We start from the raw sequence: 72,089 nt of genomic DNA, 5'->3' as shown, positions 1-72,089 counted from the left end.
GTAGAAAGTTAATTGGTCTACAATTTGATTCAGTGAGACCTAATCTATCATCTTTCACTAACGGTATAATTTTAGACTGCTTCCAGGTTTCCGGAAACACCCCACTTATCACAGATCTATTAAAAATGTGACTGATAGGCTTGCATAAGATATTAGCAACAGTTTTAAAAATTTTGCCATCCAAATTATCTATACCTGCAGTTTTTTCCTCCGGGAGAGAGAGCAACATCCTTTCAACCATTTCCTCTCTAACTGTACCAAATGTCAATGAACAAGATTTATTCCTCATAATGTTCTTCACATTACTACAAGGTGAATCCTTAGGGTATGATAACATACTAGATCTTAAATTTGCAGTTTTCTTTATAAAAAAGTCATTCAAATGATTTGCTATATCCAAAGGTTTAGTGATTATTTCTTCTTCTGTTTCCAAATACATATTAGAACACTTTGGTTTTTTACACATTATTTCATTTATAACTTTCCACAATTGCTTGCTATTATTTGATGAGTTACTAATCTTTTGGCTAAAATATATTTTCTTTTTTAATCTATTTAACTTTGTCACTTTATTTCTCAACTTACAATAATACCTTTCATCCCTATCACTTTTAGATTTTAGAGTTTCGGCTTTGGCATTATCCCTTTCCCTCATTATAGATTTTAGCTCGGCATCTAACCAAGGAACATTATTGCCTTTTATCGACCTTTTTCTAATTGGTGCATGTTTGTCAACTATTTCCACAAACCTATCCATAAAAATACATAAAGAAGCATTAATATCCTCCTCTTCAAACCGCCGACCAAGTGGACCTTTCAACATCTTCCACAAATGCATTAGGATCGAACATTTTATATGATCTTCGATAGTCAATCCTTGCACCAAATTTAGGCAATTTAGTTTTCTTTGTTGTGATGATTAAATTATGATCACTGCATCCTACTCCAACTGAGATGGCATGTGAACACAACTAATCTTTCTACGTAAATAACACTTCTTTGAAAACCAATCAATGTTGAAATCCCCCAAAAGAAAGATATCTTTGGTTTGAGCAGATGCCCTCTCAATGTTATCACACATCTTTTCCAAGTAATCTACATTTGAACTGGGAGGTCGGTAACAGCAGCCCACTAAAATGGGTTTGTTAAACTGAATATTTAACTGTAGCCATATCATTTCAATATCGCCGCCCATCAAATCCTCCCTTGGACTGACTGCAATATTCTCTCTAATATAGAATGCAACACCCCCACCATTTTGATTTCTATCTTTTCTAAAAAGTCTATACCCCTCAACAGCTAGCTGTGAATTATCAAAACTGCGATCTAAGTGTGTTTCTGATAAGGTCAATACATGAATCCCATTAGAACAGATGTTTATAATTTCATGAACCTTATTTCTGAGACTACAAATGTTCAAATGAGCTAAAACTAAACCTTTCTTAGGCAAGTTTGAAATTAAATTTGTCATATTAATAAAATTAAAACATCAAAACAAAAACATCAGGGTAAAAATCCAAATAAAGGTCATGAACAGTTATTCAGATGCTTGCCTTTGTCCATTTGCCGGCCAAATTATAAGCTTATCATACCTTAAGCTGGCTCTTTCACCTTTCTCTCTGGCCTCTTTCAGTTTTGGCAGCAGTTCACGTCTCCTCTGCTGCACCAAATCAGAAAGGTCTTCATTGATATAAATGTTTGTACCCTTTAATTTCTTGGTGGAGGAAAGGATGCGCTGTCGATCTTTAAATCTAAGAAGCTTCACAACAATTTTTCTTGTCTTTCTTCCCTCATTGAATTGGCCAATCCGGTGGACCTTTTCCATCTCAATTGTAGAACTATCCAGACCCAAATTATTCGACAGCATTTGTTGAATCTTCATTTCTAATCCACTGATTGTTTCGCCCTTTTCTTCTGCGATCCCATCAATTAGTAGATTAGATCTCCTTAACTGATTTTCAATATGATCCAGCTTCTCAAACAGATCCTCCAATTCCTGCTTAGATTTTGAAATGCTGCTCTCAAAAGATCAAATTTTTATGTCAATGTCATTCTTCTTAGCTTTCATCTCATTCATGATGCTTTGTGTGAACTGCAGACTAGTTTTTAGTTCTTGTACATCTCTAATCACACCATCCAGCCTTTTCGCATTTACATCCATCATGATTTGAACAAAGCTCTTGAAGTTGTCCTGTTGTTGTTTTAACATTTCCTTGTAAAACTCTCTCTGCTGATCTATCATTTGGGTCAACACACCCATAGTTACAGCTGTATCATCCTCTGATGGTTGTTTACTACCTTTGGGAGGCATAGCTCCACAATCTTACCAAGATGTACTAAGATAGACCAGGCCCAGAAGCCTCTCAAACAGTTGAAACGATGAAAACAGTCCAATTCACTCGCTGCACAAGTCCAATATTCAAAATGTGAAGACTAAGTGCATATATTGACCAAATATTGACCTTAAAGTAATGGTCCAATATGTGATTACAATGATTTGTATTAGATTGTAGAGAGCTGAAAACTCAGAGACAGAGCATGGCAGCCATCTTAGCATTTGTGCATAGGTTCTTTGCATTTGTTCTCTTCAGCATAGTGTTGAATCTGTGTTTTAAGCAGCTAGTTTTGTAGGGGTGACCTGCCCTGTTTATTTGACTGTTCATCCTGTTTTGTTAGTTAAGTCAGGTTAGTTTAATTGTATTTTTATTTCCTTCTAGTTATTTTCTCTTATTCTTTCTAGGTTGTTTTGTTAATTATTTTGGGCCAGGGGTCACCCTGAAGCCAAATACCTGCTGTATATTTTTGCATCTTTAATACTTTATCTACTTCCAATTAAAACAAACATTGGATCTATGATCTTGTTGTCTTGGATTTTCGGTCTGACAGTTGTGCGAGGAGCACACCCCGTCCTACCCCTAGGGGACATAACACCAGGATGGAGTGGGAAGTGGACGGCCAGATGCACAACAAAAATACAAGCAAATCACAGTCTCTAGTTTGAGAAACAGACTCATCACAGGTCCTAAACTAGCAGCTTCTAAATACCAAAGACCTGCATTGCTGCAAGAGGATTCTGGAACAAACAGAACATTTTAAGATTACACCATTTATTGAAATAGAAGTGGAAATAGAAATAGAAATAGCCATTTGTAACATTCTAAAAGTCTCTAAAACATCTCTAAACTACATAATGTGCATTGTGACTTAAACACGTTCCTGTTTCAGGTTTATTCTCATTCACGTATGTCACTTAAGTTTTTTTGGCTATTAAGTTAACAAACTGTACAAAACTAATATAATGCAATATCATAGAGGAAATGTATTTTCAATTCATTTTGTTACATAAAAGTTTGTGATTTATCATACCTTCTTTAAAAAACATCCATCTCTTGCGCACTTTTGGCCTCTAGTGGGTGAGGCTTTCAGACCGATAAACAGCAGCACAGGGCAGGGACATAGATTATTGACACGAGTGGATGCCACCAAGATAACAGGCGCAATGCTTGGCAATACAGGACAAGACATGGAACATGAGTGTCCGGATCCACCAAAACTTAACCAGACAGAAGAGTCAGTATCCAGACGCCATGCTCCAAACATTAAACAAGACCAACCGAAAACACTAGACAGACATGGGATGATAATTCCACAGTCCTGTCAGACAAAAACTCAAGACTGACAGAGTGACAGGACCTTGACATGAAGTACATTATAGCACAGTGAGCGAGAGTGTTACCTGCTAGAACATTTGATTTTGAACATGAGGTGTGAACGTTTACGGAATTTAACGCAGGAGTACAATACCAAACTGATGTGATTGATAGAAGCGGAGAGCCTGTCTGTGTGCGGTAGGATGAACCGGACAGCAGGAAAGCAAATATGTTCAGTGAAAAATCAAAAGAAGATCGCAGTATATGTAATTGTAACTATATCAGATATTATTAATAAAACAAGGGAACTTATTGCGTGGGCATTTTTAACCCCCATATTTGGAATATTCTGTTATTTTTGTCAAAGTCTCAAAAGTTAATAAAGTGTAAAACATTAGCATTTTCGAGTACATGGCTTGGCATTTATTTGTTTTTAAATTGCAGATATAAATGACAAGTGTGAGTAATGTATTGTGAGCTTACAAAATTGTATAATTTATTGGTGCATTCTGTTATGAGCAATTGTGAGATTATTTGATGCCGTTAACTGCATTATTAAAATAAAGCTGAGTGGTTGGATCAGACAGTTGTTGGGTTCACTCCCCCTTCTCCCCTCACTCCGCTGCTGATCACGCCCACTTTGAGTGCATCTTTCAAAAATTTGGGGAGAGTTCAACTGAGATGAAACGGGGAGGTGTTGCGACCCTTTAAAACTATTTTAAACTGTCAGGCCAGGCTTTTTTATGCCAACATCAAAGTTTGTCTGGACAAACTTTACCGATCTAGTTTGTTATATAATACATTTATATATTTTTAAGTGTGACATACACAGCAAGTGTCCAAATACTTTGGGACACTTTATCTATGAAAGCTGGCAATTACTGTATGTACATTATAAAGTGTCATTTTCAGCACTTAATAACTAGCAAAAGTTATTTTATATTTTGTAAACATTGACATTCAACATGGGCATTCACCACACTCACCAAATTTCAAAGAACTCTTTAAATCAAACTCCTAGTAGTGGATATTCAGTGGAGTGACTCAGGCAGACCTGCAGTTGCTAAACACAATATTACAACCTATAAGATACAGTGCAGATATCGAACCATTTGAGTCTAATTTATGAGGCAAAAAAGTTTGCACGAACTTAGGGCATTGAGGATGCAGAAAACAGATTTATAATAAGACTTGTACTGGTTCCAGGATTTACTGCAGTATAGTTACATCACCCTTACATCTACATCACAGTCACAGCTACTGTACTTCCTGAGTGGGCCGAATCTACTGTACTGTATATGGCCGTGATTTGCCTGCAACCCCTTCACAATGTACAGGCTTTTGTACAGGCAGGTATGCTTACACATACAAGGAATTTGTCTTGGTGACAGGAGCTTCCAGTGCACAACAATACAATGCAGCAACAAGACAGAGATAATAATACAAAATAATTCAAATAAATAATTCAAATGAAATAAATACAAATCGAATAAAGTATATATGGAATACACAATAACACAAAGATAAATATATACACTCACCTAAAGGATTATTAGGAACACCTGTTCAATTTCTCATTAATGCAATTATCTAATCAACCAATCACATGGCAGTTGCTTCAATGCATTTAGGGGTGTGGTCCTGGTCAAGACAGTCTCCTGAACTCCAAACTGAATGTCAGAATGGGAAAGAAAGGTGATTTAAGCAATTTTGAGCGTGGCATGGTTGTTGGTGCCAGACGGGCCGGTCTGAGTATTTCACAATCTGCTCAGTTACTGGGAATTTTCATGCACAACCATTTCTAGGGTTTACAAAGAATGGTGTGAAAAAGGAAAATCATCCAGTATGCGGCAGTCCTGTGGGCGAAAATGCCTTGTTGATGCTAGAGGTCAGAGGAGAATGGGCCGACTGATTCAAGCTGATAGAAGAGCAACTTTGCCTGAAATAACCACTCGTTACAACCGAGGTATGCAGCAAAGCATTTGTAAAGCCACAACATGCACAACCTTGAGGCGGATGGGCTACAACAGCAGAAAACCCCACCGGGTACCACTCATCTCCACTACAAATAGGAAAAAGAGGCTACAATTTGCAAGAGCTCACCAAAATTGGACAGTTGAAGACTGGAAAAATGTTGCCTGGTCTGATGAGTCTCGATTTCTGTTGAGACATTCAGATGGTAGAGTCAGAATTTGGCGTAAACAGAATGAGAACATGGATCCATCATACCTTGTTACCAATGTGCAGGCTGGTGGTGGTGGTGTAATGGTGTGGGGGATGTTTTCTTGGCACACTTTAGGCCCCTTAGTGCCAATTGGGCATCGTTTAAATGCCACGGCCTACCTGAGCATTGTTTCTGACCATGTACATCCCTTTATGGCCACCATGTACCCATCCTCTGATGGCTACTTCCAGCAGGATAATGCACCATGTCACAAAGCTCGAATCATTTCAAATTGGTTTCTTGAACATGACAATGAGTTCACTGTACTAAAATGGCCCCCACAGTCACCAGATCTCAACCCAATAGAGCATCTTTGGGATGTGGTGGAACGGGAGCTTCGTGCCCTGGATGTGCATCCCACAAATCTCCATCAACTGCAAGATGCTATCCTATCAATATGGGCCAACATTTCTAAATAATGCTTTCAGCACCTTGTTGAATCAATGCCACGTAGAATTAAGGCAGTTCTGAAGGCGAAAGGGGGTCAAACACAGTATTAGTATGGTGTTCCTAATAATCCTTTAGGTTAGTGTATATTTATACATAGTGTAAATACAAATCTGTTATATACACTGCAAGGGAAAGTAGCGGCAGAAGTGTTAGGATGCGTTGAATAAATATAAAAAGACATAAATGTGAATTGCACATAATTATTGATCAATGGGGCAGTTTTAACTGTTCATGAGATGGATAGCCTGAGGGAAAAAACTGTTCTTGTGCCTGATGGTTCTGGTGCTCAGAGCTCTGTAGCGTTGGCCAGAAGGCAACAGTTCAAAAAGGTAGTGGGCCGGGTGAGTGTGGTCCAGAGTGATTTATCCAGCATTTTTCTCACTCTGGAGGTATACAGTTATTGAAGGGAGGGCAGAGGGCAACCATTAATCCTCTCAGCACTCCAAACTATCCTTTGTAGTTTTCTGATATCTGATTTCATAGCTGCACCAAACCAGACAGTTATTGAAGTGCAGAAGACAGACTCAATGACTGCTGACTAGAACTGTATCAGCAGCACATGTGGCAGGTTGATCTTCCTCAACTGGTGAAGGAAGTACAACCTCAGCTGGGCCTTTTTCACAATGAGTCACTGTGGGTCTCCCACTTCAGGTCCTGTGAGATGGTAGTGCCCAGGAACCTGAATGACTCCACTGCTGCCACAGTGCTGTTTAGAATAGTGAGGGGGGTCAGTGTTGGGGTTTTCCACCATTTTGAGCATGTTCAGCTTTGACTACATCAGTAAGCCAGCCATTCAAGCTCCCTTAAATAAAGACTCATCATCCTCTTGAATGAGGCCGATGACAGTAGTGTCATCTGCAAACTTCAGGAGCTTGACAGAAGGGTCCTTGGCGGTGCAGTCGTTTGTATACAGGGAGAAGAGTAGTGGGGAGAGCACACATGCCTGGGGGCACCTGTGCTGATTGTAGAGGTGCTGGAAGAGAATTTCCCATGTCTAACTAGCTGCTGCCTGTCTGTCAGAAAGCTAATAATCCACTGAACACATAGACGTGGGACCACAGAGTTGGTGTAATTTAGTCTGGAGAATATCTGGGATGATGGTGTTGAAAGCCGAACTGTCCACTAAAAGGATCCTTGCATATGTCCTTGGTCTGTCCAGATGTTGCAGGATATGATGCAATCCCATATTTGACTGCATACTCCACAGACCTTTTTGCTCAATAAGCAAATTGAAGGGGATTTATTTGTCTCTCTATCAGCTATGATCCACTCTCTAAGCTGTGTAGCACTGATATCGCAGTTCTAATAGTGCATGGATATTATCACATTAGAGACAGCTTGGGAGAACGGAGTGCTGGATAGTGAGTCATACATGGATTGAGATTCAAGATTTCTATTATGTTGACACATAGTATTGTTTCTGTTTCAAATTTGATTTGCAAAGGGCAGTTCCAAAAGGGCTGATATTTAGTATAAAGCACAGGGACTTTTCACCCTTTGTATTACTCTGCTTGAGATCCAGACTAGAGTATGTGAGTAATGCGGAGTGGATGCTTTTTTTTATTTTTATGGAGAACCCAGTGTGACTTTGTCTGCATGGAGAAGTCATATTTTTAAAGTCAGAGCTTTGTCGTGTTGCTTGTTGACATGCAAAGCTTGATGCTTTGGTTCCTTTTGGAACTACAGTGCATCCAGAAAGAATTCAGTCAATTTGCTGTGACACTTGAAATTTAGCTCAGGTGCATCCCATTTCTCTGGATCATTTTTGAGATGTTTCTACACTTTGATTAAAGTCCACCGGTGGCAAATTCAATTGATTGTAATACAATGAAGAGATGACCCACACTCCGCTAGTAAACTGTTAATGTTTTTATTCCATGACTTTTAAAGGGGAAACAGACACAGACGTTTCAGTGCACAGGGCTTCTTCAATGAGTAAAACACTTTTTATATTCAAGCCACATCTCTGTAGATTCATCACATGACTTGATACGTATGATAAGTATTCAATAAAGTTGTCACAAGACAGAATCAGTTAAACGATCACCAGGCCTAACAATAAGACACACAATTAACTCACAATACAATTTACTAACTCACAAAATCACCACATCACACACAAGCATTGCAAAATATACCTGATTTTATACAATCACAAAAAAAGAACAGTCAAATGTGAAAGATCCCATCATTGAAACATCAGGTGTGCACGTCATTAATCAATGTTAGTGTTCACATTTTGAATTTATGTTGATGTCCTATGCTTGGTTTCATTATAATATGATCAATGAAAAATGCATAGGTCTAGTTCTTCATTCAGATTATTCAGGGCTAGTGCTTTGATTGTAAAAATCCAAAAAAGCGTCACGTTTTAACAATTCATTGATACAGTTTACAAATTAACAAAATGTATATAGACTATATAAAACGACTGAGCATGGTATAAAAATAACTTTGTTGGAAATTAAATTGATTGGACATGATTTGGAAAACACACACCAGTCTATATAAGGTCTCACAGCTGAAAATGCATATCAGAGCAAAAACCAAGTTGAGGCGATATTTTTTTTTATGATTATTTTCTTTTATTTTGGCCTTTGGCCACCCTGAAGACATTTTTTAGTGTTTAAATAAAATTCAAAATTTCTCTATAACCATGTGTAACCTCTCTTTGGTCTGATGGCTGGGGCGGGAATCCACCAAAAACCTATTATTACGCCCTTACCTACTATATCTTTAAGATTTGCATTAAGTCTCTTTTCCAAATTAATGTTAAGCTTGTAAAAATGTATGTTGTGTTTCTCCTCCTTTTTCATTTGTCTTCAAAGGTAATCGAGTCCACTGTGTGAAATACAGTTACTTATAGCCTTAGTTCTGAGACAAAAATTGTTCCACAATTAAATGTGCAATAAGTGTCATACTGTGCCACTTAATACATAAAAACTTTGTGATACAGAAGCAAACCTGATATTATTGGATCAGAGCTGGCTCACTAATTTACCACTCTAAAATAGATAAAACGCTTGACAGAGAAAGAAAAAGAGAACAAACTGAAGGGTCAAATCTGGACTCATCTGTCCACAGGATTGATTTCCATCTCTTAAACATGCAAATTTAAATGATTTTGCTTTTAGTCTGTTAGCTGTACTAAATTGTTACTGGGAGAACAATGAATTATGTTTCTGTATTATAGTAATGAGTTGATGATAGCACACTTGCCTTGCAATAACAATAAGGGCATTGTATTCAGACCATTACTGCATTCATACAAAATCCTACTGATGACATTGTATTAAATGGTGTACAGTCAGTGAAAGTTCACTGACTATATTACTGTGCAAAGAGTTCCACCTTGTGGCCATTTATATAAAAATACTTTCTAATCCATGTGAAGACATGTTGAATATTTTTTTGGTATAGATTGAATGTGTAATAGGTTGAGGATTTCTATAGATAATTTAGTATTTGTTCCTGGCCGTACAATGTTGCAGGGGCATTGGGACAGAACCTTGAGAAGTATTATGTTTTTGTGTGAGCATGCCTATCGTGCTTTTTTTTTTTTTTTTAACTCAGCAAAAAAGAAACGTCCCTTTTACAGGACACTGTATTTTAAAGATAATTTTGTAAAAATCCAAATAACTTCACAGATCTTTATTGTAAAGGGTTTAAACAATGTTTTCCATGCATGTTCAATGAACCATAAACAATGAATGAACAGGCACCTGTGGAAGGGTCATTGAGACACTAACAGCTTACAGACAGTAGGCAATTAAGGTCACAGTTATAAAAACTTAGGACACTCATGCTGCGTTCCATTTGTCTCGGAATTCGGAGCTCGGGACACGGATCAACTTCATATCTGTTAAAATAAACAATAAATCCGAGTTTGATGCATTCCATTTTCACACAACAAGTCAGAAAAAAGAAGGACACCTCAGGGAAAGTAATTGTTGCACTAGCTCTTTCGGAGTACAGAGAGCTACAAAATAAGTATGCAATTCACCAAAGAGACCTCGAGGAAGATGACAGAAAGTGGAGCAGGTACATTCATGTTTCCGTGTATTTGAATGCAACCACATTCGCAGAACAGCTGTTCTAAACTTTTTAAAAACTTTTTAAAGTTTTGAATAGACAAAAGTGCTAAAAAAAAAAAACATTAAACCCACAGCAGTCTCACAGTCGATGCTCTTCGCAGCCATCTTGCTTTCTGGTCCTCTGAGTTCGTCGGATTTTCCGAGTAGGAATTCTGACATCAGGGGGCATTCCATTTGTCAGTTCCAGTCTCTGAACTCAGAAATAATTCGGAGCTCCGACTTCCGAGACAAATGGAACGCATGATAAAGAGACCTTTCTATTGACTCTGAAAAACACCAAAATAAAGATGCCCAGGGTCTCTGCTCATCTGCATGAACGTGCCTTAGGCATGCTGCATGGAGGCATGAGGACTGTAGATGTGGTCAGGGCAAGAAATTGCAATGTCTGTACGGTGAGACGCCCAAAACAGCACTACAGGGAGACAGGAAGGACAGCTGATCGTCCTCGCAGTAGCAGACCATGTGTAACAACACCTGCACAGGATTGGTACATCGAATATCAGAGTTACACCAGGAATGCACAATCCCTCCATCAGTGCTCAGACTGTCCGCAATAGTCTGAGAGAGGCTGGAATGAGGGCTTGTAGGTTTTTGTGCTATTTGATTTCAGTTTGCTGAAGATTTCCTTAAACCATTTCAACAACATCTGCAATGAAACAATATTGTTCTTGCATGACAGGTGTCTGTATAGCCATAAGGTGACAGAGCCTCTTAAATCTTTTTGTACAGAGTAACTTAACTTACAATGCAGAGCAATGGTGTTTAAGAAAATCACATTTATTTCACAGTGATGTCATTGATATTGATTGAGACAAATTATATATTTAATGTGTGCATCTTAAGGCAAGGGCATACGTGATTTTCACTTTTTCCCCTCATTTGACTTGTCTTTGAAAATGACTCGACACCAAAATTCTCTTAACTCACATACCCTGTTAAATCAGAAGAAACATTGATGCAAAGAGAGGAGATGCACAAAACAAAATCAAAGCTGCAAAGAAAGAGGTGATACTAAGTTTGTTTTTATTCATGTTTATATGTGTATTTGCAGTATATTGTAGATATACAGGGAACAAAAAGCCTGATATTACTCACCATGATAAAGCCAAAGTAGCTGATGGAGATATTCCCATGGATATGAAGTGTAGTTACTTTTTCCAAAGGAATGCGCTGCTTGAACATGCAGTGTTGTTGGCCTGTTACAACCTGGCAAATTAAAACCAGGGTTTGAGATATATTAAAGTAGCATTTTAATATATTAGTAGAACTGACATTACAAATGTTTCCTTTATACTGGCATACAGCCATTTATCAATAGACCATTTTAACAGACTATGATTGTCACAAGTGCTTGCTGAGATGAGACGGGAGACATAGGATCTATTTGCAGCATGAAGTATTTGTCAAACTTTATTAAGAGATATTGAAGAGATATAGGTGTGGTATGTCTTTTTACTTCCTACATTAGCACCTGTTTGCACCCCCCTTTGTATGGCATACCTATGCATTGTGTGGTGCCCCTATGCATTGCATACATTGCATATATAGTTTTTGCACCTCTGATTAGGGAAATAAAGAACAATTTATCTGGCGATATGGGGAAAGCAATATGTGAGCAATTGTGTATTTATTTGGAGTTGCATTTTCCCTTACCTGTGTCACTTCATAATGCATGATCCATTGCCTTACTATCAAAATTGTCCAGCTACACCCTCTGTGAGTGTTTGCAGGGAGTGCTCCACCGCTAGAGATTAAATGTTGAACTATATATCTGCTTTACTTATTACTGATATCACTGATAGTTGACATTCTGTAGTTTCTGATTTCTTTGTAGTTTTTATTGGTTTTATTCCACCATGGCCTGACCTTGAATGTTCTACAGTTGGGACTCTAATGTACAGTTCTACTTGGTGACGGCTCTAAAAGACTGCTCTTAGGTGAACTTTGGGAGTTGGCTCGCATATCAGAAGAGCCGAATCTATTTATAAAAATATTTAAAAAAATTACGTTATGAATGATCAAAAGATTTAAATGAATAGAATTAAATAATTCAAAGAACGAAAAAAGAAATACTATAATATAGGCCTAAATGCTCAAGTGCACACATTCATTCTGACTGTGTGCACTTCTCATATAAACAAAATCTCATATAAAGCCTGTTCTACGCACAACCTATCACCGGCAGGTGCGAACTGTGCACCCTAATAATTTAATTTGAATTGTTTTAACACCAATCATAGTAAAACTATTACAAACTGTTTAAATTGAAAAAATACAAAACATATATTTTTTTTTAAAGAGCCGTTTGGGAGCCAAAAGAGCTGGCTCTTTTTGATGAGATGAGCCGAATGATCCGGCTCACTGAAAAGAGCCGGAATGCCCACTATTAATTCGACTGATTCTACAGTATAATAGCACCCTCAGGAGGTTAAATAAAAAACAATCAATCAGTCCTAGTGGAGTTTGTTGTGCCACATGACAAGGCTATGCAGAGAGAAGGACACTTCAGAAGCAGATTTAAAACATTGACAGAGAAAAGCCAAGGTATGTATATAGTACACGTTAGTATTACAGATTGTTATGGTATAATAAATAATTTAAGACAACCTAAATTTAATAGAATGTGATTTGATAATTACTTTGTTTATAACTAAAGCACTGAAGAATTGCATTGCCAACAAGATGGAGAAGATGCTAACATTAGGTGTTCGAATGGTTAGAACAATGTTACAAAGTGAAAGATGGGAACTGCTTACCATCCTTTACATTAACATTTTAATAAAAAGAATATGAAAACATTTGTGTAGATCCAAGGAGTTTTTATTTTCGTGGCGTTAAGGGGCGTCCAGTTTGTTACAGTTAGGTTATAAACATGAGTGTTCCAAAGAGGTTTTGTTGCTAAGTAGCTAAATAAGTTAATCATCATCGGTTGTAAATCATCATTTCATGTTAATGCCAGCCTTATGTGAAAATGGTGCATGAGTTTTAGGTTTTGTTCGGCCAATCCCTTGCTTCAGAAGACAAAGCGCAATCACAGTACATTACTTGAATGCACACGCACAGGAACAGCACGTTTTCCATTTTATTTTATTTTTTTCCTATAAAGCTTTCCAAACTTTTCACTGTTCTGACAAAATAAACTTCTGTCCAAGTTCCTACACTATGATGTAGTTATTGTGGGGCGACTGTGGCTCAGGTGGTAGAATGGGTTGGCCTCTAATCGCAGGGTTGGCGGATCGATTCCTGGCCCACATGACTCCACATGCCGAAGTGTCCTTGGGCAAGACACTGAACCCCAAGTTTCTTCCAATGGCAGATTAGCGCCTTGCATGGCAGTGCTGCCACCCTTGGTATATGAGTGTGAGTGTGAATGTGTGTGTGAATGGGACACAGTGCAAATTGCTTTTGTAACCTCCAAGGTTAAAAAAGGTGCTATATAAGTGCAGACCATTTACCATTTAAAAAGAAACATAAAAGCACAGTAGTAGTTAATTGTGCTACTCCAATCCCTAATTGTTACCAATTATTGTCTAATAATTACCAGATTAGAAAAGTGGTACACAATGTGGGACTTTTAATTATAAAGAAGCCTGGAAAAAAGACTCTTATTTTGAATGTCTGTGCTAAAAGTTGTGAACTCACTGACACTAGGGCTGATTCGCTGAGAAAGTGACTGATTCTAACCTACGCCACAGGCTACGCTAAAAGTTTTGTAATCAAAGACTGTCCCTCTGCATGATAAAACTTTCCAATTGATACAATGTTTTCACTGTATGTTTGACAGTATGGTTTACTGTAAATAATCATATTTCAAATGTTTTTTGGGTGCGTAATAGCAGAACGAACACACAAAATTTGGCATATTTACTTTACTAATTTAGTATTGGCATATTGTGGTAATCCATATATCTCTCTCTATTTTTTCACGTTTAGGAAAGCCATGGAAAATAAATAATATTTAGTTTTTCTTTTGCTATTAGAGCAAATGGAAACACAAACATAATATTTGCCATGGTCTCACGTGTACCTCTATAGAAGTGTACTACCCGCTTCAGTTTACTACCACCCTCCAAAACTGGAAAAGTGAAAAGGGTCCATTTGCAGAAAGGCCATCAGATTTGTGTAAAGTGCTTGTCATTGTATCGATGTACATTACATTCCTTGTATCCATCGGATGAGTATCTAAAATGCTTCTCCCTTTATGAAGGGGATGTTGGGGCATATTCCTCAGTTTGCCATTGTCCATTCCGGAAGCTGTTCATGAACACCTTGCTGCCCATTCAGTGGCTGAAGTGGAAAGCAATGTCATACTTGTCAGACTGTCCAGTCTTGAAATTTATTGCAAACCTGCGTGAAAGTTAAAGACATGTGAAAGCAACTAAATCCAAATGAAAGTAAACATTTTTTTTAATCTTTCCAGCCCCATGATAAATTCTTCTACCTTAAAAGAACTACATTTTATATCCTAACTTGTTTAATATTCAGTGCATATTAGAAGATACAATCTTTTTCTGACTAAACTGAGAAGTCCTGATAGTTCTGTCTAGTATGGTTGCCTACATATGACCAACAAAATAATTGCTTTCTGGACAGCATTACTAGCAACAACTCCATGCAATCACAAGCCCATACCTGCTCTTAGTTCCCCGGAAATTGGGCCCACATACAGTGCATCCGGAAAGTATTCACAGCGCTTCAAATTGTAAAAATTTTTTTTTGTTACAGCCTTATTCCAAAATGGATTAAATTAATTATTTTCCTCAGAATTCTACAAACAATACCCCATAATGACAACATGAAAGAAGTTTGTTTGAAATCTTTGTAAATTTATTAAAAATAAAAAAATAAAATAATCTCATGTACATAGGTATTCACAGCCTTTGCCATGACACACAAAATTGAGCTCAGGTGCATCCTGTTTCCACTGATCATCCTTGAGATGTTTCTACAAATTGATTGGAGTCCACTTGTGGTAAATTCAGTTGATTGGACATGATTTGGAAAGGCACACACCTGTTTATATAAGGTCCCACAGTTAGCAGTGTGTGTCAGAGCACAAACCAAACCAAGCCATGAAGTCCAAGGGATTGTCTGTAGACCTCCGAGACAGGATTGTATGAAGTTTGGAACCACCAGGACTCTTCATAGAGCTGGCTGCCCGGCCAAACTGAGCGATCGGGGGTGAAGGGCCTTAGTCAGGGAGGTGACCAAGAACCTGATGGTCACTCTGACAGACCTCAAGCATTTCTCTGTGGAGAGAGGAGAACCTTCCAGAAGAACAACCATCTCTGCAGCACTCCACCAATTAGGCCTGTATAGTAGAGTGGCCAGACGGAAGCCACTCCTCAGTAAAAGGCACATGACAGCCTGCTTGGAGTTTGCCAAAAGGCACCTGAAGGACTCTGACCATGAGAAACAAAATTCTCTGGTCTGATGAAACAAAGATTGAACACTTTGGCCTGAATGGCAAGCGTCATGTCTGTAGGAAAGTATCACCTGGAAAGTACCATCCCTTCAGTGAAGCATGGTGGTGGCAGCATTATGCTGTGGGGATGTTTTTCAGCGGCAGGAACTGGGAGACTAGTCAGGATAGAGGGAATGATGAATGCAGCAATGTACAGAAACATCCTTGATGAAAACCTCCTCCAGAGCGCTCTGGACCTCAGACTGGGGCGAAGGTTCATCTTCCAACAGGACAACGACCTTAAGCACACAGCAAAGATAACAAAGGATTGGCTATGGGACAACTCTGTGAATGTCCTTGAGTGGCCCAGCCAGAGCCCAGACCTGAACCCGATTGAACATTTCTGGAGAGATCTGAAACTGGCTGTCCACCAACGCTCCCCATCCATCCTGATAGAGCTTGAGAGGTCCTGCGAAGAAGAATGGGAGAAACTGCCCAAAAATTGATGTGCCAAGCTTGCTGCATCATACTCAAAAAGATTTGAGGCTGTAATTGGTGCCAAAGGTGCTTCAACAAAGTATTGAGCAAAGGCTGTGAATACTTATGTACATGTGATTTTTATTTTTTTATTTTTAATACATTTGCAAAGATTTCAAACAAACTTCTTTCACGTTGTCATTATGGGGTATTGTTTGTAGAATTTTGAGGAAAATAATTAATTTAATCCATTTTCCGGATGCACTGTATATTGGGGCTATTACTATTTTATATACTATTTTACAATTTTCAGGCAGCACTGCTTCTTAAAGTTCTTGCACTTTATTGCACACTGAAAAGTCACCGAAAGTACTTGTCTCTCACAGGATTTTGGACTGGATGTAATACCACTGTATGGTGGAAATCTCAAGACTGAGCTGCCCAGACTGGTGATTGTTCTCTTGCCTTCCTTAGAAAATGAAGGAGTGCTCCAGTTCTAAAAAGAGGAAGAGAGAGAGGGAGAGTGTGTGTGTACTTAAGACCGCTCTTTACTCTCCTCATCGTTGTCACTGGATTCTGAAATATTATCATTTATGATTCAATATTGTATTTAATCAATTGCATCAAAATGTTACTTCTTTGAAGACAAAAAGGTTTACAGCAGTGGTTCTCAACCTTTTTTTTTTTTTTTTTTGATGAGTGTAATCATTCCCTGGAGTAGAGATATGATAATATTTATTATCAATCTATTTCTGCATAAAGAACAGTTAGTGTTACTATAGTAAATTCAAGGATGGTGATGTAGAATTCTGTGCCAAATTCAAATGGTTTCCACATCTCGAAATTTGCTTCTCACCGATTCTCACTGAAGCTGCAAGCCGTATCCATCTACAGAGACATACAGGTGCATTAGCTGAGCTTGTGCCTCCAGCTATGTATTTGACGCAGCTATACCAGATACTTCAGATGCATTGCTAGACTTCAAAATCAGATGAACCATGGTACAAATGCGTACCAACCCATATAATTGAGATCCAACTGATATACTCCAAGTCTATATAAACGTTTTAATGCAAAGAGGAACTAGATGAGGAACTTGATAGATTTGATTATTATGACTGTTAAATGCCCCCATTTGTAAACTAATGCCCACTCGCTACTAATTTGCTCTCAGCGCCCCCTGGCATCCTTTGAATGGGGCGTTGAGAACCCCTGGTTTACAGCAGCATTTCCATTGATTTTTAAGCTGGCACTTTTTCCAGAGGTATACGGTGCTTATATATGTAGTACTCCTTGCCATTTACGCATACCTAATAAAGCGAAAAGGTCAGTGTGAAGAACGTAGCTTAAATGTAGTAGTCCTGTGAGCAGGGTAAGAGAGTAAAAGAAGACATGTAACAGGATTACATATTCAAAATACATAATATAAGTAACTGTATTCCACTACAGTTACCAATTAAATCATTGGTAATTAGAATACAGTTACATTCAAAAAGTATTTTTATTACTGAAGAGATTACTTTCATTTAATATTTAGTGCTTTCAGATGGAAAACATTTATACATATAAATCATGCGATCCAAAGTGCATTTGAACAGCGGTGAAACTTTCTTATGATGTGTTACATTCATACGAGCAGACAGAGAAGTCAGTTTGAAGGAAGTTTGAAGCAGAAGAAATAGAAATAAAACTTGTGTAAATTTTCAGCTTTGCGCTAAGCTAAAATACTATTTCTAGTAATTTTACATGCACACATTACCAGACATGATTTTTTTTTTATCAAGAAAATTCACTTTGGATCATAATTTATTATTTTCTATTAAATACCTTTGATATCAGGGCAAAAATCTTATTCTTGATTATAATTTTTGTATTGTTTTCCTATAAACATTTATAAAAATCCTTAAAACAAGATCAATTTGATTAATGTTGTTTTAGAAACAACACTGCAGAAGATATTTAGGTTTTTCAGAGAATGTATTTTGAATATGTATTTTGTCTTACAGTACTGGCAGTTTTTATTGTCAAAACAAGTGAAACTAATGAAATATGTTACAAAATGACATTTTACAGCATGAATCTGTAATCTGTAGTGTAATACATTTCAAAAGTAACCCTCCCTACCCTGCCAGTGAGTTTGGGTCACAAAACACTTACCTAATATATTTTAGGATCTGTGATGATAAACATTTAAAAAGTTTCTCCCTTTTTAAAGTTTTTTTCAGAGGCAAAGTCCTCAGTCTGCCATCCTCCATTCCTGAAGCTGTTCATGGGCACCTTGCTGCCCATTTGGGAGTTGAAGTGGAAAGCAATATTATCCTTGTCGGACTGTCCAGTCTTGAAATCTATTTCAAATCTGGATGGAATTTGAGGCATGTTAAAGCAACTGAATCCAAGTAACGGCAAACATTTTTCTACATTTTAAAACCCCATGATGAAATCTTCCACCATTTTCAATTGATATCAGAGCATACAGTCTTTTCCTGTCTAAATTTAAGTAACACATTCATTGTGTATGTAATTGCATACACGTGACCAACACAAAAAATTGGTCACCATTCAGCATTGCCATCCCTGCTCGTAGTCCCCTGGAAATTGGGCCCACATAGGGCAGGGTCTGTACAGTAGTGAGTGGAACAAATAGGCATCAGTCCTATGTAAATCAGAACTCTGTGGTAGGTTTTCAACTCACTGAATTGGGACATTTGGAGTATCATAGATTTCCAATTACTATTATTATTATGACTGACACACAAATCATATCTAGTATTAAAAGTGATCAATAGTTCTTTGATATCATCTGCTGGTGTAATCCCAAAACTGCAAATGCAGGAACTGAGTTTAGACTTTACGCCAAGAACAGACGTGATTCTCAGACATCTTAGCGCAATGACCTATTTCTCAGGAAAATAACAAATAGCACTTTGCGCCACTTTATTAACATTCTTTACACCCACAGTTTGTGTGCATACGGATAGATAGCACAAGCACTTCTACCTACACCAATTTGCACTTTATGCTGGAGTGAAAATTTACCTTAAAATTAGAGCTCAAACAAAAACGGGATAAGATGCACAAAAATAGAGTACCTGGTTTTACTTGAGTGTCACTCGAGCCACATGGTGATTATAAAACAGGAGAGAGAATGGGGATTTGAGGAGAGAGATGAGATATTCTAAATATATTCCAATGAAATAATTAATGGGATATTGTTTGGGTGGCAAGATTGCAAGACAGCAGTGTCTGTTGTGTTCTTCACATTGCAATGGCAGAATAAACAGAAAAAGTCAAGAACCACAACGCAGCTCTTTATCTATGAATGACTGTAGCACAGCATCATCACATTATTAATTCATTACGTAGTTGTATCTGGATAACGAAAGCTCACTCTTTGTATGTGGTTAGAATACGTTCATAGCCACCTTCGACTGTGGTTTCATTGACCCGATCTCAACGCATCCTGGGTGCATTTACACCTTACATTTAATGTGATCAAGTGTAATCCTATAGTGATCCATGCCTTTCATCCACTCAACAAAAGCACATGCTAATGCAAGGTGTAAATGGGAGACAAGTTATGATTTCTGTGAGGTTTTGTTAAATGGTTTAGAACTGATTATGTATTATCATGAATTTTACACTTACTAAATAGTTAATTAAGCTGGATAAATACATTGACTGTTTAATTTATCCATTGTAGCTGAATTACAAAGCATGTGCTTAAGGTTATTCTGGGCAACTGCTTGATGGAGTGTCTGTAATGCGCCAGTGATATGTCTGGTTAGATGGAACTTTCTCAAAGTACCCACAAGATGGTGCTGTTGATAAATTGTTGAAAACGCAATTGTGGTCTGGATTGTTCTGTGTTGAATACAATTGAAGATCAGGATTGTCCCTTAATTTGAAGGCAGAAATCAGTGTTAGATAAGGGCACTCAGTGCCAGTCCTAGCCTTTTGGGGGCCCTAGGCAAAACTTTGTTTCGTGGCACCCATCAGTGTGTTTTCGTAACCCCCAAAACCAGGGTGTAGATTCCATGGAGGATAGGGGAGTTAACCCTATAAACTATAAGAACTAAATATAAAACAGATCAAACATAACAATGAACTAGAGGAAATAAATACAGGCAGAAAGACAGATAAAAACATTAAAATGGCAATAAGACAAATGAACAATGAAATAAAGGAAATACAAGTTTGATTGACAGATGCTCGCCGAAAATAAGCTTTCTGAAAAATGATAACACACTTTCACAGCAGAATGCTTTTACAACACATTTAAGGGTTAGTTCACCCAAAAATGAATATGATCCCATAATTTACACACCCTCAAGCCGTGCTAGGTGTATATGACTTTCTTATTTCAGCCAAACACAAGTTATATTAAAAAATATCCTGGCTTTTCCAAGCTTTATAATGGGAGTGAATGGTACCTTAGATTTTCAAGCCCAAAAAAGCACATCCATCCATCATAGAGGTAATCCATACAGCTCCATGGGGTTGATAAAGGCCTTCTGAAGCGAAGCGATGCATTTTTGTAAGGAAAAATATCCATATTTCTAACTAATAAACTATAATCACTGGCTTCCGGTAACAGCCGCCCGTACGTTCACGAGAGAGTCGAGTTCTGGTGTATGACGTAGGCGTAGTGTAAGCTCTGGTGAGAAGTGACTTAATGTATAAATGCTACTTGTTGCAAAAAAAAATTCAAAATGTAATTGAAAATCATGCTTTAAAAATTCTAAAAATATCATTACAAATATTCACTTCATGTTCTCACATTCCTGGCACGTTTTTCTCCTTTCCTCTGCTCCTGATGGAGGGGTAGCATCAAAACCATAAGGTGTGTCCCCAAATTTTGAAGTGTAAGTAGTGCGAGTAGTATGTTTACACTGAAAATGAAACAAAAAGTAGTGAACTACGAGTACCCGGATGATGCACTATTTCAACCATCAAAATGGAGTGTGGAATGCTGGACACTTCTTGCACTCAGTGCATACAGCTTGCCATACATAGCGGAGTTACCGGCAGCGATGGTGATCTGACAAAACAATTGTAAATAATGGAGAACATGACAACTACTGAATCTTCTGTGAAGACAGCACCTAATCGCAGGGTTGGTGGTTCGATACCTGGCCCACATGACTGCACATGCTGAAGTGTTCTTGGGCAAGACCCTGAACCCCAAGTTGCTCCCAATGGCAGGCTAGCACCTTGCATGGCAGCTCTGCCATCATTGGTGTGTGAGTGTGAATGTGTGTGTGAATGGGTGAATGAGTCACAGTGTAAAACGCTTTGAAAAAATGCTAAGGTTAAAAAAGACACTATATATGTGTAGACCATTTAAGTGTTAAACTGAGAGTGGATAGCACGCTAAAGCTAGTGGCAACACAACGCTTGGGTTTGAAACATCTCTTCTGTCAGCTGTTAAACAGCGAACACTTCTGTGTAGTCATTTGGGACACAGCTATAGCCATGGGTGCGTTCCATTTAGAAGTGATCATCCCTATGCCCTTTAACCTTTGAAGTCTTTACCATCCACCGTGAGAGCAATGGAGTGCTGAAAAGTGTGGGGCTCAGAAATAACACTAATTTGAAACTCACTTTTAGAGCAATTTTTATTAGAAATTCAGTTTAGAATGACCTTACAGAATGGTGTTAATTTTTGTAATCCCTTAGAAGTGCCCTCCGAAGGCATTATTTAGGACGTTTGGAATGCAGGGCATATCTACTTATTATGTATCATTACCTGGGCTACTTTAAACATCTTTGATAGCATGGGGGCCATACGCAACAAACTTAAGTTTGCGTATGGGGAGGACCAAGACCACCCACTGCGTAAAATGGAAGTAACGTCTGCATGCATAGGAAAGACACACTTTCTGATTAAAGACAATGGACTGGCATACTGTTTGATCAGCTTCAGCACCATATAAACAAGGAAGTTATGTCATCTCCCATCATGATATCCTGCTGTTGACGTTATGCAAACATTGCCGTCATTACAGACTTTACTGACGTTATGTCACCAAGACAGAGATTAAATTGTATATAACTTTATACAGACAAGGTTAGTAAAGTTAAAGTACTGACCAACAATCACCTAAAATTGCTGTCGATTGAGCTTAACTTGTATTGAACCCGGTACATTCCTTTAACTTCTATTGTAAGTGCCATACTGTAGGCCTATACATGATTTATTTAGTTAATTAATACAAATACAACAATATATATACAGTATATATTGTAATAAGCTTAATGCAACAAAAGCCACTGCAGAGCTTTACTTGTACTGAACCCAGAACATTCATTTAAAGGGACTTTCCCCTCCCTGTTAGGGTCCTTTGAAATCTTGAAAATCAATAATATACAGTAGGCCATCGCTTTGGCTGCTCCATTTTATCCCTCAGAGGTCCAAGAGTCTCCAATCCTGTTAACAGATTTATTTTAATTCAGCTCTCAACAAAACATGATATGAATACTTATATCCCATAATGCTGAGTAAGGGTTCTCAAATTCAGATTGAAGTTAATTCAAATTCTGTTAAAATGTCTCAATGTCTGTGAGAGTATCACATGTCCTCGCCCAACAGCAGTGGCTGCAAGAAGAGTCCAGCCGTACCCAGAATGCACACAAGGACAAACACCCACAGGAAGATCCTATCAATCACCATGGCAACATACTTCCAGTCATCCTGGACCTTTGAAGACAAGGGTTAGAAGAACAAAACATTCAGAAAGTGAGAAAGAAAAAACACTGCAATCCACTTAGTTCAGCATTTCAAAGGCAAAAACATGAGAAGCCGTGAATTCTTCCCAAATAAATATACTTTATTTTATTATTTATTTATTTTTGAAAGGGATAATTCACCTACAAATGAAGATTATGTCATGATTTACTCATCTTAATGTTGTTTCAACCCTGTATGACTTAATTTCTTCAGTGGAACAAAGAATATTAGCCCTTTTCTCCATTTACTTTTATTATATATATATATAAAAAAGAGATGCAATGACAGTAATTGGTGACTTAGAATAACATTGTACCCAACATCTTTAATATTCAATGAAAAAAGAGTCATATGGGTTTGTAACAACATACAGTTGAATGAGTAAATGATGACAGAAATTTTTTGGTAAACTGTCCCTTTAAGACTGTAGATTAAGAGAATGAAAGGAAATACTAGATAAACAAAAAAGCAATTAAAAAAATGATTTGCCAAATGTACCCTGATTAATAGTAAGGCTGGCTATTGATACCAATTTTCCAATTTGATTCCAATTCACAAGCTCTTGATTCAAGTTTGATCCAATTAATTTGGGTATATGCAGTTATAATCCCTTTTGCCTACATAGGAAAGAAATTCTCTCACAGCTAATGCTGTTAACAGGGTATGAAATTATCTTTTTTTGTCCACCAGCCACAGAGGGTTATTTTACCAGATACATTTTAGCAACCTGCAGAGTTGCGTTCACAATGTATTTAAAATGCTCACTGCTCTGTTGAAATAATGCAAACTTATTTGTTGTTGTTAAGATGCATAATTTTTACTACTTATAAGAATTTGATATTGATTTGTAGAACAAGTGCTAATGCTTTCTCTTTAAGAATAGCGGCAGTTCAGTCAGCATCTCACAGATGTGTTTTGGTTGAACAAATTGCAATTCATCAGAAAAATTATATTTTACCCAGCCCGAATGTCAATAATAATAGACTAATTCTGAAAGTCATACCTCCTTGGCCTCATTTTGTAATCTCATGTTTTCAGCAATGTACTTTACACTCTCGATGGCCTCTCTCACTTCAGGTGAGAGTGTTGACATACACAAAAACCCTGCTTCCGGGGATTCTGAGCTGGAGCAGGTACTCTCTCCTTCTTCTCCACTTCCCATGATACCACCAGCTCCCCCTTCCTTGGACAGTTTGTTGCCGTGTTCCTTCCAGCAGCATGTACATCGCCCTTCTCTACACAGGAAACTAGACCCTGTCTTGGATGCCTCGCTCAGGTTGTTGAGCTCTGTGCACAGGAGGAGATGAGGGCGTGTTGGAAGGCTTCCTGGGAGACTGTGTTGCTTAGGGAGGTGTTGGGGAATGAACCCTGGAGCCTGAAGAATGCAAGGTCGTGTCTGAAGAGTGCAAGGTTGTGAAGGGGCTCCCACACAGCCCGGTCTCTCTGGGTCTTTCACAGGCCGGGTCATGAACATAACCCGAGGGAGCATACTAAGGAAGACATGCCGCACCCAACATGGCATGGTGTGCGTTTTAGGGGTGCGGTAATGTACATTGAGGACAAAGACTGTAATAACTATGGAGAGAGTTACGAATATCATGGTGAAAAGTAGATATTCTCCAATCAGAGGGATGACGAGAGATGTAGATGGGATTGTCTCTGTGATGACCAGGAGGAAAACTGTAAGGGAGAGGAGAACTGAAATACACAATGTCACCTTCTCACCACAATCAGAAGGGAGATAGAATACTAGAACAGTCAGGAAGGAGATGAGCAGACAGGGAATTATCATATTTATGGTGTAGAAAAGAGGCAAGCGGCGAATGTAGAGAGAATAAGTAATATCAGTGTAGATCTCCTCACAACAGTTGTATTTGATATCATGCTTATACCCAGGAGCATCAATTATTGTCCACTCTCCACTTTCCCAGAAATCCTTAAGGTTTATAGTGGAACCAATCAGCACTAGGTCGATTTTGGCCTTGTCGTAAGTCCACGAGCCAAACTTCATGGTGCAGTTCTGGTAGTCAAAAGGGAAATAAGTAACATCGATCTTGCAAGAGCTCTTGAAGATGGCTGGTGGAATCCAGGTTACATCTCCATTGTAGCGTAGAAGAGCTTTCGTTTTATCATCCACCTGAAAGTCTCCAACTGCACTGTGGTTCAAAAATAGAAACAGATCATGCATGATTTGTTTGAGTTCAGAAAAATAATCTGTCAATGCTTAAATGCCCATGATAGTAAAATAAGTGTCTTTAGTTTAATAGAGCAGACCTGCAGACTTACTTGTTGTACAACACAATGTCTGGCTTCCAGATCTTGTTAGAGGGCACACGGATAAATTCAACCCCTCCAAAATCTTTGGGATCCCACCTGAGTTTATAATCATTCCATATCTATAAAAAATAGACAATGATAAGAGGATATGATTTGCACAAGAAGATTAATTTGGGTTTCACGAGTTTCCCTGCCCATTTAATCTTTTGGTAAAAAGTGTAAATGTATTTAGCTTGCTGTCTGCAAAGAAGGGGCTCAAGGATGAGGCTTAACTCAAGCTCTAATTTACCCACCTAAGAGACTGCTTAATGGAGGAAGATATAGGGCAGGAACTCTTAGAAAATTGTGGGTGGAGATGGAGAGGTTGAGGAATGCCAGAAAGACTTTTGCTAAGTGGCGCTTTCTATTCTGCAGATTGATTGGCAGATTTGATGAGCAAGCTCCTCATAAACCTTCATTTAAGATCTCCATATACTGACTCATGTTTCATTTTCAATTACATTTGCTATTTAAAGATAACAGCAAGCACGAACACAAAGTTATTTAACAAATTACAAGTTAACATGTATCTTTCAAAGTCATGGCTTTAAGCCATGCTCTCATTTGTTATTCTCCAGGCTGTCTCAGGTTGAATCTGCCCACAGACTGACAAAACAACAGCGAAGCTTTGTTGTTGCAGAAAGGACAGGACACAGAGCAGGACAGACAGATCCAGCTCTTCCTCCTTAATATATTTTAGACAGGCAATGTCATTTCTAACTGACTTTGTCAATAGATCCTGATTTTTCTGTTGTCTGGTGTCCAGATCAGTTGATTAAATATTTCTCTTTTACTTCTAGGTCAAATGATTAGCCATTACATTTGATTAGCTTGATTAAACTTGATTAAGCTGTTGCCTTATAATTTTTTGTAATAAAGTGTGTGTAGTGATAATATATTATGGTTCTAAAAAATTGTGGACAGACTCCACAAAGATATCATCATTGTGCCTTTGAGCAAGCACATAATCCTCATAGGTTTACCTAGAACTTTTCTTTCAACTGGTGCACTGTTACAGAGCCATAACGGAAGCATTTAATATCAGTGGCATGCTGTCCAGTACCTCTTCTATATTACAGCCACTGCATTTGATCTTTGTTTATTTAACCCCTTCTTTGTGGGGCTGTGAAGGTGCGGACCATTGAAGTTTAAAATAAAAGCATTTTTAGATATTTAATCAGGGTAAATTGATTGTATTTTGTTGATCTCAATGTTGCTGCTTACACTGATGTCCTTCTATGGCCAAACCAGTTAACAAGCAAATGATTACAGCTGCTCTTAGTGTCATGTTAAAGTTTGTTGTTAAGCAACATTAAAGGGACAGTTCACCCAAAAATAATTATTCTGACGTTTGCGCGATACAACTGGAAGTTATTGTGAGAAGAAGAATGTGCATTGGAGAGCTGGGCAGAAGGGAGGCGTTTTGCTTAGTAAGGACTTTTTCTTGGTTTCTCATCCAGAGCTATTATATTGCTTCAGAAGACATGGATTAAACAATTCGAGAGTATTCATTTTATGTTGTCTTTATGTCCTTTTTGGAGCTTGAAAGTTTTGGACCCCACTGACTTACATTGTATGGATGTAACATTGAACATCCTTCTAAATATATTTGTTCCGTAGAAGAAAAAGTCATATGAGGTTGAGAAAGCATGAGTAAATGTTGAATTATTATTTTTGGGTGAACTCCCTCAAAAAAGCCTTTAAAAAAGTATTCCTTTAAACTAACTTTAAAGCTTCTCATATTGTTTTAATACACCCATAGCCCCTTACCTATCTATATCTTTATATATTATAAAGCTGCATAACAGGAAAAACAGGTTTAAATCACTGTTGTGATTTCCACAGATATATTTCCACCAATAGATTTAAACTGTTAAACCAAAGTAAAAAAAGTTAAGCATTAAGGTCTTTTAACCTTGTTTCTGATAAAATGTATCCAAGGTTCACAAACATTCGTTGTGAACAATTATCTAAATGAATAAATAACTTTTGGATGTGCATGAATAATGTATGAGCTTACATGTCGCAGCCAAAGATTAGTCTCCATAATCTGGTTCACCTCATCCTGGAGAAAAAGGGACAGAGAGAGTCTGTAAGAGGGGTAGCTAGGTCAACTGTGGAGGTATACCGCACTGCTCTAAATTAATATTTCAGAGCTTTAAGAAGAAACATGCTGTCATAAGCGATCACTCTCCAAGCATCAGTCTGAGGCGGCGACCCACCTAGCCAGCGTCGACCTCCATGTCTCACAGATGGGCTGAGCTCGGACAAAGACTGAGAACCACCTGAGTCCTATTGCCTAAAGGCACTCCATGAAGCACACAGGGACCTAACCACTTTAAATTATCATTTGAAGTGCTATATTTGTAGTTGAGGATTTTTTAAGGTGAAATGAGTTGGACACTCACATCAAATAACTATTTTGATTTGTTTAAACTTGATTTATTGATTCATTGATAAATTAAGTGCAAGTGAACACTTGTAAATGTAATTTATCTCCAATGCAATACACTTTCATTACAGCCCCTATACTGCTTTTATACTGCTTGCAGGGGCGAAAATTTCATAAAAATGTTGGGGGGGGACAATAAACATAACAATTCTCAAGAGCAATTTTTGAAGGGGACACCAAGGTTTTTTTTGTTGTTGCCCCATTTGCATTTGTATTATTTTATTTCTTAAACAATTATTTTAAGAATATATCATTATATTATTTAAAATACACATATTTTAATGATATTTTATGGGGGGACAACCCTCAGTTAGGGGGGGTAATGACCCCCCCCCGAGATTTCCGCCTATGACTGCTTGTAGAAAACTTGTTTGTTATAAAAAGGCTCTGATCACAATCTATACAGGACATTTGGCTCCATGTTTTAGCAGTACAGATGTTACAATTGATAGTCAAAGATCGAATGCTTTCGTTAGTATCAAGTGAAACGTTTATTTGGCCTTTGAGATTCTGAGGATCTTGTTTAGCATTTCAAGATATCTTAATAATTATACACATAAATTAAGATAAAGGTTTGCTGTTGAAAGCAAACTCCTAGTTTGGCTATTTTACTAGTAAATAGATGCATGAGAGGGAAATAGAGGGGGATTCAAACACATTGCAAAGGATAAGGGTCATTGTAACAATAAATCCAGAGTATCAACATTGAAATAAGCCCATTAAAGATGTTTGCAGAGAAAGTGAAGGATTATATACACAAACATGGTTTAATTCATATTTAGAATTCCTCTGCAATATCTCTCTCAACTTGTTCCTTGTAATTGTCGCTTTTATGTTTGTTTGGTGATTTGTTTATTTTAGACCAAGTCTGCGCTTCCTCACAAAAAAGCATCAAATTACCTCCCTAAACTATAAAGTGTCACAAACATTCATGGTCAGATGACTCATTCTAAAGTATAATCTTTTCTTTTTCTTGCTCACTCCATTCTACCTTCCATCAAAAGAATGAAAGTACCCATATTAAATGTCATTGAGAAATACAGGGGAGAAGGGTGGAGGGAGATCAGAAGAAACGTGAAAATGAGCATTTTGGCAAATCATACGCATGCACAGTCATTCATACTGACAGATCCATTTATGTCTCAGGTCAGAGCTCAGAGAAAGACAGGAGCAGCCTGACTGTGCCGAGCCTTTAAAGCTACAGCCAATGAAGCTTAAGCATGCTGGAGTGAAATACACATCCTCTTTGAAGATGACCCAGACATATCATGCGGCTAATAAATGACTGATGGACAAATGGAAAATAGTCAACTGTGTGATGTGCATGCACAAAAGAGTGTTTAGAGAGTACTTGAGCAAGGATAAAGATAAACACAAATTTTCACACACTTGCTTAGTTATCTAAATAAGTACATAATGTACCCTAGACTTATATTGTTTTTATATAAAGCAAATTATAATTACTACAGATTAACCCAAACATTTTGCATTTTTAGAATAAATGCAAACATTATTTAACTTATTTATTCATAATATTTGTCCCCAAATGGAGGTTTTGTCAAATTGATCTTAATTCTGGGGACAATTTTGTCCTCAAAATATAGCTAATGAGACACAGACAGTTCCCTCTCTTTTACATACATAAAAGCATAAAGAATAAAAGGATCTGTCACAACAAGTACACAGTAACACTGAAATACCTCAATGATAATCTGAAACTGACATCATACGCTATCTAATGTAATCAAACCATGTATTAAAAAAACTCTGCGTTCCATTCTCGACAAGCACTCACCACTTTGACGAGTTGTGACATGGACACTTCAAACTGAACTATGATTGGGTCAGACACATTCTCCACTGGTCTGATGTACTGGTTATAACTGGAGAAAATCACAGAGAACAACCTGTGCTCTGCCTCAGAACAAGTAACCCCTAAATCAGAAGGAATAACAAATGTACAGACAATTCATGACTGTGGTAACTTTTTACACACTAATTAGAAGCATAAATGCAAACATTTGCCACCAGAGGTTATTAAACTGGATAATTAATGCATATTACTGATCCACTATCTTCAGTTACTACATGCTGAGAGAGGAAGAGAATTAAACAGGGTTGAATATAAGCACCAGAGCAGTAGACTAATGTTTAATTCATTCATATACAATACAGTTTAAACTCCTTTTCTTTGAATAATATTGCATTTGATAACCCGAAAGTCAAATTTCACATTTGCCTACAATGTTGTTAAACAGTTACTTTTGTATTTAATTACATTTTTAAATGACAAACCCTTTGAGAAACTGCATAGACATAAATAATCAAAAATGTACCACTAACCTACACTAAGAAAATGAATTATAAAAACGAATGTTTCTTTTTTTATCTCTTTTATGCAGTTAAAGATACTCTTTATTGCATTGAAAAGATTATGTTGTACATTAAATGAAAAAAAAAAAATATTGCAGGTTTATAGGTTTTTCTTCTTTTTTTCTGAAAAGACCATCACTACAGAGTATCAACTCAATATCCTTCAATTCAATTCCCCTTCATTCAAGAGCAATACATGCCTCAAAACTACAGAACACATCTAATAGGCTAACACTGAATATGTGGTAAATTATTAGATACATTTATAAATTATCTGTCTTGCTCGTTAGAAAAGCTTAATATGAAGTAGTTTATAAACGACATACGTAAAGCATTTAAATAAATAGCAACAAGTAGCCGAAGCTTCAGTTCAGTGTAAAACTAGTAGGCTCACCCGACAAGAGAAAAAACAGAAAGTGGCAGGTGTAGAAAACGAGAAGAGGTCTGCCTTTCATCGTAAAATCCAGAGAATTTATCTTGAATTAATCCAAAAGCGTCCAAACGGGGACGGAGGACAAGTGCGCACCGTTGAGCGACAAAGCACAGACGGGAATCATGCCGTGCTCGGGGGGAGAGAGAGAGAGAGAGAGAGAGAGAGAGAGAGAGAGAGAGAGAGAGAGAGAGAGAGAGAGAGAGAGAGAGAGAGAGAGGGGGAGGGGGAGGGCAGTAGCGCGCGAACGTCAATCAATGTGAAGGATGGAAATTAGCTTGATTATATGCACCGGTAACAATGACATTCGTTCACAGGTAATCAATAGCCTAAGCATTTCCTTGAAAAGAAGACAAAAGGCGGGAAAAGTGCAAACCCTACTTCGGTGAGGTAAAAGAAAAAACTAATAGTAGGCTAGCTGTGAAGCAGTTGGTTTAATTCGTAATGACAAAATAGCCACACACAAAAAATAAAAAATTCCCTATACAGTGTGCCCCACGCACAATAATGAGTCAAATCTTAAAATTCAGAACCACGAACAGCGAACGATTAAGGGACAAACACGACATTTTGCGTTAAAAAACTGAAAGAATGGGTCTCGAGACGCTGTTTTCACATTTGAACTACTTTGAACACTGGTCATATCAACGTATTCAGCCTTTTTTCCAGTCTTAAAAACACAACACATGAAAAATACGCTGGAAAAAAAGGCTGAATACGTTGATCAGTGTTGGGTAATTTATTTAGAAAATAGGAATCCACTACAAATTACTAATTATTTCTCTAAAATTGTAATCAGATTACTTTACTAATTACTTTCATTACAAATTACTTTACATTTAAGTTACCATCTAAACACTTTCAAAATAATGTCTATATTTCTTCCTTTTTCTTTGTCACAAACAATACACTCGTCACCTCACATTTCACCTTCACAATAACTCGTTATGGGGCCATAATTAATGTATTCTACAAACATTAGGCTATATATAACAAATTATCATAACACTATAATGTACTAAAAAGTAATTATCTGAAAGTCAGTGGCTGTAATCTGTAATAGTAAAGATTTTAAAATGTAGTGCATTACACTATTTTTTGACTAAAAAGTAATACCAGCAAGTAATTACTTTGTAATTGGATTAAACCCAACACTGAGACAATGAGAAACTGTTCATGAAAGCACATGATGGTTCTTTTTTTTTACCATGAAGACCACATTTAATAGTGGTTGAGATTGGAGAGTTTATACCTCAGACCAAATAACTGTCAAAATAAGGTCCAAATGAATGGAAGTACCTTTTGTTTACTTCAAGGAATTGAACATACAGTGCTGCATTGATATATTCACATAATCTAAAAGCATCCTGTAATGCACACAATTTAATCAGTTATGCAAAGTTTACCAAACGTATAATTTTATAACATGTGCTTTAAAAAAAAAAAAAGAAAAAATGCTGGAATGTAACAACTTTGACTATCAGTACTGTGGAAATGGGTAAACTTAAACACAGGACATTTTGCACTGTGAATCAGAGTTATCATTGTAATCTGGATTAGACATAACTAAATACATTTCAGGTTTCAGCAATTGCAGGATTCTCAGCTAAGTGTGTGTGTGAACGATAAAGAGAGAGAGAGAGAGAGAGAGAGAGAGAGAGAGAGAGAGAGAGAGAGAGAGAGAGAGAGAGAGAGAGAGAGAGAGAGAGAGAGAGTCTAAATAATAGCATGCTATAACCAGCAGGTGGCACAGTACATAAAGTATCTTTGAAGTATTGCCACAAATTAGTCAATTTCAGGTCAGCTGTAAATGTACTTCAAGTTGGCACGTGGAGATGCAGAGGGTGAAAAATGATTATTAGGATCATAAATAAACTCAGCTGACAAATGCTTGTGTTCAAACATATAACACAAGGCATTTAACAGAAGACTGATGAAAAGGAGCTTAAAGAAATTAAGATGAATCTTTACTGCTTCAAATCAAAATAACACATCCAGGAAAGTATAAGAAACTATCAGTCAAGAAAGTTATCTGTTTTCAAGACATTCTCAAAACTGACATAAATAACTGCATCAAGATTAAAGTTTGCAGTCATATTCTGGGTTAAATTAATTCTGATCTGTGGAAACAGCTCTACATTAGGCCTGCACTGCTTTGATATACAACAATAATGTGTCTGCCTACATCAGCTTGGATCACAGTTTACAACTGCTATTACAGTATCACATTAAAGTGGTGTGGCATGCTCAGATAATCAGTCAGAGCATGATGTCTTTGGGTTAGATTATATAAAGTAGCAGTTCAGTCATTGGAAGCTGGTGTTGGTGGCTCTGGCTCGAGGGTAGACCTTCCACATAGCCTCACATTCCATCCCGCCTCGATGACTCTGTGCTGGGCTGTTGGACAGGAACAGTCTGACTCTGGAATAGGGGCTGGAGAAAAAGTCCCAGGGTGCCCACAACACATACAATCACAAAGATCCACAGAAACAACCGGTCCACCACCATGGCAACATACTTCCAGTCTTCGATGACCTAAGTAGGGAGATGAATTGCAGAGAACAGTAAAATATCATTTCCTATTACTTTTAGGGGTGTTTGGGGCAAAATACTGTAATACCCAGGCAAGTTCTTGACAGGTTTCATGAGATTTACCCCTTTACAAAATCTATTGACCTGTTAGCAGGCCACTAATGGACAGTGTATTTAGTGAGAAACAAAATGAAAAGTGCAGTGGGACAGTGGGTTTGAACACAGTGTAAACAATTATCAGATTAACAAGTGCTGAGCAACAGCTATTGACCATGCACCCACACCATCTTTCAAACTGCTGTCCTCTGCACTTTTTGATTGCCACCATTATTCAGAACCGCTCCCTCTCCTCCAACACTGATTTAAGGAATCAACCGATAGTGTTACAGTGTAATTTGGCTAAGTGTAAATTTAACCTCCTCTTTATATCACCTGTTTCCTAATTGTGTGTGTACTTGAAAAACGATAATGTTTTTTGTTAAATTTAGATTTATATTTACCTTACATTTTTAGATTTTTTTTACTGTTTAATTAGTGGTCCTTGCGTAGCAAGCATCACTATTATTATCTCACATACTTATTATTATTCTTCCGGACAAAACTTCCGGACAAACTGGCACCTAACTTGTCCCGGACCATTTGTTGTACACCCTTCAATGAGGTGTCAATTCAATTGGCTTATTGAGGAGAGGTGTGCTATAACTTTTCTAAGCATTTGGGGGTATGATGTACCCCTGGGGGGCAAAAAACTGCCCTCAAAAAATCCCATTGACTACACTGATCAAAGAGATATTGGGTTTGGCTTGTTTTACTCAGGTTAGCAAGCAGTCTTTGTATATCCCTTGTAAACTACTTAGCCACGCCCTAGTAACAATTTAGAGAACCCTAGCAACAAATCCAATTGACTTCCATACAAAATGGCTTAAAGGGATATCTTCGGATTAGAATGTCATCGAGACATGAGAGTTGGCTTGTTTTAATTGGGTAAGCAAGCAGTCTTCGAGTATCCCTTTGGAAACTACTTAGCCATGCCCTAGCAACCATTTATAAAACTCTAACAACCAACCCCATTGACATCCACAGAGGGATATCTCCAGATCTGAATGTCATAAAGACTTCATTGTTGGCTCATATGTCTCACCAGGGTGATACTAAAAATCAGCCTTGTTAGAATCACCCTGGAAACTGCCTAGAAACCAAACGAGCTCACCCTAGCAACCAAGTAGCAAAACAAATATTTCTGTATCAGAATATCATACAGACATCCAGGTTGGGTCATCTGACTCATGCTAGCAAGGAGCCTTGTTAGTATAACCTGTAAATTAGTATAACTGTCTAGCAACCAGAAGGGGTCACCCTAGCAACTGAGTAGCAAAACACATATCTCTGCACCAGAACATTGTAGAGACTTCCGGGTAGGCTCAATTGAAACGAGATAGAAAGCAGCCTTTTTATTATTACCCTGGCAACTGCCTAGCAACCAGATGGAACTCCCTAGCAACCGTGGAACAACACCAATATTTCTGCACCAGAACAACTTACAGTCGTGGGGGTGGCCTCTTTCAACTTGGGGCTCTTTGTGGAACATTGTGCTGATTACATTTTCCACGGCAAGCACCACTCACATTTTCTTAATAAAACGTACCTATCTATTTAACTATAACATGCTTTGAACCCATGGACAATAAGGTCCAGTTAGAATTTAACTACATTACTAGATACAGAAATGTAAGGATGATTTTATTCCACATCTTATTGTTAATTGTTATAGGAGTTATGACTTGTGATTTACTAGTGAAACCATAAAAGTCTAAGTTATATAAGCCTTTGTGCCATTAATCCACTTAACACTTTTCGGATGGCTTGAAACTACTTTTAATTTGTGTTAACCTACAGTATCTGACACATGGCCAGATTCCAAGTCAATAATTAAGCCAACTCTTTTGATTATACTGGTTTTCTGCTTTGATATACCATTTAGATTGGGACTTGGTTTAATATCTGGGAACTTAAGGCATTGCCTAAAGTACACTGTAAAAATAAAATTTCTACTCGTCCCTCCTTTTCTTAACAAACAAAAAAAGCAATGGAAGTGATTAGGGCCAATCCGTAAATGTTACATTTTAATATTTCAAAAGTATAGGCACACAACTTAAACAATATGCATGTTAACATGATTTAGTCTGATAAAATCACTTACTAATCTTTTTGTGTAAAGTTATATCCAATTTACTACTTGCTAAGATGTTGTAAACCCTTAAACTCTAAATATGACTAAAAAAATGTAATTCAATGAATAACACATTTAATGCTCAAATAATACACTAATAATAATAATAATATAAGTTTTAACAGAAGAATGAATGTAAATTCTTATATACATTTATAAGCTTCAGATTTCTGCCTTTAATCCCTCCAAAAATTGGCCCCATTCACTTCCATTGTAAGTACCTCATTGTAATCTTGATTTTTGTTTTTTTTAAGAAAAGGAGAGATGAGTCGAAATTTTTTTTTGGTGGATATCAACATTATGCCACCAATGCTGTCGATTGAGCTTAACTTGTATTGAAACCTGAATATTCCTTTAAAGCCATAATTTTCCAATGTATGTGGTTTTGGAGAGCGTTTTTTTAAAAGGAAAGGAAACACCATTCCAGTGTGGTTAAGAGGCCACAAGATTTTACGTAGTAAAATCAATGCGTTTTCAAATAAAAAGGGATTAGTGTGAATGTGGCCTAACACTCAAATTCTTGCAAGAACTTTAAATAAACTCTTAAAACTGTGAACAGTTCCTTCAGTAACCCCATCATATGGAAATGCTTTGAGGCTCTTGAAACTACATAAGTAGGATATTTGAGGCTCCTTTAAAGGGTGCCTGGAGGATCTCCAGAGTGTTCCAACTGTGTGGCATCTGAGGAACCCCAAATGGTGCCTCAAATAATTTTTACAGCCATAAAGCACATATACCATAATTTAACTCACACTTTGATCATCGTCATTCCCCATCATGTGGTCAGCTACATAGCGAACGCCATCCACAGCCTCATGAATATCAGCACCCCAGTCTGAGGTCCCCCTGCAACCCCTCTGGTCCCGAGTTGTGTTTTGGTCATTGGGCAGGAATTCTGTGGGCCGCAAATCTCCTTTCCGAGAGCCGTAGCTGAGGTTGAGAGGTGCTCCCCTGTTGTAAAAGTGTCTTGGTGAAGAGAGAGCGGAAGCTGATGATGCAGCCAGCAGAACAGAGGCAGAGGAGGAGACTGTGGATTTTTGAGGAGCTGAGTAACCAAGGCCCAACAGTGACCTTGGGTCACGCAATTGCCTTTTCTGTCGCAGCCGCTGTCTAGCCGAGTTCCCTTGAGGCCTTTGCATGAAAAGCAATGCTGGAAGTTTGACAAGGAAAACTAGTTTCACCCAAGCCGGCATGGTGTGTGTACTGGGAGAGCGATGGTGCACATTGAGCACACACACACTTGTGATGATGGAAAATGTTACCAACACCATGGTAAACATCAGGTACTTTCCAATCAGGGGTACATCTAACGAAGTGGGTGGCACAATCTTAGAAATCAGAAGAAGGAAGACAGTGAGTGCAAGCAGAACAGAAATACATAGAGTCATCTTCTCGCCACAGTCTGAAGGTAGATAGAAGACCAGGATGGCCAGTGAGGTGATGAGCACGCAGGGGATGATGAGATTTATCGTGTAGAACAGCGGTTTGCGTTTGATTATGAAGTCATACGTCAGGTCAACATAAGTGGGGTCAAGAGGGTTGACTGTCCTCCTCCCTGGAAGAGCTAAGATGTCCCATTCACCACTGGGAGTGAAGTCATCCATACTGGCCACTTCTGATTTTAATACAAGGTCAATCTCAGTGTGATCGTATGTCCAGGAGCGGAATTTAAGCGTGCAGTTTTGCTGGTCGAAGGGGAAGTGTTTGACCTCAATCTTACAGGCGCTCTTATATATGGCAGGAGGGAGCCAGGCAATGCTTCCGTTAAACAGGACGATGGCATTGGTGAAGACTGTTACCTCATATGTACCATCAGCACTATAGGGTAGATAGAATATTCCATGTTATTACAAGTTATTTGTGCCAACAATATATTACTAACCCTCATGTTCAGGCCAAATGAATGGCGATTATTAACAAAATACATGTTACATTGAAGTATCTATCTGCTACTTCATGACTTTTCAGAATATTATGAGAACGGATTATAAACAAAACTCAATAGATTTAGCTGTCCTTCATGTACAGTGTTACTGTATATTACTAATGTTTGGGATACTCCACATACAAAAGTCTCCACATATAAATCATGAATAAATGCAATTAATTTTCACATGCATACTCTGACTGGTGTACACAATGTACACTGTAAAAAATAATTGTCTGGTAACCTACAATAATAACCTCATGGAGCTATTTCTAACTGATTGATAGAAATAAATATTATTAAAATTAGTTTTGTTGGTGTAGCCCAATGTATTAAGGTTGATTCAGTGATGTTGAATTATATTTTTGACTTTAATCAAACCAAACTAGTTAATTTAGATGTTACCACATAAACCATGTGGATGCACTCGGAAGCTAAGGCAGCTGACTTGGTGCCTTTTTTACCTAATTAGTTAATGGCTTAACCCTGTGGTTTTCAAACTTGCCATGCTAAGGACCCCAAAATATGCGAGGAACCCCCTTACAAAATTAAAAAGGCAGCTTTATATTTTCATGTATAAAGACTCCATAGTTTGTATGATGCTATAAAGAAAACATGTTACCGAAAATAAATAATAAGCTTTTATATTGTCATTGTACTTAAGCCAAAAGATATCCATCCATCCATCCATCGTCAACCGCTTATCCTGTGTACAGGGTCGCGGGGGGCTGGAGCCTATCCCAGCTAACATTGGGCGAAAGGCGGGGGACACCCTGGACAGGTCGCCAGTCCATCGCAGGCCAAAAGATATTTAAAATATTATTTTCAAAAATATTTATGTTGTATTTACATATTAGAGGCTACAGTTAAAACTATGGATGTCAATAGAATAAAATAATCATGATTAATTTCATGATTTCCAACCAGTCTTTAAAGCAAATTAAAATCAAATTCAGTAATGTTTTTTTCTCTCTCTCTCTCTCTCTCTCTCTCTCTCTCTCGCTCTGTGTACACCCTAGAACCCCCTAGAACCTTCTGGGCATCCCCAGACCCCAGTTTAAAAACCCCTGGCTTAACCAACAGCGTTTCTGTATGAATGGACCATTAAACGAAAATGGTCTCAGAAAAACAATTTTTTTCATCCTACCTCAGTATACAGCCTCTAAAGGCAGCATTTTAGAGCTTTCAGATTCAGTTAACATGTTTTTTCAATGTAAAACATTAGTACAAAATTTACCAAAAAAATTATAAATTAGGTTACACCAACTAAAGTAAGTGTAGAGTGGAGGAGGGCGGGGCCGGGCTGGAACAACGCACGTCCGGTCCCCAATCAGCCTGATGGGGGTGCGCAAGGGATAAAGGCGGCCGGTTACGATGGTTCGAGAGAGAGAGAGAATTACTGTCAGCTGCTCTGTGTTTATGTTTGTGTTTTTTGTTCAGTTTATTATTAAAACTATTATTTATATTGTCAAGCCGGTCCTTGCCTCCTTTCCCTTAACCCGCTTTACAGTAACCTTTATCAGTCAAGTAGAAATTGGGTTCTGTGGGAAAAGAGTAAAACCAATTTCAAAAGAACATAGGGTTAATTTATTTAATTATTTATATAATAAGCACAACAATCACCCATTTCTTCTTAGATACTGTATAACATCAATCTGTGAATGGAGATTCAATACATTGAAGGTAAGTAGCCATTTAGTAGACACTTTAATCCAAAACTATATTACCCATATTACCTGGAGCATCTGGGGTGCTTGGGTTCTTTGCTCAAGGTCACAGCAGTGACAGTTCATGGCTTGAGCCAGCAACCTTCAAGTTTCTGACCATGGGATACAGCCACGACTACCACTTCAATCACAGCATGCACTGTCTGGGTTACTCTTCTCAAAATATTGTAAAACATGCATTTTACTCCACTCACTTGTTGTACAGCACAATATCAGGCAGCCAGATGTGTCTGGAGGGGATCCGGAGCTTGTCAATTCCCTCATACTCGGCTGGATCCCAGGATAGTCTATAATCATTCCAGTTCTGCATATAAAATTGAAATTGTCATTTAATTTAAAATATGAGCTTTGCTGCAGTCAGACTTCCCACAATTATGCACTTCATTACCAGTCTAATGAATGGAATTGAGTGGCACTGATTATTGATAGGACGGGAGAGGACAGTCTATGGGTAAAATTCAAGATCAACTGCAAGGACATCAGAGCTGATGTTGGTCTTAATTTTGTAATAATTGGAATGTGATAGACCATTTACGCTTACCTGAGTGAGCCAGACGTTTGTTGTCATGATCTGTTCTCTTTCGTTCTGGAAGCAATGATAAATGCACACACACAGGGATTGTTAAGAATGAAATTGTAGGTCATTTCAAATTAAATAGAAATGTATTTTTCTGCAGCATCAGGACATAATATTTGTAATTACCTTTTAGACTTGTTTAAGCAAACTGCCAGTCAACATAGTAGTAAAGCATTTAAAGACTTTACAGTACATTGCTACCTGCTTTGCAAAAAAGTGATGATTGAAAAATAAATTAGATGGCATATGGAGAGCAATAAGGACTCATTCTCTAATTTTACTGAATTACAAATCTTACATTGAAATTTACTTGTTTGTGACAATTTGTTGGGAGACAGTTGGGGGTGGGACTATCTGTTAATTAACCAATGGCAGTTAGGGGAGTGTTCTGGAAACCTGTTTGAAAACAACCAATAATTTTGGAGTTGCATTTGGTGACACTAGCGCCACAGTAACTACACAATTCACCTTTAAGTATGTACTAGCTTTGCACACTCGGGTCAGGTTTAAGTTTATCCGATGATGGTTGTGAAAAACAATTTCGCAGCAATGTTTCTCTGTGGACACCAATATGTACAGTATGAGCATCTATGAATTGGCAGTGGAGCTCTGAATACTATAACAGTGGCATGTTTATGACAGCCTTTGACACTAAAGAAATTCAAGGGCCAGTATGTATGAAGTTGTTCTGTGTAATAATGCTTGTGCAAGATAAATTCCACTGTGTCATATAAATGCAATTATTGGGTTATGAAAAGCAAACACTGATCCTAGAGCAACACTTTTAAATTCAATAAATATTATCTCAGGTTTGTCAGAGAGGTGCAATACAACATAAACAGATCTGTATGTCAGTAGGTGCAGTTAGGATTATTCTCAGTGACTGATAATCTTACAAACAGAATATGACATTTCAAGGGAGATATTCAATAATACTGTGGTCTGAAATGTGCCCTTTATTTTTAAGACATCATTATTTTTAGATTCTAGTTTGTAATGTAGATAACAATGTCGATCTCTATCTGTACAGAGCTCACAACACGTCTTATGAAAACTGAAGGGTTTTCTTAAAAAATCTGACACAACTTTAAACCGTGAAGTCATTGCCAATTAAAATAGACTATACATTAAGCACTTCCAAAGTAAGATGGTGGTATGTTTTTTAAATCTTGGAATCAATACATGTTAAGGTCTCTGTTGGATTTATCTCTTATATATATTTTAACGCTAGGGGGTTGCGTAATAACATTAAAAGAAAAGCATTATTTGAATTTGCTAGACAATACAGGGCTTATTTCTGTTATGTACATGAAGCTCAATGATGACGGCAAATTCTGGAAAGCTCAATGGGGGGAATTTAATATGGCTTTCCCATGGTTCTGAACATTCAGCGGGGGTAATAACACTTAAGAATAGGTTTAATGGTGAAGTTATGCAATCACTATGTGATTCAGAAGGTCAATTTCTTTGTTTGCTACTCAATTATAATGATATGTTTATTATTACAGCTAATGTTTACGGGTACAATAGGAAGTCAGAAAATGACAATCTTTTGGAGAACATAGAGAATACATTTAAAAGTTGGTTAGACAAATATCCACATGCTTATATTATTATAATGGGAGGGGATTTTAACATTGTTCAGGACTATGCTGTAGATAAATGGCCACCAGGTCAACCAAACTCTACAAATACTAATCTCAAAAACTTTATGGATAAATGTAATCTAATAGATATTTTGAGATCTAAATGTCCTAATAGTATAGCCTTTACATGGAGTAACATATCAGGCTCAAGTCTGTCTAGAATAGACTACTGGTTAATTTCTGAAAGTCTTGACAAAGATGGGGTAGATGTAGATATTTTACCTACACCCTTAACAGATCACAGAGCTATTTATATAAATATGAAGCTGTTCCCCAAAAAACACAATGTGAAAGCCCCCCTAGTGTGCATCTATTTGTTACATTTATGTTGTATTTTCTTGTATACTCTAATTATTGTAACATATTTTTGTTGTTAATAAAAATAATAATAATACAAAAATACAGGTACAGGTCCAATGACAATAGTTTTCACTCACCACACTGATAAGCTGGGCCAGAGAAACCTGTAGGACAACCGTCACTCTCTCCGTCCTGTTCACGGCCGGCCTGATAAGCTTATTATAGCGCTGCTTACCAAGAAGCCAATTCATCAATCGCTCCTCTGAGTCTGCACAGACCCCACCTGCAGATGTGCAAACAAGAAAGATCAGACCAATAAGACTATAATCATTAATATCTGAATCAGAGCTTCAGCAATTAGTTTTATTTCTCATAAAGATGGGGACATTACTCAGGTATATTGGACACTGACTATCACTTGAAGGCATTAGTTGATAATTACTAATAGCCTGTCTTAAATAAGTACAGAACCTTTAATGAGGGGTTGCGTTGTGTCGTAGTTAAGCCCTTAAGATCGGCAACAAGAAGGTTGCTGGTTTGAGGCCCACAAGAAATGAGACAGAAGCCATCACTATTGAACCTTGTGTAAGCCTGGGTGATTGTCCCTGTCATAAATTCATGGCCGTTCGATGATGACATTGTGTGACGAGGAGCCCAGGTTGTGTGGATATAAATGATTCTAATGCTAAATGTGCAAAATAACAAGGTCTATGTCTATGATTCATAACAAATATGTACATTTACATTTATATTTATGCATTTGGCAGACTCTTTTATCCAAAGCGACTTACAGTACACTTATTACAGGGACAATCCCCCCCCGGAGCAAACTGGAGTTAAGTGCCTTGCTCAAGGACACAATGGTGGTGGCTGTGGGGAGTACTGTTTAACACTGAAGGTAACAAACAGGTGCTCTTAACTTTAATATTGGTAAATCTAAGGGTTACAAAGATTTGGAAGAAACATTGCATTTTGCACCAAAAGTGCTAAAAAACCCTGTGACAAGGAGGAAGGTGGGGCTGGGCCGTGAGACCGCATGGCCACCCCCCAATTGAGCTAATCAGCCCAGAAGAGGGATAAGGCCGAGCCAGATGTGGCAGTTAGGGAGAGAGAGAGCCACATGCAGCTGTGTTTATGTTAGCGTTTGTGTTTATGTTTGAGTCTTTTTAAGTTTTCATTAAACATTATTTTGATGGTTCGTCCAGTTCCCGCCACCTTCTTGCCGATTTTAAATCTTGTTACAAACACAAAGAATGACAGCTTTTAATTTAAAGCTGAAGTATGTAACTTTTTCACTATTAAAATACTTTTTCTATCCCAGCTTAATATGCAAATACAAATATAAGTAAACCATGCATAGGTTAATTTTCTCGAAAACTGTAAAAACTGTGTTTTCAAAGATTAATTCCTGTGTTTGTTTTGAGCGGCCCACTTAGACCCGCCCCAACAACATTACTTAACCAATGGCATGAGATGGGGGTGGGACTATCTGATGGGTTGGACAACAGCCGACAAGGGGCACATTCAGAAAGCTGTTTTGAAAACATTGTTTATTTTTGCAAATACATTCAGTGGTGCTAGTGTCGCAGATATTACATACTTCAGCTTTAAGTACAATAATAATAATTAAAATTATTATCATGTGAGCAACATGTGATTCCTAAAAGTACAATCATGTTAAAGCATGCTCGTCTCATGGTTTACATTGCCTTTTTTGTCTGTGTTGATTGTAGAAGCATAGCCTATATAGTTTATAACCCAGCTGGAAGACTTGTTGCTGAGTCAGCACCTGTGTACCTCAAAACAGAGTTGCTTTCAAAGTTTATCAGCCAGCCAGCGCTCAATAATAGCAGGTGAGGAGAGAGCTACTATAGAGTGAGAATGTCCAACCTGGTCTAATAACACGTAAGAAATATAGCTGCAAGCAGCAATCAATGGGCCCAAGCACCGTGGGCCTAGTGGCTTTAGTAAAACAATGCATCAAAAATTTTGAAGCGATTTGTTTAAATGTAAATTAATTTTTTCAAAGACTGTTGTAAGGGCCACACTGTCTGCTGCCAGTTTTTGGCGCTATGACTGTGACCCACAGTAGAAACATCAATGTGATCAGCCCTCAAGGCCAAACATATTGGTCAATTTTGATGTAAATCACACAATGTTACTTTATCGCGGCGCTATGGAGACTCCGTTTGAGACATCAGAAATCTGTTCACAATTCAGCATCTTCAATATTTTGGCATGACGTTGCCTGAGTTTGGTGCCAGTCATCTGAATACCCTATGAGGAGTATTTCAATTCCAGAGCATGCCATTTTCAAACAATCCAAAATGGATGAAGTATGGACTTCCAGTTGGGCAGAGCTAATGTCTATTGTGTGAAAGCTTTCCGGCTTGATGAGATCTACATACAGTATGTACAAAGTTGACTGTAGCTGAAAAGGGATTTGCTACAGAGTCCCCTGAACATGGCCATTTTCTATTTGGTGCTACAGAGCCCCCTCTGCATGCCCATGAATGAACCTTTGCCCAGCCCTAATGGCCGATGATTCTGATGTGTGTGCAAAAGATCATACAAATTCAAGCATGCCAAGTACCTCAAAAACATACGAATATACACAAAAAGGAATAATAGTGTTTAATGAGTTGCCATGGCAACATTAGTTAAGATATCGAAAATCCCTTCATAATTTTAAATCTCTACTGTCTTGACATAATTATAAACAAATTTGAAGCAGTTCAGATAAAAATAAGAGTGCTATTCCAAAGCCTGTAAAATTTCCACACTTCCTGCTGCCAGTTGGTGGCGCTATGATCATGCAGCACAATAGTCATATTCATGTGATCAGCCCCCAATACCAAACATAATCTCAATTTTGATCTAAATTGCACAATACACACCGCAGATATGCAATTCCTCTTTTTCATTTTTCACCATTAATTTATCGCCTCACCATGACAACATAGATATATCAAAAATCCCTTCACAATTTAGCATCATCAATGTCTTGGCATGGTGTCGGCCAGAATTGGAACCTGTAACATAAAATCCCTTTGAGGAGTATATCAAATTCCAGAACATGCGTTTTTAAAACAATGCAACATGGCAGACTTCCTGTTTGGCAGAGCCTATGACTATGTGGGTGTAAGTGGTCCAGCTAGACAAGATCTATATGTGTACAAAGTTTAGTGAATGTAAGTGAAAAAGCATGTGCTACAGAGCGTCCCAAAAATCTAATTTTCAAGGGGCTGAAAGAGAGCCCCCCCTTGACCCCCCCTCCACGTGACCTTTTGCTAAGCTCTAATGGCTGAAGATTTTGATGTGTGTGCAAATAGTTTTTGAGCATGTTAAGGGACCCAAAAGCCCCTGATACATTGAAAAGAAGAATGTTAACAGTAATCCCTAGGAAAACAATAGGGCCACTGCACTTACATTGCTTGGTCCCTAATAAGTAATAAACGAGATGGCAAAATCAGGAGGAATCTTACAAGATTTTTCGTACAAAAACGTACAACTTGCACTAAGGTAGAAAAAAAATAAACAAACCATGATGAGCACTGGTCAGCATTAATTAGAGACACCCAGAGCTACACTGTAGTGTAAGCACTCCCTTCTTAATGCTGATTGAATATATGCAGGGCATAACAAATTAACACTAAGCCCAAAGGAATAAACAGGCAGCGTAGAACTTTGGCACTCAAGAAGATGATATTCAGCTCTAGGAGAAACTGAATGCAACAAGAAACACTTGCACTTAATTAGGCCAGTAATTAACAATTGTGAATGAAGACTTGACACATATGGGATGACTTTTTCATCTCTGGGTATTCATTCAGGAGGTCTGTAATCGCTAAATATATATTTTTGCATTTCCAATCATGCTGATAACAGGTGCTAACGTGTATGCAGTTGCTGAAGTACCTGACCTGCATGCTGCTATCTTTGCTTTATAGACAATTAGTTCAGGAAATATGTTTTAAATCCAATCACCTGAGGCAGAATGTAATTTCACCAAGTTCCCTGAAGTCACCGAGAAATTACGTCCTGTCAACACTGATTGGCTGATGGCACAAGAAGTAGATGCACAGTCCCAAGCCATTCACTAGTGACTATACTGAGCTGTGTTGTCAAATGCAGCAAGTCCAAGGTAAAGCATGTACTATAATATAATGAGAAAAAAAATTCATTACTATGTTGGTTGCAAATAAATTAATAAATAAATACAATACAAATCTGAAAATAGGGCTACTTTTGAATTGCCATCAATGAAAAAAAGAAAACTGACCATAGGTGGTCATGCACTGATGGCAGGGTGACTAGCTGGCTGTGACTGAAAATGGGTGTGAATTGATCCATGCTTGCTCCCAAACAAATAAACATGCATGTCAAATTTCAGAACAGTATGTAAATATAGATACAGTTTATGCTGCTCACACTCCAGTGACCCAGTTGGAATAAAGAATTTGTCTGTAATCGCTAATACAGTAATTTACTGTTATTAACAAGCCAAACATTGTTATCGTGGACACTTCAAAATACCGTAAATATTTCCAGATAACCTTTTAGCCAATGAGTTTAGATTTTTTGATCACGCAGTAGTTTTTTTTTCCATCAACAAATCAAGATGTATGTAGCACAAATGACACATGCGCACTCTGATGTAAACAAACCACGGTGGATGAGAAGCATGGCTGAAGGAGGAATGCAGCCAACCCTTTATCTGCCTTCTAAAATTAGTTGTAAGTGTGGAAGTATTTCGTGTTCCATAAAAATGTAGAGGGATTTTTGGTTGAATATGGTTTTACTTCTTTGTAAAACATATGGCAGAATAGTGGCAGCGAAAAACGAACACCTCCAACATGTTTGCTCATCTGTGTGACAATCATCCCATGCAATTCGGTCAGATTAAAGGAATAGTTCACCCAAAAATTTAATTTTTCTCATTATTCTCTTACCCTGATGTGTGAATTAAGATTTTTAGAAGAAGATCCTTAGACCTTAGTCAGGTCCTTATAATGGATGTACAGGGTTGCCAGCACTTTGATGGTCCAAAAGTCATATTTAGGCAGCAATAAAGTCATATACATGACTCCTGGTAAGTGAATAATGAGATCATTTTCATTTTTGGGTGACATTCCCTTTAAGGTAACTTGTGAAAGTTCTGCTTATTTTTAAAACTCTTTTTGAAAACTGAGAGACAAAGCTCTAAGAAACAACTAGCTACAGTAAGTGACAAATAAGATGGCAAAGAAGATGAACTGTTGCCGTTTGCAGAATGTGTTGCTTGCTTTCAAGTGGCCAAAGAGTGGTTCGCTAAAACCGTGCTAGCTACACAGTAACATTTGCGTCTTGTAGGAACAGCTAAAATGCAGTTGTAATCAGCTAATACTACAGTAAGTACTGTAATTAATAATGGAAATGTGGCATAAGGATGATTTAAATATTAAGTTCAAGTTGGAACGCAATGCAAGCATACGTTGCCATAGACTGTTAGTGAATTTGCAGTATTTAAATTTGTAGCAAGCACAGTTATAAAAATTCAGGATACTAAAGAGACCTTTCTACTGACTCTGAAAAACTCCAAAATAAAGATGCCCAGGGTCTCTGCTCATCTGCATGAACGTGCCTTAGGCATGTTGCAAAGAGGCATGAGGACTGTAGATGTGGTCAGGGCAATAAATTGCAATGTCTGTACGGTGAGACGCCCAAGACAGCACTATAGGGAGACAGGAAGGACAGCTGATCGTCCTCGCAGTGGCAGACCACATGTAAAAGCACCTGCACAGGATCACTATCTGAAAATCACACCTGTGGACAGGTACAGGATGGCAACAACAACTTCCCGAGTTACACCAGGAATGCACAATCCCTTGCACAATCCCTCCATCAGTGCTCAGACTGTCCGCAATAGGCTGAGAGAGGCTGAACTGAGGGCTTGTAAGCCTGTTGTAAGGCAGGTCCTTACAAGACATCACCGGCAACAACGTTGCCTATGGGCACAAACCCACCATCGCTGCTTCAGACAGGTCTGGCAAAAAGTGCTCTTCACTGACGAGTCACGGTTTTGTCTCACCAGGGGTGATGGTCGAACTCGCATTTATCGTCGAAGGAATGAGCATTACACCAAGGCCTGTACTCTGGAGCGGGATCGATTTGGAGGTGGAGGGTCCATGGAGGTGTCACAGCATCATCGGACTGAGCATTTTGTCATTGCAGGGAATCTCAACGCTGTGCGTTAGAGGGAAGACATCCTCCTTCCTCATGTGGTACCCTTCCTGCAGCCTCATCCTGACATGAACCTCAAGCATGACAATGCCACCAGTCATACTGCTCGTTATGTGCATAAATTCCTGCAAGACAGGAATGTCAGTGTTCTGCCATGGCCAGCAAAGAGCCCGGATCTCAATCCCATTGAGCATGTCTGAGACCTGTTGGATTGGAGGGTGAGGGCTAGGGCCATTCACCCCAGAGATGTCCGAGAACTTAAAAGTGCCTTGGTGGAAGAGTGGGGTAACACCTCACAGCAAGAACTGGCAAATCTGGTGCAGTCCATGAGGAGGAGATGCACTGCAGTACTTAATGCAGCTTGTTATGTTCATACAAATATTTACACACATTAAGTTTGCTGAAAATAAAAGCAGTTGAAAGTGAGAGGATGTAACTTTTTTTTGCTGAGTTTATTTATCACCAGTGTGTAACCAAATTTTCAAGACTGGGAAGGGTGGTTGGGTGGAGGACAAATACGACCTATAATGGTTACAGGCCTGTTTCAAACCAACAACAACCATTGCCAAGGCACAATGATAAACTAGACGTGAATCCACACATTTTTTGGAGTTCCTTTGAAAAAGAAGCTAGTGTAATCGACCCACTGTAAGAAAGATTAAGTGTTTTGTTGACCGAAGTGTATTTCAAATTAGTCCACAGATTCTACCCAGCAAATAGTTCCCTAAAGAACTTAAAATTTTACATTGAGACAATGTTCTTATTTATATATTTATTTTAAAGGTGCAAGACAAGACATTTGTAATTTTTCCATTTATTATTATTTTTTTGGCAAAGTTTTCGTTCCTTTGAACTGATCACATGTATCCTCAATTTTCATTATGCTAGAAAGATGTGCTGTTTGGTTTTTAGAGTATCTAAAATAAAAAGAAAAAGAAAATTAAAAACTGATTTATTTCATTACTCTTTTATTACTTTTAGTCAAGTTTCATATAAATAAGTGTTAATCTTAAATCACAAAACATATTTTTTGCATTTCTGAAACAGTATTCTAAAAACACTTGTCTTTATTAAAGATTTTCAGTTATGTACAATTTTTTTTCTTTTTTTTTTATTGCTTATCTGTATTTATTTGTATTGTTATATTTATTTTATTTTTACCCCCTGGCTGTGCGTTGTACCGTTATGTGAACTGTTTATTGTTTAAAAATAATAATAAATAAATAAAAGTGTTTTGATGACCACAGGCTGTCTTGTGCTTTAGAACAGGGACTGCACCCACACAAAGACATCGCCTCAAATGGCCAGCGAACAGTGAATGGACAAAAAGTGTGATAAATGAATGGCTCTCTCTTCATGCATTAGTGCCTTATAGTTAGTGTCACTGACATATAAAATGTATCAGCCGTAAAGCTTAGTAGGTAATGCAGCTAGTCATATAAACACAGAAGATTGTGCAATTTGTAAGTAGCCTAAAGAAGCCTTTGATTAGGTAACATTCATTTATTAACGGTTTGAATTTTAAAACGGGACAGTCATTTAAATGCCTCACAGTCTTATAACAGTCATCAGGTTGTGTTCCAGATTTCAACGGCAAAACTAAATCAGATTTAGGACCAACAAACGGCATTTCTAAATTTCAACTTTAAACTTTGCCTTTTAATTTACGTTTTTAAACATGAACACTAAAATAATGATAGTGGGCTAATAGTTATTTCACTTACTTTGAACGAGAGTAAAAACGCAAACGAGAATAGTCAGTGTCCGTTTCATGGTCAAGCTTGTGTACAAGCGTCTTCTCCAGTCCCATAACGCCTCAACGCATCGCAGAACCAGAACAGAACAGAACCAGAACCGCGCCTGACGCAAACTCAGTCCGCTAGTTCAGAAGATGTAACGGCAGTGTTGTTAATTCAGTGATGAGCGTCGCCCTTGCCGCCTCTGCAACGCGCAGCGTTTCTCTTGTGCGAGCGTTAACGGAGAGAAGTATCCAGCGACTCCCCCTCCTCTTCTACCGGCAGACACTCACTCACCGCCATGCGTTTTCTCTTCATCACTTCTGTTCCTCTGCTCTGAGGTGAAACCGGGATACTTGAGACACCAGCGAATATTCCACATGGTAGGACTGTCTTGGAAAGTCAATTGTATATAAAGTCTGTGATATACAAGTAAAAATTAAGTTGTCACACTGAGGTACATTGTTCAATTGGGAATCATTAAATGTTTAGCTAAATTTAAACAGTTAAACAATTATGAAGCACAATTTATGAAACTGCAAAGATGTTAGTACCATGTATACAAACTAATTGTTTTGGCCAACAGAAATTGTAATTAACTTTGTACAATTTCAGCATTTAAAACTTAATACCTTATAGATGTTACAGTAAAAAAACAATTAATGCACGATTTCCTGTAAAGCTGCTTTGATACAATGTGTGTTGTGATAAGCGCTATACAAATAAAAATGACTTGACTTGACATCAAACCACAGGAATGAACCTGCCCTTGACTGACATTTATGAAAAACCTTGTCTTGAAGTTTATTATGTAAATTATTATAAAAATATAGCTAATAAGTGAATACCATACACATCAAGGGCCAGTGGTGGCTCAGCGGTCAAGGCTCTGGGTTACTGACCATATGGTTGGCGTTCAAGCCCCAGCACCGCCAATATTCCAATGTTGGGCCCTTGACCCTATCTGCTCCAGGGGTGCTGTTTCATGGCAGACCCTGCTGTCTGACCCCAGCTTAGTTGGGATATGCGAAAAACAACTGCATTTCATTGGCTCTGCACAATGACAAAGTTGAATCTTAATTTTAATAATGCAGTCTGTGTAGGGCACCAACTCCCTAGGGGGCCCCATCTTACCCTAGGGGGGCTCCTGAAACTCCACGGGCTACCCTCACGTGTTCAAAGTTATTAAAGGACCTGGTAGCAGTTTTGGAACACAGCTATCACCTCGCGCAACTTACCCACTGCACCGTGCCTCGCAATTTACACTTTGCACTGCGCCTCGCATACACAGTTATAACATGAGCAAAGTAATATGTGTGACTCTATAGTTTAAATAAACACTTATAATCTTTATCAAATCTACTTCACACCTTAAATCTGTCCCTCAAATCTTGCCCTGATCAGAGCTGATGTTTTACAGCAACATTGGGCCACATGTGTGTGTTGCAATCTGAGAGCATATGACAGTGAGTGGTGTCAGGACAGGTCAAGGCTCATGGTGTGAGGGCAGTGCACTCAGTCTGACCTCCATATATCATGCCTGTCTGTATGCTTTATCACTTCCATCCCTTTCTATATCTGTCCCACTGTCTGTGATCACCTTTAAATTCTAGTCTCTATACCGTATGCAAAACAGAGGAAATAACTCAAATAAATTTTTTTACTTAACTGAATTTAAATGATGGTGGGTGACTATAAAATGTAATTGGACTAAGTAAATGTATTAAAGCAATATCACACAAGCATGAGTGCTGTATTTTGCTTTATCCGCACTGCTGTGATTCAACTGTAGGTAAGTGTGATATTGCTTTTATACAACAGTTCAATGAACAAAAAAAATAAAATAAGGAAAGTGCTATTTTGCATGGAAGTATTTACGCCACAGATCAGGATCTGCCGTTGCTAGTTAAAAAGATGCACCCAAGCCTCTGTTACTAATTCAAAAATGTCACTTTAGAACTAGTTATTTAGGCTTGGGCTGTTTCTAACAAGTTATTGGAGAAACATGGATGTGTGTGTATATTTGTGTGTTTAAGAGAGAGAGAAAGAGAGAGCAAGAGAGAGAGATAAAGAGAGAAATTAAGCGCATGCGATTACCTGCGTCTGTTGCGAATCCCAAGCAGAGATGAACAGTAAAGCTAAGCTTTTTAACTATATTCCTCAGCTGTAGTGTAGTGTTAGCTTGCTGAAGATAATGGCATTTTGGTCAAAAACATCCTATTTTTTCTGTGTAAAAATAGCCATACAAAGATGCAATGAATGTAAATGGTGACTTAGATGCAATAAAACTAAATGGTGACTGAGGCTATGTGTCATGATCCTGCTACTTTATTCCTAGTTTATTCTTGTTGAGGCAGGATCATGACAGTCTACTCCACCCATTGGTTATGTTTGTACATGTCTTGTGTGTTGTGAGTGCACATGGCTGTGTTTGATTCTCCATTGACATGTGCACTCGTGTCTATTAAGTCTTTGCACATGACTTTGTGTTTTTCTTGCTATGTGCATCCCTGAGTCTGCCTCCTCATTTCCTTATCACTCTCCCTTGTTTAATCCTTGTTATGTTAATTAGTTTCACCTGTTCCTGATGTATGTTCCTTCTATTGTCAAGTCAAGTGGTTTTTATAGTCGTTTCAACCATATACAGTTAGTACAGTACACAGCGAAACAAGACAACGTTCCTCCAGGACCATGGTGCTACATAAAACAACATAGGACAAACCCAGAACCACATGAGACTACACAGACTAAATAACATACCAATATAAAGTGCACGTGCAAACGTGTGCAAAAAGTACTGGACAGTACAATAAATTACTAACAATGAACAGGACAATAGACACAGTAGAGACAGTGCAGCGCCGACCAGTACACAGTAGTGCAAAAGATGACAGTTTCTAAAAATGCCAAATGTAAACATAACATACTATGAGATAGTGTTCTATGCACATAGCAGTTATTTAAGTAGCAGCCAGTTATAAAGTGACAAAATTAAAGCGCAACTCAGGACATGTGTGTGTGTGTGTGTGTGTGTCAAACCAGTCTCTGAGTATTGAGGAGTCTGATGGCTTGGGGAAAGAAGCTGTTACACAGTCTGGCCGTGAGGGCCCGAATGCTTCGGTACCTCTTGCCAGACGGCAGGATGGAGAAGAGTTTGTGTGAGAGGTGTGTGGGTCGTCCACAGTGCTGGTTGCTTTGCGGATGCAGTGTTTTTTGTAAATGTCTTTGATGGAGGGAAGAGAGACCCAGATGATCTTCTCAGCTATCCTCACTATCCTCTGCAGGGCTTTGCGGTCCGAAATGGTGCAATTCCCAAACCAGGCAGTGATGCAGCTGCTCAGGATGCTCTCAATAGTCCCTCTATAGGATGTAGTGAGGATGGGGGGTGGGAGATGTGCTTTCCTCAGCCTTCGAAGAAAGTAGAGATGCTGCTGGGCTTTCTTGGTAATAGAGCTGGTGTTGAGGGACCAGGTGAGGTTCTCCAGCAGGTGATCACCAAGGAATTTGGTGCTCTCGACGATCTCCACAGAGGATCCGTCGATGTTCAGCAGAGAGTGGTCACTCTTTGCTCTCATAAAGTCAACAACCATCTATTTTGTTTTGTCGACATTCAGAGACAGGTTGTTGACTCTACACCAGTCCGTTAGCCACTGCACCTCCTCTCTGTATGCTGACTCGTCGTTCTTGCTGATGAGACCCACCACGGTCGTGTCATTGGCGAACTTGATGTGATTCGAGCTGTGCATTGCTGCAAAGTCATAAGTCAGCAGAGTAAACATCAGTGGATTGAGCACACAGCCCTGGGGCTCCCCAGTGCTCAGTTTGTTGGTGGTGGAGATGCGGTTCCTGATCCGGACTGACTGAGGTCTCCCAGTCAGGAAGTCCAGAATCCAGTTGCAGAGGGAGGTGTCCAGGCCCAGCAGGTTCAGCTTCCAATCAGAATGATTGTGTTGAATGCTGAGCTGAAGTCTATGAACAGCATTCAAATGTATGAGTCCTTTTTATCTAGGTGGGTGAGGGCCAGATGGAGGGTGGTGGCGATGGCATTGTCTGTTTGCCTCTCTGATGGCCCGGGAGAGTTTGGCTCTCGCTGTTCTTAGGGCTGCCTTGTCACCTGCTCTGAAGGCAGAGTCTCGGGTCCTCAGCAGCGCACGCACCTCCGCAGTCATCCACGGCTTCTGGTTGGAGCGTGTGGTGATGGTCTTGTAGAAAGTGACATCATCAATGCACTTGCTGATGTAGCTGGTCACTGATGCTGTGTATTCCTCCAAGTTGGTAGAGTCGCCATATGTTGCAGCCTCCCTGAACCTTTGCCAGTCAGTACACGCAAAACAGTCTTAAACAGCAGAGATGGCTCCTGCTGTACAGGTTTTCACCTGCTTCTGAAGCGGTTTTGTGCTTCTGACGAGAGGTCTGTATGCTGGAATTAGCGTAACATAGATGTGGTCTGATTAGCCGACGTGGGTGGGGATCCTCCGGTACACTCCTGGGATGTTTGTGTAAACAAGATCAAGCACGTACGCCCCTCTTGTTGCAAAGTCCACATACTGATGGAATTTAGGGAGCACTGTCTTGAGATTCGCTTGGTTGAAATCTCTGAATAAACAGTCCGTCAGAGTGAGCGTTCTGCAGTTCACTCATAGCCCCATACAGTTCACAGAGCGCTTCCTTAGCGTTAGGCTGGGGGGAATGTAAACTCTGGTTATGATAACAGTGGTGAATTCCCGTGGTAAATAAAAAGGTCTGCATCTAACAGTCACAAGCTCCACCAGCAATGAGCAGTAGCTAGGGACTAGCATAGAGTTCTTGCACCATTCCATGCTGATGTAAACACACAAGCCACCACTGCGAGTCTTACCGCACAGAGCTGCATTTCTGTCGGCACGAAAAAAGGCAAGCCCGTCTAGTTGAATGGCGGTGTCGCTGAGCCACGTCTCTGTGAAAACAAAGACACAGCAGTCTCTAAACTCACGTTGCGTAGCCTGCTGGAGTCGGATGTAGTCCAGTTTATTGTCAAGGGAGCAAATATTTGAGAGCAGGATAGACGGGAGAGCCGGCCGGCTAGGCTTTGTTTTTAGCCTAGCATGGACCACCCTCTTGCCGCACTTCTGCTTCCTCACACACCGCTTACAACGTCCTCTCCCCCGGCCACCGGCATCAGGCGACGCCGAGGACTGGAGGCCTGGTCTCCGCAGAAAGCCGTTTTTCACGTAGCGCCTCCTGCAGGTCATCATGCATTTTGGTTTTTGCATGAATCCTATATTTTAGCAGTGTTTGGTGATGGTAAACACAAACACCGGTTGCTCCGATGTCCATGTGCTGCAAAAGTCGGGTTATTTAACAAAAATAGCACCATTTTGGATCCGGAGCGTCCTCTGCGTGCTACCGCGCCGCCATCTTGGATCTAACCAAGATCCATCTTGTGCCCTCTTGTGCCCTCTTTTCTCATGTCTCTGCATGATTGTTTTGTGTGTTCATGAGTTTGCCTGTCTGTGTTTTCAGCTGATTCCTGTAGTGTTGTCACGGTACCAAAATTTCAGTAGTCGGTACCTATACCAGTGAAATTTCACGGTACTCGATACCATTTTCGGTACCAAAGCAAAAACAGGTTACTAAACAACACTCTTTTATTAACAAAGTCTACAAAACATTAGCAGCAGAACTAAGAACAGAAATATGCCATTGAGCAACACTTTAATTTAAATATATTATTTTTTAATTATAACAAAACTGAACAATGTATGCTTAAAGTATTTTTGAACACTTATATAAGATTTGCTTCAACTTTTGCAACTTTTAATTTAAGTTTTTACCAAGTACTAAAAAAAAGCCTAAATAAACAACCATACAATAGAATTAATAAAAAACTATTTACAAACTAATGTACAAAGTGCTCTCTTATTAATAAAGCTGCATATTGCCAATTTTCTTCATGATAAGAAATGCATTGTGACTATATATATATATATATATATATATATATATATATAGATAGATAGATAGATAGATAGATAGATAGATAGATAGATAGATAGATAGATAGATAGATAGATAGATAGATATTATGATTAAGTCGCGAGCAACCGCATTCTAATCTAGCTGCTTTTAGCGTGCGCACGCGAGGGAGGAACGACCAAGGCAGAGTCTCGTACAGTTTCAATCTCTCCCCCTGAGATCGGGACATTCGTGCAACTCATAGAAGAGGCACCGACCACACAGAGAAATGCCAGTTTCTGAGTTTATAGTTATTAACATGACCTGCTTCTGTATTATTTAAACTTTAATAAAGCAATTTTACTGCATTTAAGATGTTACGCCAGGATGTTTCGTTTAAAGAGCTCCACCTCTGCTTATTCCACAACTGTACATGCTTCTGAATGTACTTTTTTTTAATCATTCCCTAATACTTTGGGATTTACATAAAATAAACTGAAATTTTAGAGTGCATCTGGACTGATCTGTGTGATTCTTCCTCCATCAGGCGTGATCTGCTGCTCTCACACGACAGCGTTACAGTTTAATGTGATTTCATGTTACGTTAAATGAGATCAAACAGCGATTCATCAATGAACATTTTTCTCATCAATTTTGTATTTTCGACGATGTCGATAATGTTGACTAAAAGTTTCAGCCCTAATACAAATGATAATATGCTTTTAAACTCACCTGCTTTATTTGCTTCAATAAATCCGGGTGTCTGTCTTTATTAAGTGTGATGTGTTCCCTCCTATCCTCAGAAAATTGCGAAAGCAGCGTTTACAAACAGGTTTTTGCTGATCTGTGATGTTTCCCTTTTCATCAGCCTCAAATTACCTGGCTTTTTCCACTTTTCATTTCGACATGATTCAGTTGAGGCTCCGCAGCAGCTTTGCTTGTCGTCGTCTTTTGCTTGTTGTGAGCATTCGAAAGTTCCCGCCTCTGCATGGGTACCGGGTAGACCCGGTACTCGGCACCCCGGTACCTTCAGAAATTCTGGTATCTTAAATCATTTTTTGTTTGAGTACCGACTTGGTACAACACTATTTTTGACAACACTAGATTCCTGTACTCCTCGGTCAGTCCTTGTCTTTATTTAGATTTATCCTGTTTGTGTTATTTTCTCCCTTGTGAGAGTGTTTGTTTCTGTGTTTTAATTGTTTTCAATAAATCCCTTTTTCACTTGCCTCCTGTGTTTGGCTCCTACCTCAACAATTCGTGACACTATGAGTCCTTAACATTCCAGACTAATCTGTGAATTTGGTGACAATGGGTAAAAAATGCTTCAACAAAAATCGGTCTGTGCTTGCTGAAATTCAAGCCACTGCCCTTAGTGGCAGAATTGGAAATAGTTTGTGATAGTGGTGCCAAAAGTGAGATTTTAGCTGCAAATGCAATAGTCAATAGAAATGCGTATTTTACTAACTTTACCCCCAAACACCAACCATAATCCTAACCGTCATTGAAGTTGGAGTAAAAATTTTAGCAGAAAAAATGCAACCTCAGAATCATGCTCGTCATTAATTTTGTGAACATGCCTCCTGGATTCAACAGGCCATTATTCACATCACATGAAAAGGTAAACACGTTTGATCTGATGCAAAAATGTCTCGATGCTGCTTGTCAGTAAGCATTCTCTTTCTGTGTTTAGATCCATAAACTTGACTCTCCACTTGGGGCTCTTGAACTCAGAAACATTCTCTGTTTCAAAGAAGGGCACATACAAATTTGTATAATATCTTTCTTCCTTTCATTTTCTTTTTTTCTGTTCCTTTGCCACAGACCACAGCCTCAAGATCACCTCATATAATCACTGCTAATTATCTCCACTCCTTGATTGCTGTCTAAGCAAGCCAACCTCTTCATCCAATCCTGAACCCTTAATGAGCCAGATAATTTACAGGGTCAGGCTGTTGGGTCTACAAGGATACTCCCAAGGTCTTGTCTGCGATAAATATCTGTGTTTGTGGTGCAGAGAGGTTTAAACAACTTATGTCCAGTCAACTCTGTCACCATCCAATCACAGAGACAATGATTTATTACTCCACCACACCTTTAAAAAACACAATTGAATCAATGGGGGAGGGGGGGGAGCAAAACAGGCAAGTTTGAAGCAGGATATGTGCAAACAACTGCAGTTTAATTAGTCTGTATAAATCTCGTTCTCCACCTCTGATACCTTCCCTCACTCTCCCAAATAATATTTAAGTCTTTTCAGACATTTGATACAGGCTGGCCAAATTGATGCCCTATGCAGAGTTCCAGGAGGGGGGTGGTTTGTATGATATGAGCGCAAAGCAATCATCTGTGTTCCGCAACTGCTTTCGGGTCCTTGAATAACGTATAACGTGTGAGTAAGGGCAGCTGGTGGACTTTCTGGTGCAATCTGGTGTCTATTTATTTTTGCAATTCTGTTTGGTGACTCTAGGAGTGCAGAGATGACACACTTCCACTTTAAATGGTAATTTGTGAGCACCTTTATTCATCATTTTAGCGCACATTAGTTAAAAGCCTGAGATTCTGAGGTGGTTTAGTCAATGTGTCGGTACCACCAATTTCTGTCTTGATTTAGAAATGAAAAACACCAAAGAGGGTGTATCTCTTTAGAGTTATGTTTTGGGTAAGAGTAACTGTAGCATAAATCCCATGTACTCAGTTTGAGTCAATAAAAAGTGCCACATTAACAGTTAATGGAGGTAGTTTATTAACCTCAGAGTAGATGCTCTTCAACTGTATGTGATGGGGCTGCTATTGATTTTTAATTAAGAGAGCATGTTCTTAGATCAAGAGTATGTGAGAAAACTACTTTGAATTTGTGAACACATCGGTTCTTTAATTTGATTCATGTGCATGTGTTCCCAAAGATACATTTGTATATTACAATTTTTAGAATTTTTTAAACATTTTGATTTATTTCTATATACCTCAGTGAGTTAACTCTTAAATGTACAGAATAAGCTTTGTATTTACATAGAGAAATGTGAAAAGTTTGGTGAGTTAAAAAAAATGGGTGGTTTTAAACAGGGTTATTTTGGTAGACAACATTATGGTTGTTGGAAAATAATGCAATGTGTTGCTGTTATAGAGTGTTATGAGATGTTTTCCTAGAACACTACAATCTCTCTTTTCAGGTGGAGGGATGATGCACAGACTATGCATGAGTGCAATGTTCTCTCAAGACCTGATATATTGGAATAGACCTGGCATTCCTTTTGTTTGTCTGCATTGCAGTTGACTTTTCCTGCTGAGTATTTAAACAGGAAGAAGTAGTCTCTGGGGCACAAGAAAACATAATTATCCAGAAAAGTGATCAGACTGAACCTTCAACCATGAAGAAATGCAGCTTTCAAATGGAGTTGGAAATATAATTATGAGTTGTGTACATGTGCAAATGACTGACCAAGCAAAGCAACATTTACTTCACTCAAAAAGATAATTTTTGCTGAAGAATTTTTTTTCTTCATCAAAATGAACTAAAGCAATATAATGCTAGAAAAAAAATTCACAACTTGATTTCATTGCATTTTACCCATTTACGTGAATTTGTAAAATGGAAGCTTACTTAATTTATTTGAGTAGGGACTACATTAATAATTTTTGTGGTGTTAATGTAGCATTGATGAAACTGGGCAGGGGATTTCCATTTCCTAGCATGCTTTGTATGGGACTCGACATGGAGGGAAAATTACTAAAATTAATAGTTATTATTTTGTGTTTTTTGTAAGCTGAATATAAAGGGGGATTCTTGTTAGTGTTTAATGTTTTGTTATGTTGAGATTTTGTTAAGTTTCAGTTATGTTGGAGTTTTGGGGGTTACCATTATGGTGAAAAGTGGAGCTTAAATGAGGGCAGGTACAGTAAATGTCACACATGAAATTGATTTCTTGTTTCGTTGAGCAATTGCTGAGCTACTGTAGGTACTAAACTACACTCTGAAAAGGTCCAGCCAGCATGAATTTTGTACATAAAGAAGAGATTTAATTGAGTTTCATTGACACATCTAGTTTTGGTGGGTTTACCCGATAGAGCCAGCTTCTTTATACATAAAGTGTTTGAGTTGAGATTACAAAGTCATTTTAAGTTAAGAAACCCCATTTCAAGCATGTGGAACCACTGTCCACAATTGATGTGATGTTGGAAGTGTGTGCACAAGAAAGATGGTGGAAAGCAAGTGCTTTTGCCATTATTAATTGTTTATTTATTGTGGTTTGCTGGCATTGCTGGATAACTGGTGGTATAACTGCATGAGAATATGATGGAAAGTTGAAGGTGCCCACACAAACTAAATGACATCATTTCTGGCATAGGGACCGAGGCACACCTGCCAATACAGCTTCTTGAGGTCCAAAGTGCAGATGAACCTTGCCTTTATCAGACTTGCCATTATTTCATCCAGTAGGACGATCAGCCAAGATGCAAAGACAGTGCCAAGATGTATAGTGCTCTGTCCATGAGTACCTAAAGCAACAAAAAAGTTCTTCCACTGAGAATTTTGCTGTGTCTGGGAAAAATATTCCTACTTTCTTTGTTTACACATAATTTCTTGTCAAATACAACACTGTGCCATCCTATGAATTTTAGCTGCCATTTTAGACATGCAAATTCAGATGTCACTGAAGGGTGTATTGATTCCTCTGCTGTTTATAATTTATGTCCATTGTTTATTAAATGATTTATATCACATATTATTGCCTAGTCCAACACAAACATCCTACTGTTCCACACTGTAAAAAGTGGTAATTGTAAACTTAATGAGCTATTTCTGATCTAACCCTTAAAATGGCTGTGTGTAACTTAACATATTCAGGTAAGATCAATTTTATTAAATCATGTTATAGTTTCACATGAATAAAAACAGTTAATTTAGATTTTACCACATAAAGCAAAAACAAATTCCTGTGCAGTTTTCCATTGATCAACAAAATGGCACAACAAATCAACTTACATGCTGGTTGTTTATATTTTTAGACCAGTGTTTCCAACCTTTTCTTGTCTTATTTAGACTCACAGCCTTATCAAGTAAGGCTCAAGTACCCTTCACAACACTAATTCAAGGTCCACCCATATCCTGTGTGTGTACTGTACGTCAGAGCTGCTCATGTGATTTTTCAATGTGTGATTTGGGATGGAGGGATTATAGAATAACGGACGGAGGGTGATGGAAGAGAAATAACTAATCAAAGAACTGCTGCTGTCGCAGAGCTATGTTGCTGTGTCGACATTCGGGGGTAGATATATCAAATGGGCAGTTCATTACCTCAAGTGCTTGGCTCCTATAGCAGAGAGGCAGCAGGCATATACTGAGCTATTGATTCTACCCTGAGCATCTGCACATGGAGAGGAGTATCTACGGACAGTATGAACTAGACACATACAGAGCATCTCTATTGTCTCTATGTGCATACAGAACTTTAAGACTATCAAGGAGAGGGGAAGAAATTAAGGGTAGTAGATGATGTGGCAGTGTTTATGAAGAGAAAATAGATTATCTGATCAATAAAGACAACATTTCCTTAGTGAAAGTGTAATATACCAATGTATTTAAAAAATATTAATTTGAAGATATGTGTATACAGTATATAACAGGTTTGAGGAATGAGGAAATGGGAGCCGGTGAATCCAACCCAAAGGTAATTTTATTCTTCACGCAAAAACACGTTCACTTGAATGCGTAAAGGTAAAGCTTCATATAAGCACTCAAACGCTATTTAGTGGGACTGGCAGCTGACAACACACTCGAAACTTCAGCTGGGCTCTCTCTCTAACTCTAAGGTCTGGCCCCTTTTATTTCCCCCCGTCTCTCACTGCGAACAAAGAATTAGCAATTAATCTCAGGTGAAAACCCTTACCGCTCTCTCCCCCAAACGAGTGCTCGGCCACGCCCTCGAATCCACATACTCTGGCTGACTCAGGCTGGGGGAACTGTCTGGCCCCCCCCCCACCCTTTTTGGAGGGGAAGTCCACAACAGCCATCTGCTCCTCCGGCCTGTGGACCACCTTGAACTTAAACAGCTGGAGTGCCAGATACCAACGTGTGATCCGGGTGTTGGTATCCTTCATGCGGTGGAGACATTAATGCGGGGCATGGTCCAAACAGAGGGTGAATGCTCTTAACAACAAATAGTAGAGGAGAGTGAGGACTGCCCACTTGATGGCCAAGCATTCCTTCTCTATGTTGCTGTACACCATCACCCACATAGAAAGCTTCCGACTAATGTACAGCACCGGGCACTTCCATCTGCAAAACAAAAGGGAGAGAGAAGTCAGGGCTATGCAGAAGCGGCCCACCACAAAGTGCAGCTTTTACCAGCATGAATGCATTGGCATGGCTCCACTGGACCGGGTTTGGAGCACCCTTATTTGTGAGATCAGTCAGTGGGCTAGTGACATCCGAATAATTAGGCACAAACCTTTGATAATAGCCAGCCCCAGGAACTGTCTCACCTCCTTTTTGGTCTTGGGTCTCGGGCAGGTCGCAATCGCTGTGGTTTTATCAATTTGTAGCCACACCTGACAATGACACAAGTGGAATCCCAGATACCATACCTCCACCTTGGGTTTGCTGTGAGCCCTGCTTGTTGCAGTGATCTCAGAATGGCCCTCAGATGCTGCAAGTGCCGCTCCCAATCATTATGGCTATATGCAGCGTGTGGTCTGAGGACCCTCTCCATAACACACTGAAATGTAGCCCGTCCCAAACAAACTGAATGGAAGGGTCACAAATTGGTGTAAACCAAACAGTGACTGATCGAGCAGTTTGTCAACACAAGGCATTGGATTAGCATCAAGTTTGGCCACCGAGTTAACTTTCCTATAATCCACACAGAACCTGACTGAGCCATCGCTCTTAGGTACCAGAATCACCGGGCTGGCCCAATCACTGTGGGATTCTTCTATTACTCCCATATCGAGCATGGCCTTTAATTCTTCCCATACTACCTGTTTCTTGTGTTCGGGTAAGCAGTAGGGATGACTACACACCAGTACCCCCGGGGTTGTCTCGATGTGGTGTTTTATGAGATTAGTGCAGCCGGGGAGAGGCGAGAATATGTCAGGGAAATTCCAGAAATCCCTCTTCAGACCTACCATAGCCAAGGATAAGGGGACCACTCTCTCCATGGATTTAGTAGGTTGAGGTGGTAAATCTGACGTGCCCACCCCTATCCAAATGCACTACCTCATAATTGACTTCCCCAGATGTGTGACCTCAAAGGGCCTTTACCACTTCACAAGTTATTTCAAGCTCGAAGTGGGCAGCACTGTGCAAACTCCCATAGCCGAGCTCCCCTGTTATACAGCCGGGACTGACATTCTTGTGCCTGTAGCAAATTATTCTGTGATATTCACCCCAGTATGTGGAGTTTTGCTCTCAGGTCAAGAATGTATTGAATTTCATTTTTGCTCAGTGAAGTTCCCTCCTTCATTACATCTTTATGCCACCGGGCTTACGCCCATATAACAGTTAAAATGGGAAAAACACTGTGGAGGCTTGCAGGACCTCTCGCACTGCAAATAACAGGGATTTGAGCCACTTATCAAAGTTCGAAGCATCTTCATGCCTGAACTTACAAATCATATTCTTTAAGGTCATTCGAACAAGCCGTTCATTTTTGGATGGTACACGCTTGACCGAATCAATGATTCAGCTTGCATAGTGTACGTGACATAAAAGCCATGCCCTGATCAGTGAGGATTTCTTTCGGAATCCCCACTCGGGAGATCATTTTGAAGTTTGCCTCTGCAACACAACATGCTGAGATGTTGCGCAGCGGCACTGCTTCCGGATGTCACATTGCTTAATAAACCAGGACTAATGCAAAGCAATGCCTGCATGCTGTCCGTTCAAATGGCCTGACGAGTGTCTGTTTCACTCTATACAACAGATCTTTTATAATTGAAATATATGGATATGTGAGTGCAATGCCCAGCTGGAGACATTGACCATCAATCACTTTCAAGGCCTCCACCTCCATTATCAGGCACTGCTCTCGAACATGACCCAGCTCCCTTCAACTCCAGCAGACCGGCCCAAGACTTACGCCCACATTCGTGGCAGTGTTCTCCTTCACCTGGGATGAAGAGAGGGGAGAGACGGGGGAGCCTGTCTTGGGAGAATGTTCCCCCATTTCCAGGGAAATAGAACATGATGAAAGGAAGGGGGAAGAGAACAGGGGTGGAGACATTAGAGGGGCGAGGGCTTGGGGCACGCTGGCTGCCAGATGGTCTTCTGCCAGCTGGATCACTTCGTCCAGATATGCCGCCTTGGCCACCTCCTTCAGCAACCAGAAGACGAACTGCTAAAGCACCACAAGGTTGATGACATCCTCAGCGTCACTGTCCTCCTTGGCCAGCACTGGCGGCAGGCATCACGGAGCTGCTGGGCAAAGGCAAACGGGCAGCCGGCCTGGCTCAGCATTAAGGAGCAGAAATGCTGGCAATGTTCTTCTGGGCTATGGCCTACATGTTGGAAGATAGACTTCTTCAGCACAGAGTAGTCCAGGCGGTTGGCGACTTGAAGCATTTGTGCCGTGATCTGGGCTTCCCCTGTCAGCACATCAGGACAGGAGAAATACTGCCTCACTTCCTACTCCCTGTAAGGAGTTTTGAACCATTTTGAACCAACTGAAGACGTGACAGATAAGATTGAGACACTCCTAGGTAGAATGATTTACAGCAGTCCAGCCTCTGTGAAATGAAGGCATGAACTAATTTTCAAGTCCTTAAATGAAAAAAGATTTTTTCTTGGCAATAGACCTAAGCTGGAAGAAACCAGTTTTGACAACTGAATTTATTTGTTTGTCAAATTTTAATGCTAAATCAAAGATAACACCTACGTTTCTTGCTTGTGGACATACAGTATTTGCTAGAAAACCCATGCTCCTGTTGATGTTATCAGTGAACTCTGGAGTACCAAAAACTAAGACTTCTGTCTTAGAATCATTCAGTTGAAGAAAATTGTCCACCATCCAACTTTTGACATCTCTAAGACAGCTGAACAGTGATTGCAGCCCAGTGCTATCACATGATTTTAACAGAAGATAAAGCTGGGTGTCATCTGCATAACAATGTCAGGAAATCTAATATTTTTGAAAGAAAACAAAACAGAGCCCAAAATAGAACCTTGCGGCACCCCACAATTGATGGCTTCTGATGAAGAGGAGAAAATTCCAATGTCTACTGAGAAAGTTCTCCCCTTGAGACAGAATGAGAACCAATTTAATGCAAATCCCCTGATACCAACCCACTGCTCAAGACGTTTCAACATAATTAAATGATCAATAGATCCAGAAGAACTAAGCAAATAGCAACAAATCATACAATACTTTCAGAAGATAAGATTCTTTGCAATGTTGTACTCTAAATCCAGACTGGTACCTATCCAAAATATCATTCTCCTTCAAAAAAGAGGAAAGTTGATAGAAAACAACTTTCTCAAATACCTTGGAGAGAAAAGGAAGTTTAGAAATAGGACTATAATTGGCTAAAACATATGGATCAAGGTTGGCATTTTTAAACAAGGGCTGCACTACTGCATGTTTAAAACAGGAAAGAACAGAGCCATTAGTAATATTATATTAAAAATAAATAAAAAAATCATAACAAACTGGGAAATGCATCAGGGAATGTGGTGATAATAGGGTTTAGTACTTCAATAATGATGCTAAATAAGATTTTTGGCCTACCGGCATTATTAGAAATGAGGTCAGAGAAATATGTTGTACCAGCAGCCTTGACAGAATGCTGATAGGTAGTCATACAATCTCTCAGTATTTCATAAGAGACTTGGAGCAATAGAATCCAGAGTATTACCACAAATATGATTGAAATGGTAAACCAACTATTCTGAGTCCAAACTAGAAGAGAGAGACTCAAAATTACTTGTAAGTTGAGAAGAGACAAAAGTATCAGTAAACTGCATATGTGTAGCTGAATTAAAACAGCCTGAAAAATGGCTGGATGGCCTTGGATTCACTGGATAGGACAGAGAGGTGTTAAAAGTAATCAGCTTGTGATCAGACAAACATGAGATCTTCAATCTGAACATTATAAAGAGGAAATCCAAAAGACAGAATCAAATCAAGTGTATGGACTCGCATATGAGCACCCATGACAGACTGAGTAAGATTAAAATAATCTACAAATTGTAAAAATTCTGAAACTAATGGCTTATCAAAAAAGCAAACTTGAATATTAAAATCACCAAGAACTAAATGTCTATCAACATTTGGCACAACTAAAGATAAAAATCTGAAAATTCATTAATAAAAACATTATTATAATTAGGAGGTCTATAGATGAGAGCACAGAAAACATGATTACTCAAAACTAACTTACACAACTGCACCTCAAAACTAGTCAAGCTCTCTACAGATAACAATCAACATTGAAAATTATTTAACACAATAGATATCTGCCAGTAGCAGCAAATGAAATGGAGGATCAGAGAACTTTTGCCCCTCCTGGGTTCCAAGTGCAGAGATCTAGAACAGAAGCCTGAATGTCGAGCTGAATTTGTTGATCATAAACAAGAGCTGAAGTGACTTGTTGTACCAGCAAACACACAAACAGGACGTGGAGACACACAAAAGGTAACACAGACAGAAGGTGAAGGCTTGCACACACGTTGGCGCCATCTTCATTGGTAATAGACTTTACACTACAAATTAAGTTGTAAAGTAGTATAGCTTTAACAAATTCAATTAGGGGAAGTATATATTCATTTAAAATATAGTGTACTTTAAGTACACTGGTTAAGTACTAGTTTCCATCTCATGATTCTTCAACTTGATTTTGACTTAAAAATATTTTCCTAACATAAATACTGTATACTGTATATTTTACATTTTAATAGTACATATTTCATTTGCATTTTAACATACTGTTATCATAGTAACAGAGAACAAACTCTTTATTTGTCTTATTACTCAGATGACTTATATAGCGAGGTTACTTTTGCCGGAAACCTAAAATCATAATTAAAACATTATTGTGAGTACTTTTTTTAATTGCAAAATGCACATTCCTTAAAACACAAGAGTGATATTATATTTACATGGGTGTACAACAGTCACCGCACCAGAACCAGTTTTGAAGTCGGGGGGGCTGGTTGTGACATCATCACAACAACATTAAGTAGTCTGTATGCCGAGTGTGTTGTACACTAAATTTATGCCAGACCTGCTTCCAAAATTGTCATAACCATGGCGATTAGTTATTATCTACATAAATATTAGTCAAAAACTGTCCCCTTACACAGTTCGAATGTTGACGCAATCAAACTAAAAAGATTTAAATCTGCTTCCACAGAGAGAGAGAGAGAGACTGGCTGTGTGCTTGTCATTATTTTCAGTTCACACAAACCACTGCTCAACATTTCTTTATTTTTTCTTTTTTTCAGCAAAATGAAATGCTGTTAAGCCATCGATGATACTACAGGAACACTGAATTGGTTCAACTGCGGAATCTTGTGTATGTGTTCCTCCTCTTTATTTATATATTAAAGTCTAAATTAGACTGTCTTTTGTTGTTTGTGTCTGCATTCAACAACGTTACACAAGTACAGTATGCCCTATGATTTTTCCATTTTTAAAGCAGCATATTGCATTTGATATTGTGTGACTTGAAGAGGTAAAGATTAAATTAATTTCTTCATCCACAAGGGTACAAAGCAATAGTTTTTCATTAACATACTTTGTCTAATACTGTTTGTCTGCTCAATGTGGTCTTACTTTGAATTAAGACAAATTTCACAAAACCAATGTAAATGTTAAACTGTTAATTTGCTTAATAATATTGTGCTATCAGCATATGGTCATTCTACAACTATCACACAATTCATATCATATAAGTCATAACTATCTACATAAGCGTCCTATGTGTTAAAACTACATATGATTGTAGTCCTTTCCAGAAAGGGCTGCTTGGGGACTTGCTATTGGCTGTTGTGTTTGCATAATTAGTGAGGCAGGTCTGATTAGGTTTTTGGAACTGTTTGGAGGTTTTATTAACTAATGTTTAAAAGTAATTTAAGGTTATAGTTGTTTTGATTTTAGCTTAATGTTAAGTATGTCGTTTTATGTTATGAAAAGGGGTTATTTTTTAATTACCCTAAGTGAGATTTGTGTTGCTTTGAGATAAGTTTGATCCTGTCTTCTATTATGTAATCACCAGAAGTCCATATACTTACATTTACGCGTTTGGCAGACACCTTTAACCAAAGCGATTTACAGTGCACTTATTGCAGGGACAGTCCCCCTGGAGCAACCTGGAGTTAAGTGCCTTGCTCAAGGACACAATGGTGGTGGCCATGGGGATTGAACCAGCAACCTTCTGATTAATAGTTATGTGCTTTAGTCCACTACGCTGCCGCCACCACCACTCCCATATATCAATGGCATCCACAATACAGTTGTGGTGTGGGCCAGCAGTTTATAATCAGTATAACATTAATGTGTGTCTAGCACTCTTACAGTTTAATGGAGTTGCAATTATAATGTCACCAAAATAAATTATAAGTTTACACTGAGTCAATTCTGTGTATTTAAAAAATTTAATACAAGAGTATATTTTAAAGTGTACTAAAGTATACTTGAAATAGTTCAATTTTAGCACAACCAAGTATACATAACACAAATTTAGGTGCACCACAGCACTGCTTTCGGCAAAGTAAAGTGCATTAAGTACACAATTAGTTGTTCCAATTTAGCAGACTTTAAGTATACCAATTTATAGCCTGCCACCAATACACTTTATTATACTGAAGCAACCATAAATAAAGTGTTCTTAAGTATATTATTGTTTCACTAGGGTCAGGCCCAACTCTTAAGAGGGAGCCTGGCCCATCCAATGTATAGTGGCAGTGATCTGTGTGAGGTGTTCATGAGTCATTCATTTCCTGTTTTAATAATTTGTTGCATGAGGGTTGTATTAACTTGATTTAAATGATTATTGTAAAGTAAGAGAGAGATTAATTGACAAACATGCAGACAGACATATAGAATTGGCTCAGTTGAACCAGTCAAACACTCTCTAATAGCATCCTGCCTGTCAGATTGAGATGAATGTGTAACGTTGATGGTGGGGTGGGTTACCCCCTCAATTTCTATTTTAAAAATACTCCTTCTCCCCAATCTGTTCATTTAAGACAGGTCCCCCATAGCTCCCTCCTTCCTCAATAATGGGTGTTTCCCTATCTGTGGGCATTTTCAAACTAGGATGAGCATTTTTCAACCTTTCCAATCTTATTAAAGTAGGGAATCTCAATGTACAGTAGTAATCAGAGGGTGTTTCTAAACTAGAATGGACTATCCAATAAAAGTTGGGAATCTCAATGTTGTAGGCAAATCATGTAAAGCGATTGAAAAACACTCAATCTGGTTTGAAAACACCCACTGATTGGAAAAAAGCAAATTTTTGTTCTGCAGAAAATATATAGTCCCACCCCAAACTCATGCTATTGGTTGAGCCAATGTTGTTCCGCTATTTTGAGAGCATCACAGAGCCATGATGTTTTTACTTTTTGGGAAAATTAATCAACAAATGGCTTACTTACTTAAATGACACAGTTCCATTTTAAGGTTAAATAAGAATTTCACTGTTTTGGTTTCTTTGCTTCCTGTGTTCTGAATTAAATGAAGCTCTTATAAAACAAATCAGTTCTATCATAGCTGGAAATATTCCATGAAGAAGTTCAAAATATTTTTATCTTCAGGGTGTTCTAGAAAGACTTCATAAAGTATTTTACGGTCTTCCATTTCGAGAGAGAATTCAGTACATTGTATTGTCATATTCACCACAATCGTGCTGAATATTCAGAATCAACAAGAGGTTATTACAAATTCTAATACAACCAGTAACATTTTTAAAAGTTATTTGGATACACAGAGGCAATTCATCTTAGTTAAAAAGGTGACAGAATCCCTATATGGAGACAGTTAGTGCTGGGTAAGTGCAATTTTACAAGGACTGGCTTGATGGAAGTAGGGGTCAAAGACAGGGAATAGAAGTCTTAAAACAGAATGTAAAATGAAATCATTTTTGAAACAGAGTATAAGAATGATTTATGCAAGCGGGACATTCTCCTGGATTAATCTCATGCTGTTTCTGGAACAGCATTAGTTGCAAGAAATTCTAGACCCTAAAATCAGTGGGCAATCGTTGTAATGTGTTGCAATTGAAGATAAACAATGTTGTTCCTGGGACATGTTGTATGTAAATCATTATAAAGAAATGGGACAAAATACCAATGACCAGCTGTACATGTTTTGTAATGTTCAGAACTGAACTAAAGTCACACTCAATCCACCATAAAGAAAAAAATTAAGGAAAATTTAAGAATCTCTGAAGCTCAGATGTGCTGAAGCTGTAATGGTTCAATAGTATCTGCATCTTTATAAGTCCAATAGTAGCAGCCAATTTTATAGGACAATATTATATATAAAACAATTATATAATTAAACTGTCAATAATTCCATCTCATGTAAAACTGTAACAAGGGATATTGCAATATAAAATTTAACAACAAAGTCAAAATCTCAATCCGTGGTTTGTTGATGAATTTATGTAAGTGGATGGAGAAGCAAATAATTTAATGAGGAAATAGATTTGCAGAGTAATGGTCTCCTCAGAGAATTTGAGTCAATTGAACCCTGTATGAACTTGGGGGTTTGAAAGGATCTCATCCGCATATCGTTGTCACTAGCATACAACAGTGCATTTAAAGGGATTGTTCAACCAAAAATGTTAATTCTGTTATCATTTACCCTCATGTTGTTTCAAACCCATTTGACTTTCCTGAGTGGAACAAAAAAGGAGATAGTGGATTAGGTAGAATGTTGAGGCCTCACACACATTCATTGCATCTTATTTCCATACAATGAAATTGAAGTCTGTAACATTCTGCCTAATATGTACCTTTGTTTTCCACAGAATGATGATAGAATTGTCATTTTTGGATGAACTATCCCTATCACTTTAGGGTTAGGGATTCTAAAGATTTTGGCTGTCCTCAGTACAGAAAGGTATAAATTACACCACAGATTCTAATGTGTGCTTCACATATCTGTCAGTTTTATCTTGACATCATTATGAACTTATTGATCCAATTAGGGTATGGTATTAAAGCTTAGCATTGAGACAGAGTTAGCTTGGGTGCCGTCCTTCAGTTGAGTTACATTGTGTTTTATCCTTCATGTCACACTCTTTTCAATCTTGAGGTGAATTACCTGCCTGTTTCCTTAGCTTCTGGAAGGTGTCCAGTCTTAAAATGTATCTCCCCTCAGCAAGATTAAAAAAAGCCCATTTGCCATGTTTGTTAAACAATTTGTCCATAAGTCTTGCTGTGAATGATAACTGCTTTGTTAAAACAGACCTCTGCTGTTTAACTTCAGAGTGATAGCTTGGGCAAACGATTGTCATCTCATTAGTAGCTGCCCTGCAGTGAGCCACTTAATGGACTGTTTTAGAGCCTCTTGAAAAATGTATGCAAATAGAGCACTTTTTAAGATTTACAATACTAACAAATAGTACCAAAAAGTAGTAATTACTGATGTTCTGTCAGATTCTCTTGAGGCTTGTGCTTGGCCCTGTGTTAGGTTTGGAGTGAGCTCTGTCTATTGCACAGGTAGAGTAAAATTGGATTTGTCATGCACTCTAAGGGCTTCGGATTACCAGCTGCTTCCTGTTTTGAATCACTGTGGTAACCCTTTCCATCTCCACATCAGTTTGAATAACAGTGGAAAATGTTATCTGCCACACTGTGACTCTGACCATATGTTCCTCTCCATTTGTCATTAAGGGAGTTATTTCTGTATCTGAAGAAATTCACAGAGAAATAGATAGAGAGAGAGTAACATATATCATCTCATATATCATTTTGTTAAAGAAATGGCCCAATGGTCTGCCGAAACCGAGAGGGTAATCCATAAAACAAACAGGAAGCAATTTTCTTCTGGCATCTTCATTATTAGTATATTAGAGCCTCAGGTATACAAAATAACACTAAATAGCCTAGTTTTTGCAATACTGAATATCAGTCATAAAAAAAAATAATTAATGAAAGGAGTTGTTTGTGTAGTTATTTATTGAATTTTTAATTTTTTTGAAAGTCAGAGCTTCGGGGCTCTCTCTCACCCCATGATCGCATGACACAAATTAATGCATAATGCAGTTGCATGTGTGTGAGAAATCTCTGTGTTAAAAAAGTGTTAATAGACTATTAGTCATCAGAATTGAGCATGAAGAATAAGCTGCATGTGATCTCTTTCATTTAAATCTGTTATTTTGTCCTAACTGCAACAAATGAAGAGTGATAGCATGTAGTGTTTTCCCGATTGCTTGGTTTCTCCCTGGCAAAATCCCACTGGTCAATAATCCCACTTCACACAACTGTACATTAAACATAAAATATATTCTTACTGGCCATGATTGTGTTGCATTGTGCAATATTATCACATTTAGACAGACAAATTAGTTGTTGTTGAACCTTAAAAAATGTGCTTGTAGATCTTGTAAGAGCAAAATCTGTTTTTGTTTAAGACAAACATGTTAAATTAATTTGCTTAATCGACTAAATCAACTTGACTGTCGGTTACACTAACTAAAGTCATTTTAACCTCCCG

General features: G+C 38.4%; 2 protein-coding genes across 2 annotated transcripts; both read right to left on the bottom strand.

The window, feature by feature from the left end:
• Positions 1 to 21,949: 21,949 nt before the first annotated feature.
• On the bottom strand, positions 21,950 to 30,700 carry LOC127661666 (neuronal acetylcholine receptor subunit alpha-3-like). Its single transcript, XM_052152483.1, has 6 exons — positions 30,562 to 30,700; positions 29,590 to 29,729; positions 27,363 to 27,407; positions 25,313 to 25,422; positions 24,030 to 25,182; positions 21,950 to 22,996 (listed from the first exon to the last, which is right to left on the bottom strand). The coding sequence occupies exons 1-6, from the start codon at positions 30,620 to 30,622 to the stop codon at positions 22,868 to 22,870; spliced, it is 1,638 nt and encodes a 545-aa protein (XP_052008443.1). The 5' UTR covers positions 30,623 to 30,700; the 3' UTR covers positions 21,950 to 22,867.
• A 1,649-nt stretch (positions 30,701 to 32,349) lies between these two features.
• Positions 32,350 to 49,566, bottom strand: LOC127661667 (neuronal acetylcholine receptor subunit beta-4-like). Its single transcript, XM_052152484.1, has 6 exons — positions 49,483 to 49,566; positions 41,674 to 41,819; positions 39,555 to 39,599; positions 39,208 to 39,317; positions 36,112 to 37,177; positions 32,350 to 33,132 (listed from the first exon to the last, which is right to left on the bottom strand). Exons 1-6 carry the CDS (start codon positions 49,529 to 49,531, stop codon positions 32,959 to 32,961), a joined length of 1,590 nt encoding a protein of 529 aa, XP_052008444.1. The 5' UTR covers positions 49,532 to 49,566; the 3' UTR covers positions 32,350 to 32,958.
• Between the last annotated feature and the right edge of the window lie 22,523 nt (positions 49,567 to 72,089).

This window comes from Xyrauchen texanus, chromosome 21, assembly GCF_025860055.1.
Source record: "Xyrauchen texanus isolate HMW12.3.18 chromosome 21, RBS_HiC_50CHRs, whole genome shotgun sequence".
Lineage (NCBI taxonomy): Eukaryota > Metazoa > Chordata > Actinopteri > Cypriniformes > Catostomidae > Xyrauchen > Xyrauchen texanus.
Note: the sequence above shows the minus strand (reverse complement) of the source record. Positions and strands in the feature narration are given on the sequence as shown.

Coding starts and splice junctions, on each gene's coding strand:
- LOC127661666 (XM_052152483.1), bottom strand. CDS start 30,622: ATGAAAGGCAGACCTCTTCTCGTTTTCTACACCTGCCACTTTCTGTTT. Junction 27,408..29,589: donor TGTCACAACTCGTCAAAGTG/GTGAGTGCTTGT, acceptor CTTTTTCTCCAG/GATGAGGTGAACCAGATTAT. Junction 25,423..27,362: donor CTAATCTTTGGCTGCGACAT/GTAAGCTCATAC, acceptor TATTTTTTATAG/ATATGGAATGATTATAAACT.
- LOC127661667 (XM_052152484.1), bottom strand. CDS start 49,531: ATGAAACGGACACTGACTATTCTCGTTTGCGTTTTTACTCTCGTTCAA. Junction 39,600..41,673: donor TGGCCCAGCTTATCAGTGTG/GTGAGTGAAAAC, acceptor CATTGCTTCCAG/AACGAAAGAGAACAGATCAT. Junction 33,133..36,111: donor GGAATGACGATGATCAAAGT/GTGAGTTAAATT, acceptor CTCCCTACTTAG/GTCATCGAAGACTGGAAGTA.